The sequence below is a fragment of the Triticum aestivum genome, chromosome 5B, assembly GCF_018294505.1.
Source record: "Triticum aestivum cultivar Chinese Spring chromosome 5B, IWGSC CS RefSeq v2.1, whole genome shotgun sequence".
NCBI lineage: Eukaryota > Viridiplantae > Streptophyta > Magnoliopsida > Poales > Poaceae > Triticum > Triticum aestivum.
The window spans coordinates 506,129,143-506,200,259 of record NC_057807.1 but is presented as its reverse complement, the minus strand read 5'-3'; the positions used below and the strand labels follow the sequence as shown (position 1 = coordinate 506,200,259).

General features: G+C 46.9%; 3 protein-coding genes and 1 non-coding gene across 7 annotated transcripts; 1 reads left to right on the top strand and 3 right to left on the bottom strand.

The window, feature by feature from the left end:
- Positions 1-1,103: 1,103 nt before the first annotated feature.
- Positions 1,104-5,862, bottom strand: LOC123112810 (uncharacterized). Of its 2 annotated transcripts, none has more exons than XM_044533908.1 (5): positions 5,563-5,862; positions 5,204-5,373; positions 2,278-2,359; positions 1,657-1,738; positions 1,104-1,565 (listed from the first exon to the last, which is right to left on the bottom strand). In XM_044533908.1, exons 1-5 carry the CDS (start codon positions 5,729-5,731, stop codon positions 1,439-1,441), a joined length of 630 nt encoding a protein of 209 aa, XP_044389843.1. In that variant the 5' UTR covers positions 5,732-5,862; the 3' UTR covers positions 1,104-1,438. The 2 variants fall into 2 exon arrangements, with proteins under 2 accessions (XP_044389843.1, XP_044389844.1); XM_044533909.1 differs by having other exon boundaries at positions 1,657-1,735.
- A 5,346-nt stretch (positions 5,863-11,208) lies between these two features.
- On the top strand, positions 11,209-18,584 carry LOC123112809 (NEDD8-activating enzyme E1 regulatory subunit AXL). 3 transcript variants are annotated; one of them, XM_044533907.1, is made up of 14 exons: positions 11,209-11,415; positions 12,249-12,421; positions 12,515-12,678; positions 13,832-13,942; positions 14,180-14,259; positions 14,360-14,510; positions 14,586-14,679; positions 15,599-15,687; positions 16,250-16,323; positions 16,427-16,589; positions 17,107-17,192; positions 17,835-17,918; positions 18,037-18,193; positions 18,290-18,584. In XM_044533907.1, the coding sequence occupies exons 1-14, from the start codon at positions 11,231-11,233 to the stop codon at positions 18,371-18,373; spliced, it is 1,695 nt and encodes a 564-aa protein (XP_044389842.1). In that variant the 5' UTR covers positions 11,209-11,230; the 3' UTR covers positions 18,374-18,584. The 3 variants fall into 3 exon arrangements, with proteins under 3 accessions (XP_044389842.1, XP_044389841.1, XP_044389840.1); XM_044533906.1 differs by having other exon boundaries at positions 18,013-18,193; XM_044533905.1 differs by having other exon boundaries at positions 17,998-18,193.
- Positions 18,585-20,108: 1,524 nt separating this feature from the next.
- Positions 20,109-23,713, bottom strand: LOC123112807 (dolichol-phosphate mannosyltransferase subunit 1). Its single transcript, XM_044533904.1, has 8 exons — positions 23,368-23,713; positions 22,302-22,401; positions 22,166-22,199; positions 22,010-22,086; positions 21,878-21,903; positions 20,647-20,811; positions 20,457-20,571; positions 20,109-20,371 (listed from the first exon to the last, which is right to left on the bottom strand). Exons 1-8 carry the CDS (start codon positions 23,481-23,483, stop codon positions 20,267-20,269), a joined length of 738 nt encoding a protein of 245 aa, XP_044389839.1. The 5' UTR covers positions 23,484-23,713; the 3' UTR covers positions 20,109-20,266.
- Positions 21,145-21,280, bottom strand: LOC123118306 (small nucleolar RNA snoR113). The gene has a single exon (XR_006457854.1). It is a non-coding gene; the product is annotated as a small nucleolar RNA snoR113 (small nucleolar RNA).
- Positions 23,714-71,117: the final 47,404 nt, after the last annotated feature.

Sequence of the window (71,117 nt, the reverse complement as noted above, 5' to 3'; positions counted from 1 at the left end):
ACCTAAACAATCTGTCTATTTGACCGTCTGTTGGACCGTTAACTGACATGTGGGGCCCACATGTCAGTGTATCTTCCACACTTTTTCCTCCTCCTCCTTGAGTATTCCCTCCTCCGTGCCTCCCTTACTTTCCTCTCGCCAGCGAGCCTGCCCTGTCCTCCGCCGCCGTTCACTGGCCCTCCCCGGCGCGGCAATGACCACCCATCGTGTCCACCCCGCCACCCATCGCTTCTGCCCCTCACCTTCGCCCCGCACCACCGGGTCCACCCTCACCTTCCGGCGGCCGCAGCAAAGGCCGTCCTCGGCCGCGGCGGCGGCAGGCGCGCGCTCCGGCAACGGCGCGGGCCGTACGCGTGGTCGTCTGCGGGGAGCTCGAGGAGGACGGCGAAGGCATCGACGGCGGGCGTAGGTGAGGTGCTTGGCCCTCTCGGCGACGATGGCCGTTGCATTCTTCTTGGGCGTGCCGGCGGCCGCATAGACGATGGCAGGGCATGGCGACGGCCGCACAGGCGAGGCAGCGCGCCATAGTGGAGAGTACTAGTAACGTGCATATATTACTAGTCTATGTTACTACCTTCATAATGAATAGTAACCTATTTGTGATGTCATGCAAGCTTTCATTTATTTAGGTGTAGACTCATCTTGTCTCGGGATGCGTTATGTTACGGTATCTACTTAGGCTGGTCACAGTGGGGAGGAACTTAGGAGTAACATCACACACTCCAATACAACTTTGCTTATGTGGCACGTATTTAATGAAGAGAGAGGTGCTTGTGGTAACTAGCTAAGTTACCGGAACATCACACACTCCAAGAAACAATGAGTCTATAATCTAATAAATACATCGTTGCATGACACTACATAGATGTTCCTATCCACTATGGAGGTAATAACATAGTCTAGGGAAGTGTGTAAGTTACTAGATTATGTTCTTGCCCATTGTGACCAGCCTTATGTTACTATAACCCCCTCTCTCTTTTTTAATTGCCTGCCACATAAGCATGTTTGCGAGTCCCAAATACAATGTTATCCCCACTATGGCCAGCCTTAATACAGAAACGTTTTGCAAGGAAAAACGACAAGTATGTAGGTAGGGTGCTGGATAGATAAACAGCAGTAGCATGAATTCCTCATTCTCAAAAGGACCTTCTGAGTTGAAACAAACACCTTGGACATATTATTATTCAGCAACCACCCCAACGACCGGCTCCAACGGAGAAGAAACACCCTATATCCAGTTTCTCATGTACATAACCAGACCCCAGTTGTTTCTATATAAATAGCAAAAATCAAACAAGTATACAGCAAAAGGAATTCACTCAGTACCACGCCGCAGGAAAGCGTCCGCTGCATGCCGGGTAGCCTTTTTCCCTTCACCTGCATGGCAGTTTTCTCAGGCTTCCCGGCTCGGAAATGGACGACCTCGCGTGGCGGTCGGCTACTGCTTGGGTGGTGGCCGTCGGTCAGGGGAAAATATGTCCTCGACGTTTTGCTTGATGTAGCTGCCCGTTTTGTTGAGGTTCTTGGCGACCCCTGAGGCCACCAGCCCGGCGCTCCTCCTGAACCTGCATCACCACACGCAGCCACTCTCACAAAGTCAGAGGAGATCATCATTGCGTGAAGATAGGGGAGGGGAGGGCTGGAACGGTAACTTTCCTCGCCATGAATTCCTGTCTCGCCAGCTGTGGTCGCTGTCCTTGCTCCAGAGGCTGCGTGGCAGCAGCAGCAGCAGCAGCAGCTGTGACAAGAAACATAACATCATCAACAGTTTTCAAGTCCACTCTGCGGAAAAGGTGGCACCACAAATGGTGGCACACTGGTGGATTCTGAAGAATACTGACTGGTCAAGAAAACTGATGCTAAAAGATTAATCATCATGGCAATATATTGGGTGCAACAGATAAACCTAATTTGGACAGTTCCGTCGAACTAGAAAGGAACAGCCACTATACCATTCACCATAAGCAGAATGCTACTGTGTTTATCTTTCAGGATGTACGACCAAGTTTACAGGAATTGATACATGGAGATATCCATACTTTAATTGCAGGAATGGGCAACTACCACCAGCCCAACATAAATTGACTCTGACCAGCATATATAGACTTGGTACTTGTACAGTTAACCAGAGAGTAGGTACAAACTTAGAACTGTTAAAGTGTAATCGCAAACGCATAATCCATTAGTATTGCCATGGATTCAGGTTTATAGTTTTCCACTGAACAGTGACACAGCACAAAGCAGATGCAACATCAAAGTAGAAGAAGCTTTACATACCTTCTTTTGGTTTCGGATTACGCGTTGAAGCATGCTCTACAGCGGGTGATTTTCTCTCGACCATTCTGCTGTCCACCAATAGCTGCAGGAATATTTCTCACTTTCTTTAGCAATAACCAAATCCAAAAGGGTACAGTACATAATAAATGAATAAGCACATGGTGTACATATTAAATATCACATGCATTATTGCCGATAAATTTTCCATCTATGGCATTCACTGAGAACACTTCATTGATCCAGAGTCAGGTCAATAAAATCCAACCATCAAGCAAAGAGAAGGGTGTTTGCTACCATTCTTCTTGTTCTTGCTCACCAATCTCTTCATGTGGTACTACTCGCCATAATTACTGTTCGTATGAGGTCTTTTTCACCTGTGGTTGGTTTGTTTGGGTTACATTATGTTATTCTGTTTCCATAGGTTAGAGGTTATTTCTTAGGAGTAAAGTTAGGCCATCACTATAAAATGGATTGAACTGTATTCCCTTTACTGAAGCAAAAATCCTGCTGTGGTCTTGCCCTTCCTCCACCAGATTGGTGCCATTCTAGTTCAAGCCAATGTCAGGCCATCCTTAGATGGATGTTTACCCCCACTGTGAACTAGGTTCACAAGATTTTGGTTAATGCTGCAAACTAATATCGCCTACGAAAATTGTACAAGTATCTTTTAAGTGTGCAATGGAACTGATGAATCATTCGATGCATGACAGTTGACAGCACGATCAAATTTAAGGTCTGTTGCAAGATAGGAATCTCCTTGTATGATGATGATGTTGACACGGAAGAATTGGACAGTTAGAAGAAAAATAATCCAAAGCTATTTCAGTATCTGCAAACGCAGCATGCTAGAACATAAGTTATGTGCAGTTGTGCATCCCTGAACCTAACAGGTCATGCTATGAGGTGAACATATTTCTGTGACTGAGTATTCAGCTGGAACAATCTCATTAAAATCAGGATGGATACCACCCTGATACCCTTAACTGACTAAGCAGTGACATCTACATTAGACTTCTGGATAGTCTGCCATCTACATCAGAACCTCTGATGAGTCTAATGGTCTGGTCTACGCAGAACTAACCCACAGAGTTCCACTTCCATGCTACGATTATGCACTCTATTCATAATTCACAAGTAGTGGTTAGTTCTGACGAGCACAGGGCCTAGTCAAGTAGAACCTGGAATAATCTCATTAAAATCAGGCCGAACTTCTAAAAAGCAGCCCACCGACTTCCATAGAACAATATCACGCCAACGTAAACCTAAGTGGATTTATTGGATCCTGGGAAACCATCACAAGTACTGCCAACCTATAGAACGAGAATGATGTGTCGTCCAGCGAAGCTTAATTCTGATGGCAGCCAACTTGTATAACATTTGTTTCAGAGCCCAAAATGGACTAAACGGGTTGGTGGAGGATGAGGTCATGGCCACAATAGCAGATCTTGTGTTGCAACAGGGATGACTTTCTGCTAGTGGGCTGGCAATGGTTACAGGTGAGTGGTGAGAAGCAGAGAAAACTAGCCCACAATAATCAATATTTTAAAAGTGGATAATTGCCAGATAAAAGACTAGTTGCGACAGACAGTAAAGGGGAAAACTAGGCAGCAAGGTTCACTGATTTTCATTTATTTTTTCAACTCACGCCTGCTTTGCGTGTTCAAAATCAAAACAACTCGTATGCATAAAAGAACAGATGGCAACAGTCCAATGAATTCAGCACTTGTGGGCATGTAACATACATGCAGGCAATGAGTGATCTGGTGCCTGCTAATCTTTTGAGAACTAGACTAGAAACCACATTCCGTTAAGGAGCTATGGATGACTAATTTGTAAGGAACTAGACAAGGTCTACATGTGAGCATGCACAATTTGATGAAGATGTCACTTATTTTCATCATTCAATTTGATCTAACTAATAGAAAGTCCATCAGGCAACAGAAGCATTGACAAAGGCATTCCTTTTCTACATTGTTAACAGCCAAAATATTATTATCTCCTATAAACAATAAATACTGTCATACTTCTACTTTTCCATTTTCTTCTTGTTTAACAATCACCAAGTCAGCTCGAAAGCAAGTAAAGAATTAGCTCAAGTGAAAAGGAACATGAAGAATCAAAAGAAAAAGAGCAGCAGAGCTGGGTGGATACAAACCAGTTCATATCACTTGTCTTTCTGGTCTTTCAGAATCTCATCGTTAATATAAAAACCGGAACCATTTCTACCTTCCTCTCGAACTGATCAAGGCCAACCCAATTGCCAAAATTTTGCAAGCTTACGATTTATTTTGGTTGTGTTTGCATCCAAGTAGGATTGTAGGCGCCGAGCAGACGATACCAACACACTGAAGCGCCAGTCAGATTTCAGATCCAATCTTTTATGCCAACCAAAATGCTCACAACCTAACACAAACTGGCCAGTACTCATCACTACTACACCCCCTGCTCGATTTTCATATCGAGTTATCTAGGTTTTTTTTCTCCTTTATATAATTCCGCTGGCTCCAGCAGATCATATAAGTGTTCGGTTACCTATCAGACTCAAGGATTTGGATACTTGTCAAAGTTTACAATTGCGAAAAATGGCAAGCATAACTTGCTTACGACTGCAGGCCATTACTGCAATGATATGTCTTCTCTTTCTGGCAATCTGAAATTTTCCTTTAAAAAAAACTAATCTTTTTTTTAGGTAAGGTCAAAACTCTATTGAGAATTGTATGAGCACAAAATACAAAGATAGCGCAGGACAATATGACCAGCATCTGTTAAATTGACAATTTTGGAAATTTCTGTGACCATGTGTTACGATAAACATTCATTGCCTACATATGAATTTATGAGCAATAACAGAAACATTTATAATCCATAAGCAACATAAACTGAAAATTTCATAGTCTCCTACAGCAAGGATGAGATGAAAACCAACCTCGAGGCCCTGGCAATACGGCAACAGCGCCTTGGCGTCATTCTCGCCGCTTTTGGCGTCTCTGTCGTCGACGAACATGGAGTAACCGGCACAGGCGTATTTGAACTGTCTCAGATCATGCCCCTGCGCCGCGGCCTCCTCCCTAGGCTCTTCCACCACGAAGCCCGGGACTGCCACATCAAACAATCAATCAATCAACGGTTCCGTGAGATCTTCCGATCCAGCGTACTACGCCACCCAGAAAGAAAAAAAGCAAGCAAATTTGACGCCAACTGCGATAATTTGCTCCGACGAAAAACGCATATCGCACGAACACATGCTGGACTCGCGGGTTGCTAGGAGGGATTAGGGTTCCGGACCTTGGGGGATGGAGCGAGGGATCCCCACGCAGATGGGGTTGTATCCCCGGGATTTGAGCACCGACGAGTAGTAGAGGCAGCCCTTGCACGACTTCCCCTTCCTCGGCGGCCCCGGGACAGACGGCCCTCCGGCCACCGCGCCGCTGGACTCCGGCGATGCCTCTCCCATCTCTATCCGTCTCTCCCCCGTGCTCCCTCTCCGACGGAGAAATTTCCTTGTCAAAGGGGGGACCGACCGATCGCCCTGTCTTGGCTGCAACGTGGGCCCGCTTGGCTCCTTGCGTCGCGCCGTGGTAAACCGTGGTCGCTGACTTGTCGGGCCCACGAGGGGAATAATCTAACCGGGAATATCGTTGTGTCTTACGGAGTACAGTATTTTATTATTATTATAAGACAAGATGCGCGAAAGGAATTCCTCCATACTTATTATTACTGCTGTAAAAAGGAGATACTAGTAGGGTGAAATATAACCCCCCTATGGATGCCCCTCAGTAGTCTTGAATTCTTTGAGTTTTTCCTATTGAACATGATCAAAAAAGATATTGAGCTAACCACGTCAATAACAACTGAAATGCAATGCATGCTAAAACCAAGTTTTTTCATTGTCTTTTGTTGATATAACCATTCCACCTCATTGTGTCTTGTCATCATATCCAGTGTTAGCACACAGTACATGTGGGTTCTTGGCATGTTCCTTCTCATAAAATAAATCACTCATATACTGCCATAATATTATTTGTTATAAGGCATATTGGAACAAAGGTCATCCGCTATTCTGGAATGATTTCAGGCCAAAAAAAATTTTGGAATGGTTTGCGATGATTTTGGAAGCAATCTTACATGTGACATTACATAAACCGACGGGGCAAGACCGGGAGAGAAGAGTAGGATGATACCTTTGAGATTAAGACCATAATGTTGTTGTGGATTGTATCGATGCTCTCGATACCCTCGACAACACCCATAACTGCACAAGTCACATCAGAACCACAAAAATCCAAGCGATGCTAGAAAAAATGTGTTCAACTTTTTTTGAGGGATTAAAAAAATGTGTTCAGCTATGGGGTCTTCATCGGAGACATTTGAAAAGGTTCACTTATTAACCTCATCTTGAGAGTCGTACTATAAGTATATTCATCTTAAAAAGGTCGTGTCATGCCGGGTCGTGTGGGCAAACAACGTGTTTGGTTTGGGAAAACTAGAGATGGGGAATAAAAGTTGAGGGGTGAGGAGATTAAAAGTCCACTGTTTGATTAGAGGGAATGAGAGTTCACTAGTAGAAAACAGAGCTTTGGTTGAAGCTCAATCTACACATTAGTCCCGGTTGCATTACGAACCGGGACTAATGTGAGCATTAGTCCCGATTCTAGCGGCTAGTGCGCCGGGCAGGCATTAGTCCCGTTTCAAATGGGACCTTTAGTCCCAGTTTCAACCCCTTTAGTCCCGGTTGGTGGCTCGAACCGGGACTAAAGGTCTAACCTTTAGTCCCGGTTGGTGGCTCCAAACGGGACTAACGGTGGCTCCAACCGGAACTAAAGGTTAACCTTTAGTCCCGGTTGAAGCCACCAACCGGGACTTAAGGGGTTCCGAAATTTGTTTTTAATTTTTGTTTTGAATTGCTTATATCTTTTAGGATATTTGATGTTTTTGAGTGATTCTTTTTGCATTAGATTCAAAATTTTGTCTACTTTCTGTTTGTGCCATTAGTTTTCAAATTTGAATGATTTAAATACTCCCTCCATCCGGAAATACTTGTCATCAAAATGAATAAAAAGGAATGTATCTATACGTATATTAGTTCTAGATACATCCCCTTTTATCCATTTTGATGGCAAGTATTTTCGGACGGAGGGAGTATGAATTTGTTCAAATTTGCTTCAAGCCCTAGATTGTGAATAATTTGAGTTTAAAAATAGTTTTAATTTATTTCTTTTTGCTCCTAGTCACATGTTAGATTGTTGTTGCAGTAAGATTTATTCGGTTATTTTTAGAATAATTTAAATTAGGGTTTTAATTAAAACAGTATTGTTTTGCTTGTGGAGTTGTTTTAGTCCTTTAATTGTTGTTTTCAATTATTTTTAGTTAGTTCTTTCTGTAGAATTTAACATGTTGTAGTATGCTTCTGTTAGACAACAGTAGATAAATTTTTATAATTAATTAATATTAATTTTGCTACTGTTTGTATTAATATTTGTTTAGCCTTTAATAATAGTTGATAGAATTGGTTTTGCTATATTAAAAAGTAATTTTTTTGCCACTTTAATAGAACGTGACTCTGACTTGATTAACCTCAGTTGTGACTCTGGCTAGGATGGTGCTACCAGATGTAGTTGACGGTAGGATTGGATGGACACCATCCCGAACTAAAAGGGGTTCTGCAATTTTCAATCTATACCACCCCTATAAAATCCTTCGAGATGTAGTTATGTTACTACATCTACTAGTTAGGAAAATTAAAAAAACATAAATTTCGACATATTTTGCAAAAAAGTGTTATGAAAAAGTAAAACAGCTATAACTTTTGCATACGATGTCGGAAAAAAACGTATAATACATCAAAATGTTCAGCACGAAAAGCAGTTCCAATTTCGACCGCCGTAGGCCGTTTTGCAAATTTTTAGAATCCTCATATTTTGAAAGGAAAAAAAATAATCCTCAAATTTATGTTTTTTGAATTTTTGATCAAACTCTGGTCAAACTTGAAGGAAATATGACCTAGAGGCAACAATAAAGTTATTATTTATTTCCTTATTTCATGATAAATGTTTATTATTCATGCTATAATTGTATTAACCGGAAACTTAGTACATGTGTGAATACATAGACAAAACATAAGTGTCCCTAGTATGCCTCTACTTGACTAGCTCGTTTATCAAAGATGGTTATGTTTCCTACCCATAGATATGTGGTGTCATTTGATGAACGGGATCACATCATTAGGAAAATAATGTGATGGACGTGACCCATCCGTTAGCTTAGCACTGTGATCGTTTCAGTTTCATTGCTACTGCTCTCTTCATAACTTATACATGTTCCTTAGACTATGAGATTATGCAACTCCCGAATACCAGAGGAACACTTTTGTGTGCTACCAAACGTCACAACGTAATTGGGTGATTATAAAGGTGCTCTACAGGTGTCTCCAAAGGTGTTTGTTGGGTTGGCATAGATCGAGATTAGGATTTGTCACTCCGTGTTTCGGAGAGGTATCTCTGGGCCCTCTCGGTAATACTCATCACTATAAGCCTTGCAAGCATCGTGACTAATGAGTTAGTTGCGGGATGAAGTATTACAGAACGAGTAAAGAGACTTTCCGGTAATGAGATTGAACTAGGTATGATGATACCAACGATTGAATCTCGGGCAAGTAACATACCGATGACAAAGGGAACAACGTATGTTGTTATGCGGTTTGACCGATAAAGATCTTCGTAGAATATGTAGGAGCCAATATGAGCATCCAGATTCCGCTATTGGTTATTGACCGGAGACGTGTCTTGGTCATGTCTACATAGTTCTCGAACCCGTAGGGTCCGCACGCTTAACGTTTGATGACGATTGGTATTATCAGTTTATGTGATATAATGTACTAAAAATTGTTCGGAGTCCCGGATGTGATCACGGACATGACGAGGAGTCTCAAAATGGTTGAGACATAAAGATTGATATATTAGATGACTATATTCGGACACCGGAAGTGTTCCGGATAAGTTTCGGATAAAACCGGAGTACCGGGGGGTTACCGGACCCTCCTCCCCCCCGGGAACCTACTGGCCTCATGGGCCTTGGTGGAGAAGAGAGAGGGCCGGCCAGAGGGGGCGGCGCCCCCCTCTCCTTCCTTCTCTCCACCTCCTCCTTCCCCATTCTCCTTGTTGGAATAGGAAGGGGGGGGGGCTACTTGGAGTAGGATTGCCCCTCCTTGGCGCGCCTCCTCCCCTAGCCAACCTCCTCCTCCCTCCCTCCTTTATATACGGGGGCAGGGGGCGCCCTAGGACACACAAGTTGAGTGTTTAGCCGTGTGCGGTGCCCCCCTCCACAGATTTCCGCCTCGGTCATATCGTCGTAGTGATTAGGCGAAGCCCTGCGCTAGTAACTTCATCATCATCGTCACCACGCCGTCGTGCTGACGAAACTCTCCCTCGACCTCAGTTGGATCTAGAGTTCGTGGGACGTCACCGAGCTGAATGTGTGCAGATCGCGGAGGTGTCGTACCTTCGATGCTAGGATCGGTCGAATCGTGAAGACGTAAGACTACATCAACCGCGTTGTTATAACGCTTCCGCTTTGGTCTATGAGGGTACGTGGACACACTTCCCCTCTCATTGCTATGCATCACCTAGATAGATCTTGCGTGATCGTAAGTTTTTTTTTTGAAATTACCACGTTCCCCAACAGAACTGTGGTCAAACTATGTTCAAACTACTTATTCAAGAAATATTAATGTTACTAAATAATTATTGTTTCTTAAAATAATAGTTTCAAACTCAAACGGTGCTTCATGCACAAGTTCAACTCCTAAGGGTTAATAGGATTGACAGCTTACTATTGTCAGAAAAACAACAAGTGCAGACTTGGAAACTAGGGGGAATAGAACTCGGAAGTTAAGCGTGCTTAGGCTGAGGTAGTGAGAAGATGGATGACCACCTGGAAAGTTAGACAATTTGAAATGGGTGGTCCATACTTGAGCAGTTATGATGGGTGTTTAGACTTTTTTTTAAATCCTTTAGTCTCGGTTGGTGGTGTTACCAACCGGGACTAAAGGTGAAGCTCCAGACAGCAGCTACGTGGAACTCCTTTAGTCCCGGTTCGTAAGCAAACCGGGACTAAAGGTTTTGTGGGTTTTAGTCCTGACCCTTTAGTCCTGGTTCTGGGACTAAAGGTCCTCTGGAACCGGGACTAAAGACCCGTTTCCTACTAGTGGTTTAAGTGAGAGGGGAATGCATTTTTTTAACACAGTACAAATGCAGGCGCTCATACACGCGCATACATCACCCTATGAACACACACACGCACACCCTACCCCTATGAGCACCTCCGAAAGACTAAGCCGACATATCATCTTGAAATTTTACGAAGTCACCGTAGGCACCTCATCATCGACGGGAACATCTCCTCCCACTAAATGTGCATCGCTGGAAATCTTAAAATAGTCCAGGAATAAATGCGAGCACTAAGACTTGAACCCCAAGTGCGCTGGGATACCACATTTCCTCTAACCATCCAACCACAGGTTGGTTCGCAGAGGGGAATGAGAGTCGAGGAAGCCAATTCCATCGATTTCTTCCTATGGGTACCTATTAATTCGTGGGTAGAGTTTTATCCCACGTCAATTTCCATTATATACCAAACAAGAAAATGAGAGTAAAAGCTACTTTTCAAGCCTAATCCCTTCATAAACATCTTTGTGCAAACTCCCATTCCCCTGCCCGAGACAGTTTTTTTAAGGATCACCAAACAGGTTGTTAAGGCCTGGATTTCAGGATCGGCTTTGTACCAGGTGAGCCAAACGCGGGCCGGGCCTCTTGAGCGCGTGCCGTGCCAGGCACATGACGGGCCAAAATTCCGTGCCCGCGGGCCGGCCCGCGCGACACGGACCAGACGGCCAGGTTTGCTCTGAGACAGAGGAGGCTGAGAGATACGCGTGATCCGGCCGTTCCTTTGGAACTGGATGCACGCACGAGCTGGTGGAAAACGCCTGCACCACCACCTCCGCATCGCGCGTGCAGCTTCTAGGGAGGGGTCGCGATTCCCCACCCGGTTCCACTTCCGCTCCTCGGCCGCAGCCACCGCCTCCGCAGCCATGGCCGCCGCCGCCGTCGCCGAGCCCAAGACCAAGTACGATCGCCAGCTCAGGTAACGCGTCGGCCCTCTTCCTCCCGCCCTCCCTCCAGCACACCCTCGGCCACATCTCCGCGTGACTGGCGCGTAGATTCCGAGCGCTCGCCGTCGATTCGAGGGGTTTAGGGTTCTGCCGCGGATGGAACCACGCTCGTGCTCGTCGGGCCCGGGTTGGGCAGGGGGTGACGTCTGATCTAGGGTTTATGCTTCCACTGTGGTTCGGCTAGCGGGTGGCCTGCTGCTAAGATTCGGACGCTGTGGGGTCTGGGCAGCTGCTGCTGTTTGGGTTTCTGAAACCGTTGTTTGGGTACTGATTCAGCCAGTCGCAAGTTTCCTACCCAGTTACCTGCAAAACTGAGATGTTAAACCCTTAGTCTGGACATTTTGTCAAGGCGCATGAGTTGTGGTGTCTGTCACCCGTCAGCCCATCGCAGCTGTTAGTTTAACCCGCCCCCTTGTTTAATCTGCACAATTTGGCCCTTTGATTGATCCTTTACGACATCCATAACAATGGCGTGAGAAAATTTGAAATCGAGCTATCTATTTGGAACAAGCAATTCAGCATTATTAAAACCTACTTATCCATGAGACCAGGATAGCAACAACATTTCCTGTTACAAATCCTTGGTGCTGATTAGTGCGAATCAAAACTAGAATTCATGGCACATGCTTTACTTTATAAATTTAATATGGGCCACATTCTATTGTATGGCCTTCACCTTTCCGCCAATTATGTCTTATGATATATGTTTTATTATTATTATCCGCGTAAGTTACCCCCTATGAAATCTAAGGACACACATATACACATATTGAAAGCTACATGGTGTTTCAAATACGAATTACAGGATATGGGGTGATCAAGGACAGGCTGCACTGGAGAAGGCTAGCATATGCTTGCTTAACTGTGGCCCTACTGGAACTGAAGCACTGAAGAACCTTGTGCTTGGAGGAATAGGGAGTGTTACTGTTGTTGATGGCTCCAAAGTCGAACAATCGGACCTGGGAAACAATTTTTTGTGTAAGTCCTTAGCTATGCAGTCCTTTCTGTTCCTGAATTCGTTTCTTAAAATGATTACACTCATATTTACTGAGAGTCTATATTTATTTTCAGTGGATGAAGGGTGCTTGGGTCAATCAAGAGCAAAATCTATATGTTCATTCCTACAAGAGCTCAATGATGCTGTGAAAGCCAAGTATGTTGAGGAGTCACCAGCAACAATGATAGATACAAATCCTTCATTCTTTTCCCAGTTCACTGTTGTCCTTGCTACCCAGGTGTGTGTTTTGGTACACTCCCAAGATAAACTGCAAAATCAGCGATTAATATGCTGGTGCTTTCTATGTGGATTTTTTTTTTGCTGAACGAATACTTGTGATTTCTGTGAAGCCAAAAAATTGGAGTGATTAAAATCTTGGGTTGTGGGTTAGGAAGTTTGTAGGGTCAGGGCAATGCACCAGATATTCATAAGTCATAACTGAATAGCCTATATAGCTTACTTTCGGTTACAAATAGTTGTATCCTGGAAAGAAGTGAATCTCTTTGTATAATTAATAGTAAAGGTCAACACCTGTCATAGCATTTTTTAAGCAGGAAAAAATTTGGATCGTGGTGGGTGACTACCTGAAATTCCTGTTTCATATCAGAGAATAACATGATTTGAGCCTGTGACCACATGATATTAGGCAGTGTTTTGAAGCTGCCATTTAAAAAATTGCAGAGAGTCTTTTGTTCTTTTTAGGATATTAATTAAAGTTAGATAAATATATTTGTCCTCACTTTTCATCGAACATGTTTGGAAGGCAATGCTACATTTTTGTGCAACTTGATGAAATGCCCATGCCGTGTCATGGAAGCTGTTCAACCAAATGGGATCACCATAATTCAGTGTCAAATAAGACATAAAGTGACTACTCAAGGTCAACTGGCATGGACATTTCATCTACTTATGTAAACTACTCATAACATGGTGGTCGCACGAAAATTGTTACAAGTAAAATCTCCCGACCGGTATAATTAGGTATTTTCATTTGTGACAAAATTTTATTGCACTATACATCTATTGCGAACACAAAAAAAACAGGCATCTGAATTACCATTAAATTAAATTTTGGTTTAATTTTCCCTTAATGATATACTTACTACTGGGTGCATAGTTTAGGAATATGGTGTGGCTCGTATACTACTTCTCTGGCCATCTTTGCAATCGATGGTTTATTGAGTAGACCGATGATTCATATTTTTGGCATGTCACTGTTAGCGCCAAACCTGTTTTACCGTTTTTATGTCCCGTACTTTGGTGAATGTAGATGCCACAAGAATTTCCAGTTTGCTGTTGAAGTCTTTTAGCCTATTTCTGGGCAAAATACATCTATATGCAGTGTGCGCCTCTCAAATAAAGTTACTAATACCAAATTTTCACTACTGCAGCTTCCGGAGAGTTCTTTATTGAAATTAGATAGTATCTGCAGGAGCGCAAATATTGTGTTGGTTGCTGCGCGTTCATATGGTCTAACTGGGGTTGTCAGGGTCAGCATCAAGGTACTTCATGTATCTATCTTAACCCCTAAAATACGTATAGTGCCTCCATATACCAAATTATCATGATGTCATTATATCACAGTTACAAGGACTGGTAATTGTAAATTCTTGCTTATTTGATACAGAGCCTAGCGTTTAGTACTTCATTATACACCAGCGTCTAACCATATTTGGGAGAAGTTATGGCCCAAATCATTTTAAGAAAATTGACCGTTTTTTCTTCTAATGTATTGTTAGGAGCACTGTGTTATAGAATCAAAACCGGACCACTCTTTGGATGACTTACGGTTGCACAATCCCTGGCCGGAACTCAAACAGTAAGAGATATTCATTTCTCTATTGTTTGCAGAAAAAATTGCATGATAATTGTCTCATTCTCAAGGAAATATTTGTTGCTGACTTTCTATTGACTTGCAGATTTGCAAAGTCAATCGATATATGCGACAAAGATCCTGTTGTGCACAAGCATACTCCATACATTGTTATCCTCGCGAGGCTTGCTGAAAAATGGGCTGATGCACATGATGGGCAGTTACCTTCGACCAGGCAAGAGAAAAGGGAATTTAAGGTACATGATCTTTTGGGTTTGCTGGCCGGCAAAACAGATATCTCTGGTCGTTGACTAAGCTACTGTTTTTGTCAGGACCTAATTCGAGCCCATATGCTTAACGTAGATGAAGACAATTATAAAGAAGCAGTAGAATCTTCATATAAAGTCTCGGTAACTCCAGGAATCAGTAAGTTAGTTCTACCATTACTTTTATGAATGTAACTTCAACACGATTCACCGCTTACTTTTCTTCATACCATACATGAAAACTACTTGAATTAATGCGACTTCAACTCCGTGCTCAACATATTTAATGAGTGCAAATGTGGCAGCCCCAAAACTTCTTCACACTAAACTTTTACATATAGTCTGCATTCGGATTAGTAATGGCTTCACATAGTTTACTGAATCTTAAACATGAAATAATTTGTGGATTTATGTAGATCAGAGTTCAGCTATCTGCTTCAGCCTTTTCTTTAAGGAAAGCAGTGGGGGATGCCCCCGCAGCTATTATTTTTGAGAATAAGAACCTATCTGTTTCAGGCATTACTATAGTGATTTGTGGTGGTTGATCAAAGATAACCTGCTTTGTTACAGTGTATGGTGCTGTTGCAGAGTAGCAACTGTAGTATCTGAGTACCATCTGACTATACTATAAAAATAACATTGTCACCTGATATTTCTGGCACAAGCATTTGCTAGGTTATTCAGTCACATGCTTGTCAGTTTGAACTGTATATGAATAACAGTTCATTTTGCTGTTCTCTATCCTTTCCTTAATCAGTACCATGGCGTTGGTGTCACCTAATATTGGTGTGCATGGTAGTTTTGACAGGAAAACAATACCATTCATGTTATGTCACCTGATAGCACACTAAGATGTCATGAAAACAATGGCAGCCACATGCTATCTGAAACGATTTATAACATGTATTGTTGAAAAAAAAATCTGTCACTCCTTTCACAAATATATATGCTTCATGAATTTACTTTGAAATTTGAGCAGTCCTATTTCTAGATGATTTGTTTGTTCTGTTATTTGTTTGTATAGATAAAGTGCACCTGTGCAGAATTGATAGTTCTGACTCATGATCATTTTTTGCTAGGTGATGAAATCCGTCAGATAATTGATGATAGCTCCTCTGAAGTCAATTTTTCTTCTTCAGATTTCTGGGTTTTAGTTGCTTCTTTGAAGGTACCTTCATTATGATTCATATCATAGTGGTTGTGATAGCCCATGATTCCTTAATTTCTGAACATAGTGAGGATGAACGTTAATACATTTGCCACTGCACTGTTATGTGAAATACCAATCACTAGATACCTTTTGATGTTGTTGACACAAATTCAGAAAGTTTCTTATGTGTGTGTGGATGGGTGCGGGGGTTGCGACTTTACTCTATGATACTGATATACTTACAGCCGCATTTATGCTACAATTATTTAAAGCCAAAGGATCAAGTAGTTCTAGCTAGAAGCCTCAGCTGAAGTGGATGATAGGTGGTTCATAACTTGTTTTTATTAGCTAAAGCCAATATGAGTTATTACTGGAGAGGCCCCATTAGAGTAATAAGCCTATATGCGTTAAAGGTAGGTAGCTGTTTTAGGAAGTGAATGTATGGACCATTCAGAAACTGTCCACAACTGTTACCTGGTGAAGGCACAGGGTTTCTTTTGTATATCTTTTTGTGCAATCATTTCTTTCTTACCATTGTTTTCCATTTCTTAAGTTGCATTGCCTTCTTTCTGTTTTACAGGAATTTATTGCAAATGAGGGCAATGGTGAGCTACCTCTCGAGGGAACAATACCGGATATGACATCACTTACTGAGTAGGTTTCTTGCAACTATCATCCCTCAGGTTCAAGTTTATTGCCACAACTGTATCTTCTAATTCATGAACTTTATAAAGTATCCATTTTCTGACCAATGCAGGTATTATGTAAGCTTACAAAAGATTTACCAAGCTAAGGCTGAATCTGATTGTCTTGCCATAGAGCATCGTGTGAAGAGTATTTTGAAGCGAATTGGCAGAGACCCTGATTCTATTTCAAGGGCATGTATCAAAACGTTCTGCAAAAACACTAGAAAACTCAAAGTAAGATGTTATCTTCAGGGGCTTATATATTTGTAACTTATTTTTCTGATTGAATATCTTATTGCATGAACCCTTGATGATTGTGGTAGATAGTCCGATTTTATGATGGATAGACCTTTCAGTGTTCTGTTATCCACTCCCGTGTTTGATGATGAATTTTAAAGTTTATTTTTATGAAATGATGTGCCAATTACTGCTCAGTTATTTGTTAATCTTTTTTTAGGTGATAGGACTATTGTAGATTCTCCTCCATAATGAGTAGATTGCACAGCACATTCAAGTCTTGTATTGGCAGTGCAACTTCTGGCTTAATTTTCTTGTTACATGTGCTAACTGTTAGCTTTTAGTTTTAAACAGTTTTGATTGTATAATAAGTACATAAATATTGTAAAAGATGCCCCAAAAGTCGACCATTCTTATTGGAATCTGTTATTTATCTTGTTTCTGCCTTTGCCCGCTCTTGTTCTTTTGGATCAACTATATGTGCTCCCGTTGTTGAGTGATTTCTGTTGTCTAGGTCTGTAGATACCGCAGTATGGAGGAGGAATTCAGTTCTCCAGTCCTATCTGAAGTTAAAAAGTACTTCGCCGACGAAGACAGTTGGTCAGCATCTATTATTCTTATGTTGCCGTTTCATCTCTTCTGTTGTAAGCAACACAGAAAATTATTATACATTTTCCACATTTCATGCTATTACTAATATGCATGTTCTGCAATATTGTTACTCCCTCCGTTCCCAATTGTAAGATGTTTTAACTTTTTTCTGAATCAGATGTATGTAGACACGTTTTAGTGTGTTTGTTCACTCATTTCAGTCTGTATGCAGTCCATATTGAAATATCGAAAACATTTTATATTTGGGAACAGAGGTAGTATTTATCATATGTAGGGCATCTAGAACTAGGCAATTCTAAAATGCTGTACAATTTAGCATTTTTTTCAAAGGCACTTCTTTGTGAAACTGGCCCTTCATGTGGGTATCTAGAGCAGAACAATTCCATTTGCTTGTTCCCAGTATCAGGCTACCAGCACAGAGTTTCTTTCTTGTTAGAAGTAAATGTTCTTTCAGCCATCGTTGACCGTATTACAGAATGCACTGCAAGTTTTGTTTACACTTGGGTTTATGTGCTTTGAATATTGTGTGTGACTTTATGTTAGAGCTGTTGGCCTCTGGTTTATTTGCATTCCTCTTTTATGTTCTAAATTTTTTGGCTTCTCAAATGACAAGTGATTTTATTGATGTAGCTTCGCAATGAACTTCTATGTTCTGCTACGGGCTGTTGACCGGCTTGCTGCCAACTACAGCAGATTACCTGGAATATTCGACAGGTACATGACAAGAATATGCATTCACTTGTGGCGATAATTGTGATGTCATGCTTTTAATGTTTTTATAATACTGATTAAGCACTGGATTCACTAGTGAGATTGGTGAGGATGTTCCTAGGCTGAAGGAGGCTGCTGTCTCGGTGCTAAGTGACATGGGTTTGAAGGGATCGTCCTTGTCCGAAGACCTGATTGCTGAAGTGTGCCGGTTTGCGGGTGCAGAGATTCACCCTGTCGCTGCCTTCATAGGCGGAGTGGCCTCCCAGGAAGTTATCAAGGTATGCTCCTCCCTTCGCCGACCTTATCGAGCTAGCTATAACCAGGAGGATTATGTTGTTGTATCTTTCTAACAAGTTGTTTCGCCCCTTGTCCAGCTGGTGACCAAGCAGTTTGTGCCGCTGAATGGAACATTCATATTCAACGGAATCGACCTCAAGTCTCAAGTTCTGGCCTTATGACACGGCTTGGTTATCTTGTAGAGTGCTTTGGAACGCTCATCCAATTGGGTAGTAGACCTAGCTAGATTCTGCGTCACGGCCTCGGTGCATGCAATGCAAATCATTCTGTTCATTTATGTACCTTGGTACTGAGGTAGTGTAATTCGCACAGCGGCTGCAGATCAGCTCTATATGAATTCATGGGGCCCCTTCCCCCCTCTTTTGCCGTTGATACTTGTTGGCAGTGGAATGTGGGATGCTTACTTCCTAAGTGGCAACTATAAATCATCTTGGCTAAGAAAATCTTTGCTTAATGACCAAGCTCAAATTCGATCATTTGTGTTGAAACATCTTTATACCCAACAGACTAAAAAATGGTCTTAACAAATAAGTTTATAGAGGACGAGTACGAAACCTTGACTCTTCTTAGGGGGTTACAACATTCATTATTGGCTGACATGATATGATCGCAGTACCTGCTGATGATAAAATGCAGCTTCAGATAGAGGAATCGTAGGCAATAGTTGTCGATCTGGAACTTCCAGACCAAGCTCTTCATGTGGATTCAGGGGGCGATGGCATCTCTAATATTGTTTCCCTGGGCGCCGTCTTGAAAATCTTGATCCAACTAGCACATCATTCGTGCTGGATGTGTATGTCATCGTGGTAGTTACGTGCCTGACCGATGGTGTGGCTGGTTGGTGTTGCGACTCGTGTGGCAACGATGATGGCAAGAAATGTGGGGTCACGGCATATCATTCGTCGTCGACCGTTTGGTTTTGTCTCGGCATGACGTGGTGGCAACAATGCCATGCAATGACCAGGCGGGGCTATGTTGGTGCAAGGCATGCTTCTTTTTCCTACGAGGCTTGTTACCGATAATGGTGCAACCGTGCAAGGTGCGCTTCTTTCTCCTACGGGGCTTGTTACCGATATTGGTTAATTGGTGCAAGGTGCGCCTCTTTCTCCTACGAGGCTTGCTAACGAAGTCGGAGCTGCCTAGTCCTTGACCAGTTGGTGGATTTCTTGGATATACCGACATGTTTCTTGTGCAGCATTTGTTTTGAGACTCTTGGTTGGTTGTCCACGGTGAAGTCGGAGAAGTGATGACCATGACAGATCGTAGACAATCTCAATGGCGTTTCTCTCCTTGGCGGTGTGCGTGGTTCTTGTGGTGTGTGTGGATCTTGTGGGTAGCCAGGTAGACCGGGGTGCCTTGTCTTGTGGGAGTGTTGTAATGGTTTTTGTCCGGATTTTCGCATATTAACCAAGTGATTCTCTTCAACCCTTTTTAACAAATCTAAGTCCTAGGGGCTAACTGTGGGCTTAACTTAGTCATCTGTGGGCCGGCAGCAACTTGTGTTTCTCAGAATTTCTAGGTCGTTTTGCTCTCTGGTATTTGTCGTATTGTCATTGTGCAACTTCTTCTGAAATGCATTCTAACTTCTTTTGGGTGCTTTGAAGAAGTTAGAAAAAGAGAATTTCCAGGTAGTTCCTTTGATGTAATATATGGGTGTTATTCCCTGGAGTATTTTTACTTTCTTAGGATTAGTTAAATTAAACATAAGAATTAAGAAATGTTCTTATGTTTCCTTTCCTCTTGTTTATGTATTTTACTTGCATGATAACTGCAAAAGCAATGTTCACAAGTGACCAACTAGTTTCCATCAATACAGTCATATAATTCCCCCAAGGTAGCAAGCAGTTCACCCGCAAAAAAAAAAGGTAGCAAGCAGTTGAGTAATTACAGGTCACGGAACACAAGATGCCACATGATTCATAAGGATACTCATAGACAAAAACTTGTGCATATAATTCAACTAAGTCTGAGAATGTTAGTAAATTCATGTAACTCAAGCTGTGGTAACATAAGGAAAAAAACACACACTAACAAGCATCTACCGTGCGTCTCCCCTATGTTGTGAGCAACAGATACACAAGGCCTTTCAAATATCCAACAATTTCAGATCCACCGAGCTTTGAGATTCCGAAGACCCTGTCGACGAAAGTTATTGGGACCTAGACATGACAAGCAAAGTTTACAACTATCAAAGCCAAGATATTTTAAATCCAGCCTTACACAAATGAAAATGGAATCGATTACCTCTTCGATGTGATAACCTTTCCTAGTAGCCCTGACAATCATCTCCATTTGGAATACATAGCCCTTGCTGACGCAGCAGGAGATGACATCCTCCAAAGCACTTCGCTTATATAGCCTAGGAAACCGGCAAAAGTGTCAAATAATAGAAATTATAAGGGGCTTGTTCTATTTGTATAAAAATGAGACGCACCTAAACGATCCAGTCAGATCAGAAGCTCCGGGCTGTAGCAACGTCTGTGCTAGAACATTCGCTCCCCTGCTAGTCAACTTACGCATAAGATTCCAACCATGGACACCACCGTTGCTAACATAACGGGTGCCGGTTACAATGTCAGCACCGGTTTCCTTTTGCTTCCTGGTAATAAACGGAACATGATTAAAAGAAAAGCTATATAGGTTCTTCTAACTCCTAATTACTTTTTTCCCATGGGCTCAGAGAGCTCAGCTATACCAAACTTCGCTGAGCCATTAAATCAAACAACTAACACACAAGTACATATATATCTATGACTTGGTTAGCCAATATTCCATTTCTAGACCTGGCAAGAGCAAACTGGTTAATTAAGACGTATTTTGCCAAAGAGAGGAGACCAGTCAAAACAGAACAGAATAAATGTACACAATATTTCAAAGCATACAGTAGGGCAGTGTCAGTGCCCATGCCAGCCTCTGTAAAGACCTGGGGGAAATGGCTCAGAGTAAACCTTTCGCCGAATCATATCACATCATGCTACTACCATCCCGGAACAACGACGAGAGTATCTCGAATATTCGTGTCTGGGAGGCAGCCGTAAGACCGGCCTTTCAATTTCTCATCACTGCCACACAATTATAACCTGTATCTATCTACAAACAAAGCACACGAGAACACACGTTGATAGAGGATCCAAGAAAGAAGGAGATGCAGCAGCACAGCGAAAGCAAAAGCGAGCAATCAAGTGGAGGCACCACAATGACCGTGGTGCTACCCTTGCATCTTATGCAGAGCAATTGGGTTGGAGGATCCCTCTCTGCGACTGCACCTTGGGCCTGTATGAACTGGCATCCAGGAAAAAGAGAATAGTGAATAAGGTATTAGAAGGCGAGAATTGGATTCTCACGGTGGCCAGAATGAGTGCCCCCGTCCACCTTGGTGATATCTTTTGGTCTGTGGAGTGTGCCCAATGAGGACTTGATTGACCCCGACAGAGCGACTCTATGAAGTGTAAGTGTGCAATGCAGTGTTGGGAGTAGTCTGCATGTGAACTCTGTGGTGTTACTGTTGAAAAGCGAGCAACCACTATAATTATGGTTTTCTCTTCTGCTAACAGAGAATAAGCAGAGCTCCTTCCAGTTTCCTCAGTAAAACAAAATACAAAGCTGTAAATCCAATCTTTCTTTCTGGATAAATTCAAAAGCATCATTGGGTATATGATTCTCACCTGATGAAGCTTGGCAAATATTTTGGCTGTTCAGAATAGAAAAAAGAATCATCAGTAACTAAAAGGAACAGAACTATTTAAATAGCTTAACTATGCCAAATAACAGAGAGACGAAAATGTGAAAAATCATACATGATGAGATAGATCTGCATCCATTATAACAACGAACTCCCCTGAGGCATGCTTTAATCCATGCATATATGCAGTACCTGAATGTTTATAGTAGTTCGTTAACACGAACATCAAGCATAACATTCACCATATGTAGAAATGGGCAGCTAAGCTCACCAAGTCCTAGCTTCCTTGGTCTAGCTCGCAGTAGCTGGTATTAGATAAAAGATATTGCGGTAAGTCATAAATAACCAAAACCCGGACCACACATATATATAAACTCATACATAAGATTGTTTGTTAAATTACTTACAACACGATCTTCGCCATATAATTGCTGCAACTGCTTTACAACGTCTTGAGTGCCATCAGGGCTTCCATCATCCACAATAATGATTTCGAACTTGGAATCACTACAGTAGAAAGTTGCAGCAAGTTTAGTAAAACAAATGCAACAGCCTTGCCATTTGAAATACACCAAAAATAAGCTAACGAGATGATACGAGTACACAGAAGCAACGAAACAGGTTGTAGTGCTGACCAAAAACTACAAGTATACAACAGCAACAGAAAACATGCTGGATATTACAAATAAATTTGCTGCGTGATGGATTCTAAAATAACCACTACAGGCAAGGTGAATGCAAAACGAACCAACTCTCGCAAGCCCTACATAAAATTAGGTCCTTCAATCTCAAAATAAGACGGTGTACTGTTATCAACCAGTTTATATGGCTAATAAAATACAGTTTGCAGCAATCGGTCAAAACTAGCCACAGATGCACTAAGGTGAAGGTCATCCAGGGTATAAACAGTGCTAAGTGCTACGTAACTGAAACCAGCTGCACACACTGACAGGACCAGACATACTTTGGATAACTCTGGAAAACTGCCTAGTCTTGGACAAATAACATGAACCGGAAACTAGTTTTGGAATAGCCACATGCCACGGCCACCTTGATCTATCTATGTCCTTTGAGAGATCTTATCACAAGATCAAGTGGACTGGATTCAGCTGAGCATGTCACCACTAGCATTTGGCAGCTGCACATGATGAGATGTGACAGCGATCATATCTCATGGCCTCAATCCAACGTAATAATTAATTAATAGTTCCACAGGCGTGTTATACAGTTGCACCGTGGGAGTGGAGAATTGGAGAATCCCAGAGCTATCAGCAGTAACTTGTAAACAACGATTCTGTCAACGCCCAAGTTTATCTACAAACCGGAAAATCTGAGCCGGCCCTAAACCTATCTGGAATTCTGGATCACGAACGCCCTCCGCCCTACAGAGATAACAATCTCAACTGCCTACCGGGAGAAGTAGAAGAGGATGAGATGGGCAAGCAAAACAGGTGGGTAAAGGCAGGGGGTTACGGCAGGTGCTTGAAGATGAGGTAGACGATGAGGGCGACGTTCAGGCGCTCGTTGTAGGTGGGAACGATGATGCTGTACTCCGGCCTACCGCCGCCCGCCTCCGCTCCAGTCTCCATCGAGCAGAGTAGCGCGGCAGATCTCCTTCCCACCCAGGATTCGGGCCGCGGCTGCTGGTTGTCGCCTTCGCAGACAGGGGAGAGCTTGGGTGGAGCGGACGGCGGTGCGGCGCGGAGAAGGCGGGTCGGGATCGCGCGGTGGAGGACGTGCAGGGGGGAAGGCGGAGGACGATCCGCGGGCGCCGGACGGGAGAGTGGAGGTCCGGCAGCACAGGAGCAGTATTTTTTTTTTGGAGGGGTCGTCAGAGGAGCAGTCGAGCGGGCTAGCGAAACAGCACATCCAAACCTTACCAATTGGGCCGGCACGGCCTGGCACACGCCTAAACAACATCGCAGGCACGGCAGGGCCCGCATAGGCATGTTTATAAGTGAGCGGGCCGTGCCCTCAAGCCAGCCCGCGGCAGGGCCATTATGGCCCAAATACTTCGATTTTTTTAGGAAAAAACTGAAAATTTCAAAAAAAGAATTAAAAAAGAGGCAAAGTATCACGTGGGATAAATTTTGAGCTTTATTAGTGACTCCCTCATGAAAACGTTCCATCCTTTAAAAGAAAAAAAGAGTACAAAGCCACGCTCTAAATTACAGAAGAAAAAGGAAATAGGAGGATAAGAAAACTACAAAAGAATAAGAAAAATACTCCCTTTTCTTCTTCGTGAATGGAAAGATTTTTCCAGTTCTTTGTTTTTGTAATGTGTTGGGCTCTTATTCTGGCTAGTTCCCATGTTTCAGAGTCATTAGTGTTCTCATCATAACGTATTCTCCCAACTAGACTAAAAGCAGACTCCAAGACGGATACTTATAACACATCCTGTGCTGAAATCACCGGATATGTAAGCTTGTGGCCATGCCACTACTGCAACATGTTGAAGTCCTCCTCGTCCTCTTCATTGAAGCTCACTTTCTCGTTGTTGGGGTATTTCGCTAACTCCCTACCATCTGCAAGCACACGTGTTGATGCTCCTATTGAAGAGCTTGAGGCACATGAGGAAGAACCAAATATCTTGCTCTACACTCCTTTCTTTTTTCCTGCAGTTGGTGCTGATGGAGGTCGTTGCATCCGAACTCTGACATACTTTTGTTTGTATTTATCACAAGTTTCAGAAAGCTTATCACGAACATCAGTGAAATAAGCAGAATATTCGAAACTTTGGACACAACTAGTTTAGTGTGTGCATTAGCAAACCCATCAAGTTTAGCCCTAGGATCCAAGATATGTAAATGCATACAACATAGGAATTTCGTACCAATATTTCAAATATTGAAGTTTCATGCGAGCAACAACTCGAATTAATAATTCATCATTTTCGTATGCTTTCAGGTGAATAGCAATGCCTACAATATTATGCACCATTAAAGGGGATGTGGCATAATAAATCTCGGTCAAAGAAATTGTTGCATCATAAAACATCTTCAAAAACTTAGTCAATATTTCATCAACATGCCAAGTCACATGAGTGAGTAGTTGTGATTCGTAATTTGCATTAGTGAATTCCGAGAACTCATCTTTGTCTCAGAAAAGTGACTTAAGCATCATATATGTAGAGTTTCATCTTACATGCATGTCTAAATTATACTTATGAGGAGTTGCTTCTACCGCAATGCAATATCTCTTGTAGCTTGCAATTCGTTGATTACAATATCTCTGCATGCTAGGAGGGATTTTGGCAAGCCTTTCTTTACTGAGGTGGTGTTTACTACTGCTTGGAACATGTGGATCATCAGGAATGGAAAGGTTTTTAGGAATGAAAGACCTCTGTTCAGACTTTGGAGGCACAACTTTATTCATGACATGACCCTATTAACCCATAGGATCAAATGTAAACTTAAGGATAGTTACTTGGACTGGTTGTCTACTCTACCCTAGTTAGTTTCTTACGCTAACTTCCTTCTGTGTAAGTATTACTTTGTAAGTATCTCTCTCTCTCTTTAGTTTGTACATGACTTTGTTCTATTTGTTTTAATAAAGAGAACTGTGAGGCTTTTTGCCTTGCAATATATAGTAAAAAGATGCGTGATTTGCATCTCTTAAAGCAAATTTAGCAATAAGATTAATTATATGACATCGATGCAGTAAAAAAGATGCAACATATATGGAAAATAGAGGAGTGGGGTCATTGCTTGCAGTAGTATTCGATTTAGTATTATCCAAAGTTAATGCAAAAAATCTTGTTGGTCAGACCAAAATTTGCCACAACTCTAACTATAGCTTCATCAATGTTCACACCAGTATGTGCTTTGTCAATTAATTCAAACCCTGATTCTATTTGTAGTTCCACTTTTGGTTAATATAATGAGCGACCACACTAATGTAGTATTGTTTTGCTTGACTACTCCAGATATCATATGTTAAAGAGACTGAAAATGCATGTAGTAAAATTCTTTTTTTACTTTTGTTAGACCAAATTTGCATAATTTCTCATATCCCTAGTTGTAGTTTTTCTAGAAACTGGTCCGAAATTACGAGTATGAGCATCTTGAATATATTTGGAAAATCCCTCAGATCCACCAAAACTTAATGTTAAATCATTAGAAGCAATTAAATGACGAAGCGCTTCCCTGCGAACATTAGCACCATAGATGAAATTACGTACCGAACTATCAGGGTTGAACTTGAGTGTGCTCTATCTTGCCGCGGACTCTCCATCCTTCATGACACGGGAGTCTCTGTGCCTCCTCGGGTGTTTGGTTCTTCCTTTACCCTCACATCTTTTGCACTTAGCTTTAATCTCGTGGATACTGCATCAATGTTTCTTCATTGAAGTACTCCCACACATCGGAGGTTTTTCAATGAGCCCTTTTTGCACCGGTGGTGGTGGTGGTGGAGGAAGCGCTGACACTAGTGGAATTGGTGTCAGCAGATTGTGAAGGTGGTGGATTCTCATCGAAGCAAGAATAGGTGGTATTGTGGGCATTGGGATCGGCATAGTTGGGTATTTCAATATCACAATTACTTTGTTGGAAGCTAATGAACTGGTTGGGATAATCCATGTTTGAGTGTGGGAAATGAGAGGGGTGAGCAGCCATTTTTATATCAAATGTTGAAAATTTGGGACCAATTTGGCCCTCCAACTACCATATATTTTTATAAAAAACTGTCAAATTGACCTACACAACCCATAACCATCCCTAACCCCTGACAACATGCCCTCCCGCTCCTCCTCCCAACGGTTTTCTACACGGGTGTTGGGGCGTTAATGTGCCGACCCGCCTCCTAATAATATTGTGCCAGGTCGGCAGGCGGCCTAGCCTCGTAGCCCAAGCACGACCCAGAGCATGTCGTGTGCCAGGCATGACCTAATTAGAGACGTGTCGTGTCGGCCGTCACTTTTCGAGCATGCGGGCTAGTGGTCCGGCCCGCCTGGCCCGACCTAGGCAGACATGTTTTAGCACACCAGACCAGCAGTGTACGAGCAGCCCAACAACCCAGCTAAATAGCCATGCTCTATTCTAGCTATAAAAAGGTTGTAAATAAACTTAACACCGCAATACTTCCACTTGATTCTATTTTGTTCTTGGAAAGGCCTAAGGTCCTTACTCCTTACAAATACACTCTTAAAAAGGAAAATACAATCAAATACTTAGGGGTGTTGAAGTCTGCTTCCTCCCACATCCATCGGTTATTTTGTCGTGAGCAAAGCTTGTTGATGCCTCTGGGATTCCATCTCAGCAAAGCAAACTTTTTTAAACCCATAACCTTGTAGACTTGAAGACTGAAGACTTGGAGACGCTGAAGGTCGTGATCCGTGTAAGAAATCGTCGCCTCAGAGAAAAAAAATGCCAAAAAGGACCTACAAATACTCCAAAGACAACGAGTGTCGGCCATCACCCTTGTGACACGACCAAGAAGCACAAATCGCCTGCTCGGATCTGAAAGAATCCATGCGACACATACACTGCCTCCCAGATCCAACACTAATAACAACAAGAGCCACCACATCCAACGAAGATATAGAGGAACACCATTCGTCATCGCCATGGGCATTGCTAGAGCCAAAGCCATAGATAACCAAATACCCTAACTAAGTAAACCCAGATTATTGGATGGAGGCTGGACAAAATCCTGAGTTCCCCTCCCTCATGCCACCGCCGGAGTAGCAAGAGGAAGTGAGGGAACCCCGGTGATGCAGGTGGTCTGACTGTGTGGGATGTACTCACGACCGGAAATGATTTCGCCTGTATAATTGTATTTTTTAGCACTACTATACGTATAACCGTATTTGCTCGCTTGTCGGTCGCACACGACCTTATTTTGTCGAGCGTATGTGCCAAGAGAGCATATCCCTGACGGTGTCTGGGTCGTGTGGGAAGGACCCCCCTATCGCCCACACTCACTTGGCGATGGTTCCAAATGTCGTCGTGGAAAGGGGTTAAAAACTGTTTGTATAGCACCTCGTTGTACTAGTGCTCCTCCGCCTTGCAGCGCTTGACGTACCGATCTGCCTCTTGTTGGCGGATGAGCGAGAACGATCTTGCCATTTCGTTGGGCACCCACCAGAGCTCCTCGTTGGTGGCACGCTGGAGCTTATCGGCCCACCTCCACGCATCGATGAGGCACCTAGCGCCTTTGACCTTCCTCGCGAAGTACCCGTCTTTGTACACCTCCTCCGCACGATGACGCGCCCGCCCCCAAAGCTCCACCACCTTTTTCCAGGCGGCATCACGGGCTTCACAGGCCGCCTGGTATCTGGCTTCCTCCTCCGCATCTCCTTCTCGAACGCCACTTGCCTGGCTTTCTCAGCCGGCGGCAGCGACTTCCACACACAAAGATTGTACTGGCCCCAAAACCAATCCATAGTTGGGGGGTCCGGCGCAACCTTGTCCGGTGGCGTGTAGGGGTCCTCGTCGCTGTTCTTCGAGTGAGTGTCCTCGGGGGGCGGTGACTCCTCGTCGGCGCGTGGGCAGGCCGGTGACACCATGACACAGATTTGAGAGGGAGAGAGAGAGAGAGGACGAGCAAGGGGAGGATCTAGATGAGAATGCAGGCGGGACGACGTGAGCAAGGTAGTATTTATTGGTGGCCGGAATCTAGATCGACAGGAACAGCACACACGCCAGTCGCCAGAATTTACGAGTACGGTAGTTTGAATTACACATGATTTCCGCAGCAAAATCCATGTGTGAACTTAATAGGTGACGGTTTCCAATATAGAACCGTGTCTGATTAATAACCCCCACCACTCACCTACCATACCTCGAGCCACAAAATCACTTTTTGAACACCATATATTTATATTTTCTTGCCAGATCTTTACATTTTGTTTTTTGAACACCAGATATTTATATCGTCTGATGATTTTTTGACTCGCACACAAGTACACAAAAATATGATTTTCAAACAGTTATTGTTAGCCGCTACATGTAGATGTAGTTCCAATTTGAATTACAGTCATTAAATGGCTAGAAAATCACTTAAATGTCTTTAGAAGGTCAAATAACCCCTAGAATTCTCCAAATTTTCACATGACAGTTGTAGTAGTGCATGTTAAACGTAGAAAATTTTTGAAGGCCGTAAGAGGTAGCTATCTCCCGATCATCATCAAACATGCATTGTTCCCTCTCGGAACCATGAGCCTTCTAGTGAGTTGCTCCGATTTGTGAGGGGTGTGTCCAAACTTTCGCAAACAAGCCAATTTTTTACCACATCATCTTGGTGGCATGACATTACATCAAGCAAGGTTTCATGTTTTTTTGATCATTTTTTATTTTTTTTAGAATTAAAATGCCATGGCACTCCATGCATGTGTCCATGCCGTGAGACCAATATGTTTGAAAATTCCTTCTAATTTACTGCACAAGGAATTAACTCACGCACAAGCACACAAATATGATTTTTCAAACCGTTATGGTTAGCCGTTGCATATAGATGTAGTTCAAATTTGAATTACGGTCATTAAATGGCTAGAAAATCACTTAAATGTCTTTAAAATGTCAAATAACCCCTAGAATTTTCCAAATTTTCACATGAAAATTGTATTAGTGCACGTTAAACATAGAAAAAAAATTGAAGGCCGTAAGAGGAAGCTATCTTCCGTTCATCATCAAACATGCATTGTTCCCTCTCGAAACTACGAGCCTTCTAGTGAGTTGCCCCGGTTTGTGAGGGGTGTGTGTCCAAACTTTCATCAAACATGCCAATTTTGTACCACATCATCTTAGCAGCATGACATTACATCAAGCAAGGTTTCATTTTTTTATCATTTTTTTATTTTTTTGGAATTAAAATGCCATGGCACTCCATGCATGTGTCCATGCCATGAGACCAATATGTTTGAAAATTCCTTCTAATTTACTACACATAGAATTAACTCACACACATGCACACAAATATGATTTTTCAAACCGTTATGGTTAGTCGTTGCATGTAGATGTGGTTCAAATTTGAATTATGGTCATTAAATGGCTAGAAAATCACTTAAATGTCTTTAAAAGGTCAAATGACCCCTAAATTTTTCCAAATTTTCACGTGACAGTTGTATTAGTGCACGTTAAACGTAGAAATTTTTTTGAAGGCCGTAAGAGGAAGCTATCTCCCGTTCGTCATCAAACATGCATTGTTCCCTCTTGGAACCACGAGCCTTCTAGTGAGTTGCTCCGGTTTGTGAGGGGTGTGTGTCCAAACTTTCGTTAACCAAGCTAATTTTTTACCACATCATCTTGGTGGCATGACATTACATCAAGCAAGATTCATGTTTTTCTGATCATTTTTTAATTTTGGAATTTAAATGCCATGGCACTCCATGCTTAATTGTGTCATAGCCGTTAGACCAATATGTTTGAAAATTCCTTCCAATTTACTGCACATGGAATTAAATCATGCACAAGTACACAAAATATTACTTTTAAAACCATTATGGTTAGATGTTGCATGTACATGTAGTTCAAATTTGAATTACGGTCATGAAATGGCTAGAAAATCACTTAAATGACTTAAAAGGTCAAATGACCCCTGAAATCTTCCAAAATTTGACATGACAGTTGTATTAGTACTACAAATTTTTTCATGCATTTAAAACACCATCCATTGTCACTTTACTCCAAATTCGTCTTTCACAGCTAATAAAAAATATCCACAACATCACACACAAATTTTTTATAGGAACCATTTGCAATGAAAATTTCTGGGTCTATTTAAGTCTTCCTTCTTAAGCTTCGCTGGCTCGTCTGCTCCAGTGCTGGCAACCCCTGAATCCACGAATCCCAATCCTGATCCCCATTCCCGCACCCCCTTCTTGCAAAGATGACACCGTGGAAACACTCCGTGAAGGCCCGTACGATGGCCGCGTCCTCCCCGAGCGCCGCCGCCTACACCGAGAGCGTGACCGCCTACGCGGAGAGTGCCGCCGCATCCGCATTGAGCGCGGACGCATCCGCCGAGAGGGCGTCTGCAGCAGCCGATAGGGCAGCTGCAGCAGCAACGGCGGCTGCAAACGCCAAGAGCGCTCGAGATGCCATCTGTGCCGCCGATGTCACCCTGGCCCGGGTCGAGGCCATCCACGCCAAGATCGAGAATGCACACGCCAAGATATTTTAGGCCACCTCGGGATCCAGCATGCAACCCACGTCCGAATAGGCGGTGGTGGCCATGAAGCACCTGCTTCCTCATGAGATCACCGAGAGGGAGCTGGAGATGCAGGAGGCGGCGGAGATCGAGGAGCGCTAGGAGGAGGAGTTGCGCGCGGCCGAGGTCGAGGTAGAGAAGAGTCTGTCCGCCAAGGAATCGACGGTGGAGTACCAACGCGAGCTCTGGCGCAGCCACTACTACGAGTACTACAACCTTGAGGGGGACACCGAGGACGAGGACGAGGACGCGGTCGACTTTAGCAGGGGGGATGCGGAGTCCACCAATTGCGACATTTCGCCAGGACAAGTCATTGACGTCTCAACTCACACCGGCGATGCATAGGCAGGCACGGCGGCGGATTCGTTAAAATTATGTGTACTTAGGCTTTGTTTTTTATGCTGGTCTTTTGTTAGAGCAATGTTTAGGTCAACTAGCTCTGTTTAATTACTAAAATTGCTTGATTCAGTCAGTGTGGTCTGTGTGTTGTACGCTCTTTTGTGTGCCCAAATTAGCAAGCGATGTTAAATTATGCAATGATGTACTCGGGAAATTTCCACCAAAATTTGAATTATCAAACTCATCCCATGCGTGTAAAGCATAAGAATCATTTGCGATGCACACAATTGTTCAAAGTGAATAGTGTCCTACGACACCACACGCAAAGTTTCCCTCCACATTTCGAAACTTTTGGCCTACCACCAAAATATCTACCCCCGCCCCCTCCCCCTTCCCCACCCCCTTTTCTTCCTGACCACTAGTCACATTTCCCCTATTTCCTCCTTCCTTCCTTCCTTCCTAAGTTATAGCCGCGTCCTTGCTCTCGCCGTCTCGCATCCTACAGCCGGGGTCGCCATGGTCTTCTTCAATGACCACTCCAGCAGTTCCTCCTCCGATGATGACTCCTTCACCACCTGGGTATGCCTCTCTTCTCTCTCTCAGGCTATGACTTGGAATGAAGGATTTTAACCGGGCAGTCAATTTGAGTGATTTCTTCCTCTTGTAGCCACCTAGGACCATCAGTTGCAACGAATGGAGTGATGAAGTCATGTACCTAGGGTAGGGTCATGAACCTGTCCCAGGTACCCTCTCCAAGGACATCTACAGAAGAAACCGTCTTCCAGTCGACCAAGGGAGATTCCACTCGACGGACTGGAAGACACTCGACGAACTTGAAGACACTCGACCATGAAGACTCACTCGACCACCAGGAGTTCAAGATCTACTCTGTATCCAAACTGTCTGTAATTAAGTAGTCTTTATGGTCATGATGACACTTTATGTAAGGCATTACCAGTAACGCCAGGCCTTAATGTACTTTAACCCTCCACTACGTGGGCTGGCTGGGGTCTTGGCATCCTCTATATAAGCCACCCCCCTCCACTGGCAGAAGGGTTCGCACCCCTGTAACTCTCACACATATAATCCAGTCGACCGCCTCCGAGCTCCGAGACGTAGGGCTGTTACTTCTTCCGAGAAGGGCCTGAACTCGTAAAACACTTGTGTGCACAACTACTCCATAGCTAGGATCTAGCCTCTCCTTAGTACCCCCCTACATTACTATCAGACTTAGAACCACGACAGTTGGCGCCCACCGTGGGGCAGGTGTCTTAGCGACTTGTTGGAGAAGTTGCAATTTTTTTGATTCCCATCGTCATGGTTTCAGGCGGAGTTTTGGTTGAAGGCCGCGAGATCCGTCTCGGCGTGCTCACGTTCATCGCCGACGACTCTGCTTGGCTGCAGGGGGCTCCGCTCAACGTCGACGCACTCCCAGTCCGCAGGGCTACGCACTTTCGAGCGTGCGTCCACGGCATCCTTCTGCGGCAACCGTCGACCCAGTATCGGCCGGTTTTTGTGTCATCCTCCCTCCCAACTTCCCGCCGTCGTAAGCGCTCTGGTCGGTCGAGGCTTCAACGGTGGGTGAGACACGCGGTGGCTCGCTAGTCGACCACCGCCCAAGTCGCGGCAATCGAGCCCGACGAATCCCTCTATGGCCTGTTCGACCTGTCTACTAGCTCCGTAGAGACTGCATCCGAGTGCGACATCAGTGATCCAGCGGCGGAGATCCTGATGGTCAATGGACCGCACGTTCCCCCCGGTTTTCCCGGTGCCGAGGGAGGCAACGGCGGAGGCGATCTGTCGCACATCCATGAGGAATACCTCCCCGAGCCCCTCAATTCGCAACAGAGGGAAGAGCTTCGTCGCCGGAACATGGATGCGCTTCACACTCCGATCATTGGAGAAACCCCTAAGGCTCGCACCTTGGAGGATGCGCGCTTGGCCAACCTGGCTGAGCGCACTTGACTGGAGAACCTTCAGCGGGCACTCGACAAGCGCACGCGACAACAGATTCCAGACTCCAGTCGACGCTAGCTCTTTCCACCTCCAACTCAGGTATATCGAACTCCGATTCAGAATTTGGCAGCTATAGCCCGTATAGCAGAATCGATTCAGCCTTCCCAGTCAGAGGCTGGCAGAGGTTTGATGCAGATCAGGGATTTGCTCCGGGCAGCAGGGGATCAGAATTCAGCTGTATCGCAGTCGCGGAACAGGATCCACAGCAGATCCGTGGCAGCGAATATAGTCCAGTCGGCTCATAGCCCCAGATCGCCCCCGAGGCGTGAAGGGCGTGGTGACCGGCATGATCAGTACAGGAACCATGAGCAGTATGATCACCGATTCGATCGCAACGATCGACGTCGAGTGCCTACTCCCCCCAAGGGGTGGGTCCTATATGCCTCGACAGCAGGATGATAGATGCCAGCACAGTGGCGGGCGAAGGATTCCGGTCGACCCCAGGAAACCAGGCTTTGATGCAAGATCCATCGTCGTTCAAGGTCTGGTCGACCGGAACAGAGCCCACAGAGAGGGTAGTGACAGAGATGTGCCCACCAGCAGCCGAGTGCATGTCTCCGGACCAGAGTGTTTCAGCAGAGCCATCAGAGTCGCGGTGATTCCTCCCAACTTTAGGTTGGCGACTGGAGTCAGCAAGTTCAACGGTGAGTCTAAGCCCGATACTTGGCTTGAGGACTACCGAGTGGCTGTACAGATCGGTGGTGGAAATGATGAGGTGGCCATGAAGCATCTGCCTCTTATGTTGGAAGGGTCAGCCAGAGCATGGCTGAATCAGTTGACACCCAACATCATTTACACGTGGGAGGACCTCTCCCGAGTGTTTGTCAGAACATTCGAAGGAACATGCAAGCGACCAGCAGGACTGACAGAGCTGCAATCTTGTGTGCAGAAGTCGAATGAGACTTTGAGAGATTACATCCAGAGATGGATCACACTGCATCACACAATAGAGAATGTGTCTGATCACCAGGCAGTCTGCGCCTTCAAGGAGGGCATAAAGTACAGGGAGTTAAGCCTGAAATTCGGTCGAACAGGAGACATGTCTGTGAGTCAAATGATGGAAATAGCCACCAAATATGCCAATGGTGAGGAAGAGGATCGGCTCCGAAGCGGCAAGCATAAGTCAGTCGCCCAGGAAACCGAAGGAGGGAACTCCAGTCGGAAGCAGAAGCGGAAAGCCGAGCCAGCTGCTCCTGGAGAAGCCTTGGCCGTGACTCAAGGGAAGTTCAAAGGAAAACCCAAAGGGCCCTGGAACCCCAAAAAAGTAAAGGATAAAGAGGGAAATGACGTGATGGATTTGCCGTGTCACATCCACACGAAGAAAGATGAAGATGGTAATTTCATTTACCCAAATCATACCACTCGACAGTGTCGACTTCTGATACAGCAGTTCCAGGGGAAACAACCCAAGGACAAGGAAAAGGAGTTAGACAAAGCTGAGGACAAGGAAGATAGTGACGAGGAATACCCTCAGGTCAATTCTACTCTGATGATTTTTGCTGACGTTGAGAGCAAAAGTTGACTGAAAGTTATAAACCAAGAGGTGAATATGGTTGCTCCGGCATCACCCAGTTATCTGAAGTGGTCTCAGACCGCCATCACATTCGACCAGTCTGATCACCCAACGCACATAGCCACCCCTGGGAGGCAAGCTCTGGTGGTCGACCCAGTTGTCGAGGGCACTCGACTGACTAAAGTGTTGATGGATGGCGGCAGTAGTTTGAATATACTGTACGCTGAGACGCTGAAAGGGATGGGCATTCCGATGTCCAGACTCAGCACAAGCAACATGAGTTTCTATGGAGTAATTCCTGGCAAGAAGGCCGCGTCACTCGGCCAGATTGCTCTTGATGTGGTTTTTGGTGATTCAAAGAACTTCCGCAAAGAGAAGCTGACATTTGAGGTTGTAGATTTCCAGAGTGCCTACCATGCTATTTTGGGCAGGCCAGCTTATGCACGTTTTATGGCTCGACCATGTTACGTGTACCTCAAATTAAAGATGCCTGGCCCTAAAGGCATGATCACTGTTACTGGTAATCACAAGAAGGCAGAAGAGTGCTTCCAGAAGGGCTCAAAGATCGCCGATGCTCAGATGGTGGCAGAAGAGTGGCAGGAACACCAGAGGAACGCAGACCCGAGTGATTTGTTGCGAGCCAAAAAGCCTGCTGCAGAATCAGCGTTCAAGTCGACCGGGGAGACAAAACCAGTTCACATCCACCCGACCGACCCCAACACTGCTCCGACTCATATCTCCACAACACTCGACCCCAAATAGGAAGAAGCGCTCATCCAGTTCCTCCGCGAGAACTGGGACATCTTTGCATGGAAACCTTCTGACATGCCGGGTGTACCCAGGGGACTGGCTGAGCATCGTCTGCGAGTCGATTCAAAGGAAAAACCTGTGAAGGAACATCTGCGACGGTCCGCCGTCCAGAAAAGGAAGGCTATTGGCGAAGAAGTGGCTCGGCTCCTAGCAGCAGAGTTTATCCGAGAGATTTACCACTCCGAGTGGCTTGCCAATGTCGTCATGGTCCCCAAAAAGGACAATTCGCTTCGCATGTGCATTGATTTTAAGCATATCAATCGGGCCTGCCCGAAAGATCATTTTCCTCTTCCCCGCATCGACCAAATAGTCGACTCGACTGCGGGATGCGAGTGACTGTCTTTTTTGGACGCTTATTCCGAATACCATCAGATCCATCTGTTTGGACCCGATGAGATCAAAACAACTTTCATCACCCCATTCGGGTGCTTCTATTATGTCACCATGCCATTCGGCCTCAAGAATGCCGGAGCCACGTTCATGAGGATGATTCAGAAGTGTTTACTCACTCAAATCAGTCGGAATGTGGAAGCATACATGGATGACATTGTGGTCAAGTCACGGAAAGGTTCCGACCTGCTGACTGACCTCGCTGAAACATTTGCCAACCTCAGGAGGTACGATATCAAGCTTAACCCATCCAAGTGCACATTCGGAGTTCCTGGTGGAAAGTTACTCGGTTTTCTCGTTTCCGAACGAGGAACCGATGCAAACCCAGAGAAAGTGGGCACTATACTCCGAATGAAACGACCTGTGCATGTGCACGATGTTCAGAAGCTTACTAGTTGCTTGGCCGCTTTAAGTCGATTCATCTCTCGTCTCGGTGAGAAGGAATTGCCTCTTTACCGACTGATGAAGAAGTCAGACAAGTTCGAGTGGACTCCTGAAGCTGATGCAGTGTTTGCAGAGTTAAAAACCCTGCTTTCCACCCAGCCGGTGCTTGCTGCCCCGATCAGCAAAGAGCCTTTGCTGCTTTACATTGCAGCCACGGGACAAGTCGTCAACACTGTACTTACGGTCGAGCGGGAAGAAGAAGGGAAAGCCTTCAAAGTTCAGCGCCCAGTATATTACATTTCCGAAGTCCTGACCCCATCCAAGCAACGATACCCTCATTATCAGAAGCTTGTATATGGGATTTATATGACCACGAAGAAAGTTGCTCACTACTTCTCTGACCATATCATCACAGTCGTCAGCGACACCCCCTTATCAGAGATTCTGCACAACAGAGATGCAATTGGTCGAGTGGCAAAATGGGCGATTGAACTTCTTCCCTTAGATATCATATTTGAGGCAAAGAAAGCTATCAAGTCCCAAGCAATACCAGATTTCCTCGCCGAATGGACTGAACAGCAGTTGCCGACTCAAGTTCACTCGGAGCACTGGACTATGTTCTTCGATGGCTCCAAAATGCTGAATGGTTCCGGCGCCGGGGTAGTGTTGGTTTCCCCCCGAGGAGATAAGCTCAGATATGTACTCCAGATTCACTTTGATTCCTCTAATAATGAAGCAGAATACGAGGCACTCTTGTACGGGTTGCGTATGGCCATTTCACTTGGCGTCCGTCGCCTCATGGTCTACGGAGACTCGGATTTAGTGGTCAATCAAGTGATGAAGGAGTGGGACGTCAGAAGCCCAACCATGACTGGTTACTGCAATGCAATCAGAAAGCTGGAGAAGAAATTTGAGGGATTAGAGCTCCATCACGTCCCCCGACTGAAAAATCAAGCAGCTGATGACTTGGCGAAGATAGGTTCCAAAAGATAAGCCATCCCAAGTGGCGTGTTTTTGGAGCATTTTCACACGCCGTCAGTTCAAGAAGATCCCTTCACTGAAGAAGCCCCGCAGCCAAGAAGCGCCACAGATCCGACTGAAGTCGAGGTTCCAGCTGTGGTCGACTTAATCATGGAAGTTCTGGTTATTACTCCCGACTGGACAGTGCCCTATATTGCGTATATTCCAAGGAAAGAGCTCCCAGAGAATGAAGAAGAGGCTCAAGAGGTCGTCCGTCGATCCAAGGCCTTTACCGTCATGAAGGGACAATTGTACAGAGAAAGTGCGACTGGGGTTAGCCAGAAATGCATAACACTGGAAGAGGGTCGAATGATTCTCAATGACATCCACTCGGGGACCTATGGCCATCATGCGTCCTCTCGGACCATCGTGGCTAAAGCATACCGAGCGGGTTTTTACTGGCCCAGAGCAAATGAAATGGCGAAAGAGATAGTTGACAAGTGCGAAGGTTGTCAGTTCTACTCCAACATGTCGCACAAACCTTCCTCAGCCTTGAAGACCATCCCGATCGTTTGGCCTTTTGCTGTTTGGGTCTTAGATATGGTTGGACCACTGAGGACTGGCAGGAGCGGCTTCACCCATGTACTGGTGGCAGTCGACAAGTTCACCAAGTGGATCGAGGCCAAACCCATTAAAAATCTTGATGCTGGCACTGCCATCAGCTTCATCAGAGAATTAATATTCAGATATGGAGTTCCGCATAGCATCATCACTAATAATGGGTCAAACTTCGACTCTAATCAATTCAAAGCTTTCTGCGCTTCTCAAGGCACACGAGTCGACTACGCTTCAGTCGCCCACCCCCAGTCGAATGGACAAGCAGAAAGAGCAAACGGTCTAATTCTCAAAGGACTGAAACCCCGGCTGATGCGCGACCTCAAGCACGCAGCAGGCGCATGGGTCGACGAGCTTCCATCAGTTCTTTGGGGACTAAGGACTACTCCAAATCGGTCGACTCGGAGGACCCCGTTCTTTTTGGTCTACGGAGCTGAAGTGGTTCTGCCAAGTGACCTGCTTCACAATGCACCACGAGTCGAGCTCTACTCCGAAGCTGAAGCAGAACAAGCATGGCAGGATGCAGTCGACCTTCTGGAAGAAGAAAGGGAGATGGCCATGATCCGATCGACCATCTATCAGCAAGACTTGCGTCGATTCTACGCCAGAAATGTGAAGAGCCGAGCCTTCCAAGAAGGAGACTTGGTCCTCCGAGTGGACCAACAGAAGCCACACAAACTCGCCCCTACTTGGGAAGGCCCCTTCATTGTTACCAAAGTTCTCCACAACGGAGCATACCGTCTGTACAACGTCGATCGCCAGATTGATGAGCCACGAGCTTGGAATGCGGATCTACTCCGCCCCTTTTATACTTAAGTATTCACTTAGATGAGTTGTAATAAAAGTACTTTTGTAGTTTATTTATCAAAGACAAGAGTTTCATAATTTTCCTAGTGATTGTTATTACTTTTGTTTACATAAATCAATCCCCCAGTGGGTGGCTTAGCTGCGAATCCGTTTCACCTAAGTTTGTAAAAAAATCCTACCGAGTGGTAAGCCAGCCTTCCACTCGAAGGTTTAGCCGCGAATCCGTTTCGCCTAAGTATAAACAAAATCCTACCGAGTGGTAAGTCAGCCTTCCACTCAGAGGCTTAGCTGCAGCCCAGTTCTCGCCTAAGTTTCTAAAAATCCTACCGAGTGGTAAGCCAGCCTTCCACTCGGAGGCTTAGTTGCAGCCCAGTGCTCGCCTAAGTTTCTAAAAATCCTACCGAGTGGTAAGCCAGCCTTCCACTCGGAGGCTTAGCTGCAGCCCAGTGCTCGCCTAAGTTTTTGAAAATCCTACCGAGTGGTAAGCCAGCCTTCCACTCGGAGGCTTAGCTGCAGCCTAGTGCTCGCCTAAGTTTTTGAAAATCCTACCGAGTGGTAAGCCAACCTTCAACTCGGGGGCTTAGCTGCAACCTAGTGTTCGCCTAAGTATAAAATACAACGTGCGCTCCGCAAGGAAGACGAGGCGCAGGTCGACTCCCGTCTTCTCCTTCCGAGCTACGCCACAAATACAACGTGCGCTCCGCAAAGAGGGCGAAGCGCAGGTCGACTGCTATCTTCCCCTTCGGAGATACACCTTGGAAATCCTACCGAGTGGAGAGCAAACCTCTCACTCGGGGGCTTAGCTGCAGCCCAGTGCTCGCCTAAGTCTCTAAAATCCTACCAAGTGGAGAGCAAACCTCCCACTCGGGGGCTTAGCTGCAGCCCAGTGCTCGCCTAAGTTTCTAAAAATCCTACCGAGTGGAGAGCAAACCTCCCACTCGGGGGCTTAGCTGCAGCCCAGTGCTCACCTAAGTTTCTAAAAATCCTACCGAGTGAAGAGCAAACCTCCCACTCGGGGGCTTAGCTGCAGCCCAGTGCTCGCCTAAGTTTCGAAAATCCTACCGAGTGAAGAGCAAACCTCCCACTCGGGGGCTTAGCTGCAGCCCAGTGCTCGCCTAAGTTTCGAAAATCCTGTCGAGTGGAGAGCAAACCTCCCACTCGGGGGCTTAGCTGTAGCCCAGCGCTCGCCTAAGTTTCTAAAATCCTACCGAGTGGAGAGCAAACCTCCCACTCGGGGGCTTAGCTGCAACCCAGTGCTCGCCTAAGTTTCTAAAAATCCTACTGAGTGGAGAGCAAACCTCCCACTCGGGGGCTTAGCTGCAGCCCAGTGCTCGCCTAAGTTCCTAAAATCCTACCAAGTGAAGAGCAAACCTCCCACTCGGAGGCTTAGCTGCAGCCCAGTGCTCGCCTAAGCGTGACGAGCATGAGTCGATTGCAAATTGTGCTTCGTCCCCACCTGCAAAAGAACATCGCAGGCACTAACATATATTCCAAGCAAAGGACGATGATCGTTCGAAGGCGGAAGCAAACATATCAAACGACAAAACGATTTCGGATAACGTCCTACGGATCCAGAAGTGCTCAGGCATCAAGCCTGTTAAGGTTTATCGGTTACAAAAATCACTCGGCATTCCGAGGCAAATTTAAGGCATCAAGCATAGAAGGTTTTTACCCCTCCTGCGGAGGGCTGGAAGGCGCGACAAACTCGTCCAGGTCGATTCCATCTGCGATCCGAGTGGCAGCGGCGATGAAGGTCTCCATGAAGGATCGGAAGTCATGCTTCTTGGTATTGGCCACCTTGAGAGCTGCCAGCTTGTCTTCTCGCGCATCCTTGCAGTGGACACGGACAAGAGATAGAGCAACGTCGGCACCGCACCTGGCAGAAGACTTCTTCCATTCTTGCACTCGACTTGGAACTTCGTTTAGTCGAGTCATCAGAGACTCAAGATCATTCTGAAGTGCTTCTCCTGGCTAGAGCATTGTGTCGATGCGTGACGTCGCAACCTTCAGCCTTGCAAGATAGTCAACAATGGCAGCAACGCGAGACTCGAGTCGGAGCACGCTCATGGCAGTTTCATCCTTCATAGGAGAATTGATGGGATCCAGGCTCGTCTCCAGTCGACCAGTCTCCTCCTCAAAGTTCTGGCAGAACTCTGTAGACACAACCCCAAAGTTAAGGCAACAGTTTGGTGGCGAGGTCAAGATTAAAAAGCCTGTCAGATACAAAGGGTTACCTTCAAGCATGAGGAATAGCTTCTTGGCGAGTCCTCCCAGATAAGCCTCCAGATCATTCTTCTTTGCCACCAGTTCGCTAGCTTTGTCACTCAGGACCATCTTGTCATTCTTCAGTCGAATGACCTCCTGGTTGGCCACGTCGAGAGCAGCTTTCAGATTAGTGTTTTCCTCTTCAAGTTTGCTGACCGAAGCCAACTTCTCTTCTGCAAGTTTCGTCTTGTCCGAAGCCGCTTTCTGCGCCTCGGCGAGGTCAAGGTCCTTCTTCTTCAGAGCATCCCTCAGTTTATCTGTAAAATCACAATAAGATCAGACTCGAGGACGGACAAGAAGCAAAGACAGTCATCAAGATTCTCACCAAACATACCTTTTGCCTCCTCCTTCGCCTTCGTGAAGTTCTCCTGGACAAGCTTCAAGTCAAGTTCGAGCTGGATATGCTTGTTCTCCAATTCGGTATAACGAGCTGAAAGCTTGCAAGATCTCTACAAAAAACCAATCAACAGACGTCAAAGATAGGTCACTTCCGAGTGACTAAGAGAAAAATTATAGTATTTCTAAGACTACAGCTGAATCTAAACATTCAACTGTAGTCTCGGGGACTACACCCAATGGGTGCACTCAGCGTGCCCCCACTAGTTCTATCAGCTAGACTCAGAGTCGATCAGTCGACCCAAAAAAAGGGAGTGTGTGTGTTCTTCAGACTATAGTCGACTGCCAGCAGTCGACCACAGTCTCAGGGACTACACCCAGTGGGTGCACTCAGCGTGCCCCCACCGGTTTATGATTCCATTCGACCAGATCGAGTGAAGACAGTAATGAGAAAAAAGAAAAACTCAAGACATAAAGACTAGTCCACTGCCAGCAGTCGACCATAGCCTTGGGGACTACACCCAGTGGGTGCACTCAGCGTGCCCCCACCAATCCAGATTCTCAATCCACACACTCTGTGGGTGTACAACAGATACTAAGATTTTCAGAAAGAAAAGTTTTCAGATAACATATCCTAACAGAACAGGCAGTGATCGACCAACCTGAACATTGCTCTGAAGGTCTGAACTGGCGTCATAAGCTGCTTGACTGGCGTCTCGGATCGCCTTCACTTGCTCCATCATAACCCCCGCCTGGCGTATGGCTTCTTTAGCAGCGCTCGCTCGGTCTTCAGGGACGTGGTGGGAGGAGAAAAGTGAAGGCTGGCCAGCACTCGACGACGAAGGGCGAGCACTCGTCAGCGGCACCGCAAAGGATACGGTAGGCCGAGTGACACTGTCACCCTCCGCAACCAACATCTCAGGTGCCGATACGACCTAAGCTGCCTTGCCAGCGGACGCTCTCCTATTCCTCCTCTGCCTCAGTGGTTCCTCGTCTTCATCATCATCAGGAAGATCAATGATGATATTAGATGGAGCTGTAGAAAAGAGTCGAAGTTAAAAACGAAGATTCCACCGACTGAAAACGAAACTTCAAAAGTCATACCAGGGTTGGAAGTGACGGCATCCTCCATTTCTTGATCATCAGGTCTGGCCGAGGTATCAGAAGTAGCAGCACTGCAGTTTCAGAAATCAGTCGACCAGCTAACGAATCAACCAAGAATAAATCCATGAGAAACAAGAGGACACGAGCTATGTCATTACCCAGAAATAGTGGGAATCACCATCTTCATTTTCGGCAAAGCCTTCGTCGGCCTCGACGGCACCACTCGAGATTGCTTCGGTGCTTTCTCAGTCGGCGCCGGGGAGGTCGTCCGAGGATGCTTGGTCGATTGCACAGCAGGTGCGGCCCCCTTGCCGCGCTCGACCGCAGGGTCATGAGCAAGCTTGGACCTTCTTTCAGAACAGGGAGGCGCAACTTCCTCCTCCTCTTCCTCCTCCTCCTCCTCCTCATCGGAGCCAGCATCTTCATCACCCTCGTCACCATCCGATTCCCACTCCTCTTGACTTTCACCTCCACTTCCCTCCTCCTCCTCAGTCTGTGCTTGCACCCCGTTGGGCATCGAATACAACTCAGTGGTAGCCTGAACGACAAACAAACAAGACGAAAAGTCGATCGACTGATCTACAGTGAAACAGAATGGACGGAATATGATTATAGTCGGAAATAAGTGGTCATACCTTGTCTGCGTCATAAGATTGGTCGAGTGGCGGGATCCTCCTGGCCCCACGAGGGTTGTCCTTGTTCCCTGTGATGGCAGTCATCCACCTCTCCAGTGTGACATCATCGACCTCCTCTGGGTGGACCCGGGTGGTGTCTTTAGTACTAGAGTACAACCACATCGGGTGGCCCCGGTACTGGAGTGGCTGGATGCGCCGTCGAAGGAAAACCTCCAGAAGATCCATGCCGGTCACACCATCGCGAATGAGTTGGACTACCCGCTCCATCAACATTTTAACCTGAGCCTTCTCCTCCGGAACTACTTTCAGAGAAGACGGCTTGTTCACTCGACTCATGGAGAAGGGAGGGAGCCCAGTCGACTGCCCTGGCGTCGACTAGTCTTGGCAATAGAACCAGGTCGACTGCCACCCTCTAACTGACTCGGGAAGGGTCATAGCCGGAAAAGCACTCTTACTCCTCATCTGGACCCCGAGACCCCCGCACATCTGAATAACCTGGGTTGTCTCGTCATTCGGGCTAGCCTTTTTCACCGTCTGGGAGCGACAGGTGAAAATGTGTTTGAAGAGGCCCCAGCGGCCGACAACCCAGGAAGTTTTCGCATAGAGACACGGAAGCGGAAAGATAGGCAATGGAATTGGGTGTGAAGTGGTGGAGTTGAGCCCCGAAGAAGTTCAGAAACCCCCGAAACAAAAGATGCGGCGGCAAAGAAAACCCACGATCGACATGAGTCGCTAGGAGGACACACTCACCCTCCTGAGGCTGCGGCTGCCACTCCGTCCCCGGAAGCCTCGCTGCTCCGTGCTTGATCAGCCCCTCATTGGCCAGGTCGTCGAGATCCTTCTGGGTGATGGGTCGAGCGGATCCAATCCCCTTGGATCCAACCTTGTGGCAGGCGGGACCGCGACAAGGATCCACCCCGACTGGTCGCTCTCCCCTTCGCCTGCGCCGTTGCCTTCTTCACCCGCTCCAAAGCCGCCGTCTTCTCCTTCACCATTGTTGCCGACGAGGCTGGTATGGAGCAACGGCGCTGAACAGATAGCAAGGGCAGCAGATGAATCTGAAGACGGGAGAGGGGAAAATGAGGGCGCACTGTTCAAACACCTCCGCCCGGTTCCTTATATGGAGTCGCTTCCGAGTGGCTGACTGGTGGACCCGGGCAATCCTGTCAAATCCCGAAACAGTCGCACGAGGGATACATGGCGAAAAAGGCGGCGCGGGGATCGAGGCGTCTCTGTCTTATCCCATCCGAGTACCGCGGCCTTCTCCGCTTCGCGCGCTTCCCGAAATTCAGATCCCACTAAATCCGCTAACTGCAGAGAAACTTGTCAGACGGAAGATCTCCTGCGGTCCGTCGCTCGGAGATCTCCAAGTGTAGAAAGATCACTCGACCTGTATCCAGAATGGATCAAGGCGATTGAAAAAGAAGTTGATACCGTCACCTACGGTCAGTTGATCCAGAACAAGACGTACTCATAGCATATAAAGAGGAGTCAGAAGAATTCTCAAGTCCTTCCTCACTCAATCCTCGATCCATTCGGGGGCTAATGATGAAGTCATGTACCTAGGGTAGGGTCATGAACCTGTACCAGGTACCCTCCCCAAGGACATCTACAGAAGAAACCATCTTCCAGTCGACCAAGGGAGATTCCACTCGACGGACTGGAAGACACTCGACGAACTTGAAGACACTCGACCATGAAGACTCACTCGACCACCAGGAGTTCAAGATCTACTCTGTATCCAAACGGTCTGTAATTAAGTAGTCTTTATGGTCATTGTCGGTGTCAAAACCGGCGGATCTCGGGTAGGGGGTCCCGAACTGTGCGTCTAGGCGGATGGTAACAGGAGACAAGAGACACGATGTTTTACCCAGGTTCGGGCCCTCTTGATGGAGGTAAAACCCTACGTCCTGCTTGATTAATATTGATGATGTGTGTTACAAGAGTAGATCTACCACGAGATCAAGGAGGCTGAACCCTAGAAGCTAGCCTATGGTATGATTGTTGTTCGTCCTACGGACTAAAGCCATCCGGTTTATATAGACACCGGAGAAGGCTAGGGTTACACAGAGTCGGTTACAATGGTAGGAGATCTACATATCCGTATCGCCAAGCTTGCCTTCCACGCCAAGGAAAGTCCCATCCGGACACGGGACGAAGTCTTCAATCTTGTATCTTCATAGTCTTGGAGTCCGGCCGATGATGATAGTTCGGCTATCCGGACACCCCCTAGTCTAGGACTCCCTCAGTAGCCCCTGAACCAGGCTTCAATGGCAACGAGTCCGGCGCGCATATTGTCTTCGGCATTGCAAGGCGGGTTCCTCCTCCGTATAATTTATAGAAGATTGTGAACACTAGGATAGTGTCCGGCTCTGCAAAATAAATTCCACACACCACCGTAGAGAGAATAACATTTACACAAGTTCAATCTGCTGACGTATTTCGTGGCGTGACGTCACACCACTACCAAGCCTTTACTCGGATTGTTTTTATTGTACCACCTCAGCGCGTTTAGCGAAGCGGTTTCCTTGGCATGTCTTGTCGAAGCAGAGATTGTGTTCCCCTTATTCCGGGATTCTCATAAATACGGACGAGGGTAACCCAACCGCGCCCGTTGCCATGCCCCCTCCATCGAAGGCGGGTTCCAAACGGTCACGGGGACGGCTCTTGGTATTCTTCCTCTTTATAATGAGACCAAGGCCCGTTCTTTTTCTTCAATCCTCAATCGAATCCGCCCCTCGCCCCGAGTTCCAACACCCAGGGCTCCAGATTTGGGTACCTTCGACCTTTGACAATGTCCGGCTCTGACCTACGAGGCCGGTGGATGCCCTCTTCCGTCACGGAAGAAGACGTGCTAAATCTGAGAGACGCCAGGTATTTGACCTACGAGATTTCGCATAGGTTGCCTGCCCGAGGGCAAGTTATTCCTACTCCCGAGCCCGGCGAGAGCGTCGTGTTCATGTCTCACCTCCGTCGGGGTTTAGGCTTCCCGATGGATCCCTTCGTGAGGGGGCTCATCTTTTACTATGGGCTGGAATTCCATGACTTGGCTCCGGAGTCCATCCTCCACATCTCATCATTCATTGTAGTCTGCGAAGCCTTCCTCCGCACTAACCCTCACTTCGGCTTGTGGCTCAAAACCTTCAACATGGAGCCAAAGATAATTGAGGGGCGTTAGGCAGAGTGCGGCGGGGCGGTTATAAGCAAGAGGGCCGATGTTCCATGGCCCGAGGGCTCTTTTCAGGAGGAACTCGGCTTGTGGCAATAGGAGTGGTTCTCTATCACCGCTCCAAGGGGCAGCAGGCAGAAGCCGCCGCCCGTCTTCAGCTCGGGCCCTCCACAACGGCTGACGTCATGGGTCAACAAGGGGCTTAACTGGGGGCCATCCAAAGACGTACCCCTGTTGCAGGACCCGATTCGAGGCCTCCAAGAAAGGGAGATTAATCTAGTCGTAGTGGCATAGGTTATGCTGATCCGGCGCCTTCTACCCTGCAAACATCGCCCCCTCCGCCTGTGGGAATTTAATCCGGAGGGGCCACGAGCTCTCCAACACTTCATGGGTTTGACACCCGCGGAGATGTACAAACTGTTCTTCGGATCGCAAGAGATGCGTCCAGACTTGACCGAGGACGCCGGCCTAAGCTGCAATCGCCCGGATACTCAAGTAAGTAGCCCTGTGTCCGGACATATTGTCCATTTATTTATCATGAGTTTTCATTTTAACCAGCTATCCCTTGGACAGGAGTGGATAGCGCAAGCAAAACTGATACGGTGTCCGGCCCCCCTCCCTGAGACCACGCCGGATCCCGTGTTAGTCAAAATGTTGGAGTTTGCACATTCGGAGGAGAGCGAAGGGGGGCATAGGGAAACTACAACCTCTGCCAAGGAGGCTTTCAGTAAGGGGGGAATCGAGAGTCCCTCCTTCCAGGGGGAGAAGAGGACTGCTTCCGAAGACCCGGAGGCCAAGGCCTCAAAGCGGGGAAAGAAATCTGCACCGGAAGGTCCTGTGCCGGGAAGAGCCCGGCCGCACAGTCTCCCCATAGGAGTCAGCCCTCCAGCGAGCCATAAGTAAAAAAGGGGGAATTTTGTAATAGGGAACGCCCCTATATTATTTCCAAAGGTAACCGAAGTTTTCACCTTGTAGTTCGGATCTCAGCCCATCTCAGCAGAGCTCAACTTCGGGGGACCTTTGTCCGGAGATGATGGAGAGCGAGACGCCTCCATCTACCGCCCCGTCGAGCGGGGCGGACAACCCTGAGGTGTTGTAACGGAGGGTCTCCCCAAGTCCGGCGGGGCCGGAGAGTCCGACACCCATTGGAGTACGGCCGGTGGAGCTGCAGGATTTGCTCAAGAGGGCGTCTATCTCGGAAGATCACCGCACATTAATGAGTATGGTAATTGAGAGGATCTCATCCGCCGAAAGCGGGTTGTATGAGGCCGTCGGAAATTTGCTGACGGGGTTTGAGGTACGCAAAAAATGACATACCTTTTGACAGTTTTGCACATGGAGTGTGCCCTGTATAGATAGTAGCCCCTGAGACTTGGTATGCTGTCGAAAGCGACAGCATGCCAAGGATCATAATCTCAGTAATAGAATGTCGCCTTTCCTATGCAGGTGGCGGAACATTCGGTGGCTAGCCAGACTGATGGAGTTGTCGAACTGAAGAGGCAACTCGATGTTGCGGATGCGAACATCGCGCTGGTCAATAAACGACTTAACGAGTCGCAAGGTAGGTGGTTGCTCCACGGTTGCCTAGTAAGGGAGTTGATGCCCGTTCCTTACAATTTGTATGCTTGATGCAGATGGCGCCGCTGCTGTGGAAGACCTTCGAACAGAGCTTGCTCGAGCCAAGGAGCAAGCCAGGATAAGTGATGCGGCTACCTCGAAGGCAGCGGAAGAGCTAAAAGCCGAAAAGGCTGCTCACTGCCGAAGCAGGGAAGAGATGGCCAGAATGGCCTTGAAATTAAAAGATGCTACCGACCGTTGTGAGGTTCTTGAAGGAGAACACCGAGTGGAGCAAGAGGGCCTGAAGAAGGCCGCCGCCGAAGTCAAGGATGCCCGGAGTGAGATGCGGGCTATGAAGGAGGAACTGCGTCAAGCCAGAGACATTGCGGCTGGAAAGCCCTTTCTTCTGCGTAGGAAGTTCACGGATCCGAAGTATGCTCAGCTGGGCCAGTTGTGTGGTCCGGAGGATCCTTATCTGGATTTGGCGGCGAGTGCGGCGGACGCAGTCGTGCACTTCCGAAACCAGAAGGATCACGAAATGGAAGAGCTTTACTGGTCTCAATTCCATAGTCCGGAGCGTCCACTTCCGTTGACTAATCGGCTGGCTGAGTGGGCTGAGCTGAATAGACTGTCCAGACTTGCCATGACGGATGTGGTCGCTCATCTGTGGCCGGAAAGGCCCAAGCCGAAGAGCTATTTTGGCTTGTTGCAGCAATTCCTTGGGGCGGTGCCGCATATCAAGGCGATGAAGCGGTCGGCATGCATAGAAGGTGCACGGATGGATCTCGCCCATGTGAAGACATACTGGGCGGACATGGATGCCACCGCTGTTGCATCCCGGGGTTCGGACAAAAGCCGATTACCCACCGAGCACTATTTTGAGGAAGTCCCGCAGGGCGCTCGTTTAATAGAGTCGCAGTGCTCGAAAGATGTCATGTTCAAATGACGTGTATGATTTGTGAGATCATGTTTATAATGCAATAGCTTTTTATACTTGTGCGTTCAAGTATTAAACTATCTCCTGTGCGGCCGTATATGTATGTTAACCTGAAAGATGGCAGTCTTTGGCTTCAGCCCCCACGCACATGGTGCGGGGGTGTTTGCAAAAAGAAAAGCGCTTTTTCACACTTAATCCAACGTCTTGGTCCCTTTTAAGGAGGTCATAGCGTAGCAAACTAGGCAACCGGACTATAATGCTTTATCACTTTCACTTAGCCATAGGAGCTCGAAGGTGGGGCTACTATATAGCCCCTAGAGGCACCGCGCTCTCCGAACTCGGGGCGCGTATGTGCCTGACTGGGAAGCGGTCCTTCGTCAAAGCGGAGGAATTCTAAACATTCCAATAGTCGATCGAGTGGTTGGCCAGTCTCTCGCTATATCATGACAGTCATTTTTCGGCTTTCTCTACTGAGGTGCTCGCACGGCCGAACCGGGGCACAATCGCAGTAGTTCTCCTGGTGCCGCGTTAGCCAATGGAGCGGAACGTAACGCAGCAAAACACAGGAGCCGGGCAAACCCAACATTTGACCAAAGACATGATTCGGAGCTGATGCATATAAGGCCTAACTCGAGACGCCGAACACTCCCCGAGGTGTTCGGTCTTTATGATACCGGGCAGAACAATGCCCTAAGCCCCTAGTGTCCAGGTACAGGCGGGAACTTCTGACGCGGCCGATGCCAAAACGCTAGCCTCCTCCTCGGTTATGGTAGAAAACCGGGGGATGTGTATCAACAAGAGACAGTAAGAAAGGTTTACGCAGGGTCTTAATCTGAAAAGAATACTTGCAACGGGTCCCTGCTGCACGTCTGCGCCTGTGTCTCCGTTGTGTTGTATCCTGGACGGGTGTAGCACATGCTTCATCTGTAAAAGAGAAGGACTTAGTTCGGAAGGAATATCGTGCAAAAGTTATATTTAAAATAAAGTATAATTTGGAAGATGAATAAAGTTGAGCTTTATTGGCTCTCATCGTTTATACGCGCGGCCCCTTGGAAAGGGGTATGCGGCTGGGAAGCCCCTTGTTTAGTTACGCCGGACTCGCCTAACTGTGTACGAGGTCTGAATGACCTGTTTTTAGGGGCTTTGACCTGCAAGGTCGGATTAGTGTGTGGCTCTCAAGGCAGTCTCACGTTCTCCGTGGTCGAGGAACACTCGGAGTTACTCTTTAATGAGATTATGCCGCGTGGACCGGGCATTTTAAGCGTAAGAGACGCGCAATGTGGTATTGCATTAAAGCGGGCAAAAGCTTCGCGTCCCAGTAGTGCTTAAGGGCTACTGTTAAATGGGGCGATATGGAGACTGAGCTTTTCGCAGCCGCGGTTGTCGAATGAACCGAACACAACCTCTAGTGGTACAGAGCCTGTACAATTGGCTTGAAGGCCTGGCACCACTCCTTTGAAAGGAGTGCTGCTATGGCGAATTTTGGTAGGGTCTACCCCCATTCTGCGGATGGTGTCCTGGTATGGCAGGTGCCGCACTGAGTTTTCGTGTTATCACATGAAGTGAGTTCACTATTTTGACTTCTAGTGGGAAAGTCTTCTGTTTTCCGGTGTGCTGCTTGTGGGGTTCGTCGTCTTTGCTTTGTGCGTCGAGCCCCTTGCGTTCGGTGTTAAGTCGGTTGGACTGCTTGAAGACCCAACAATCTCTATGGGTATGGTTTGCAGGCTTCCCGGAGGTACTATGTATTTGACATAGCCTATCCAGAATTTTGTTTAGGTTGGATAGCTCGTCACTGTTGTCCTTGAGGGGCAGTGTTTTGTTATTCGGTCGAGAGCTTTTGAATCCGGCGTTGACCGCCGTGCTATTTGGGCCATTTTCCTTATTCCGGTGCTGATCTTTTCTGCGTCGTGATTTCCCATTTCCATCCCTAACTTCGGATGTACTCGGGTCGCTGGTGCTGCATCTAGCCAGCCAGCTGTCCTCCCCTGCGCAAAAGCGGGTCATGAGGCTTGTTAGTGCGGCCATTGTTCTTGGTTTTTCCTGGCCGAGGTGTCTGGTGAGCCATTCGTCTTGGACGTTGTGCTTAAAGGATGCTAAGGCTTCGGCGTCCGGACAGTCGACTATTTGGTTCTTTTTGGTGAGGAACCTGTTCTAGAATTTGTGTGCTGACTCTCCGGGCTGTTGAGTTATGTGACTTAAATCGTCTGCATCCGGAGGGCGGACATAAGTCCCCTGAAAATTTGCTCGAAACGCATCCTCGAGCTCTTCCCAACTTCCAATGGTATTTTCTGGGAGGCTTTTGAGCCAATGCCGAGCTGGCCCTTTGAGCTTGAGGGGTAGGTATTTTATGGCATGGAGATCGTTTCCTCTGGCCATATGTATATGCAGGATATAATCCTCAATCCAGACTCTAGGGTTTGTTGTTCCGTCATATGCCTCTATGTTTACGGGTTTGAATCCCGCTGGAAATTCATGATCCAGTACCTCGTCGGTGAAACATAGTGGGTGTGCGGCGCCCCTGTATTTGGGTGTGCCGTTGTCTTCAAACGCTCGGCGGGTTGTGTTGCTTCCTGGAGTCTTATTTTTTGGCCCATAGATGGACCTGACCGGGTCATCCTTTTCCGAGGATCTTTATGCTGATCGTGTGCCGGCTTGTGTGCGGCGCCCCTTGCTACTCTTAGCCTGTCATCTGGTCATCTATCCGGCTAGGCGGCCTCTTTCTTTTTTGACTGCGGGGGCTCTAAGGCCTCCTCGTCAAATTCGGGCAACAACTTGCGCTTTGGGTAGCTCTTTGCCTGGTGACTAGCACCATATTTATCTGCGGTATTGAGTACTTTGCTCCATCTCATTCTGAGTGCGTCCTCCGCTGTTTTGAGCTTCCGCTTTTGCTCCTTCAAACTTCTTGCAGTGGCGACGAGCCTTTTATGAAGGTTCTTATGCTCTGGCGATGTGTTCGGCGTGAGATCGTCCAGGCTATCGTTTTCGCCGGGGATGGGTTGCTTGGTGGCATGTTCGCCGTCCACTGCTCCGCCCTACTCTAAGGCCGGGTCTGTATGGGTGCCGTTTTTATCGAGGCGGGACTTTGGGCGGCGCTTGCGTCGCTGTTTTGGTTGTTTGCTGGGGGAGTTGTCCTTCGCCATGTCCCGTTGTTCCTCATTATCGCTTCCTTTTGGTGTATCCACCATGTATACGTCGTGAGTTTGGGTGGCTTTCCAGTGCCCGATAGGCGCTGGTTCTTGGTCGTCTCCGGCATCGTCATCCATACCGTCGATGTCTTCGGAGTCGAAGTCTAGCATGTCGGTTAGATCGTCGACAGTGGCTACTAAGTGGGTGGTGGGTGGGCGTGGAATTTCTTCGTCATCCGCATCCCAACCGCCCTGACCGCAGTCCGGCCAGGGCTCTCCTGATAACGAGAGATATTTTAGCGAGCTCAAGATGTCGCCGAAAGGTGAGTGTTGAAAGATGTCCACGGTGGTGAACTCCATGATCGGCGCCCAACCGGATTCGGTTGGAGGGGGCACGGGAGGCTCGGAGTCCGGCGAGGGGTCTGGCACCTCGGAGTCACGGGCTTCATGAGGGACAAGATTAGTGTTCGGCTCTATCGCCGTAGAGGTTGCAGCCCTCGAGGCGGTGTCTGGCCATCCGTCCTCGATCTGCACAGCCGGCTCCAAATTGAAGATCGGAGCGGGCTCGAGTGCGGCCTCCAGGGTACTGTCCGGCTGCAGAGCTAAATCATGCCCATCGTGACAGTGCGGTGCGCTTGGCTATGGCTTGAATCCATCGAAGATCAAGTCCCCGCGGATGTCAGCCGTGAAGTTCAAACTTCCAAATCTGACCTGTCGGCCAGGGGCATAGCTTTCGATCTGCTCCAGATGGCCAAGCGAATTGGCCCGCAGTGCAAAGCCGCCGAATACAAAGATCTGTCCGGGGAGGAAGGTCTCACCCTGGACTGCGTCGTTGATGATGATCGAAGAAGCCATCGAGCCTATCGGTGACGACACAGAGGAACTCTCAATGAAAGCACCAATGTCGGTGTCAAAATCGGCGGATCTCGGGTAGGGGGTCCCGAACTGTGCGTCTAGGCGGATGGTAACATGAGACAAGAGACACGATGTTTTACCCAGGTTCGGGCCCTCTTGATGGAGGTAAAACCCTATGTCCTGCTTGATTAATATTGATGATGTGTGTTACAAGAGTAGATCTACCACGAGATCAAGGAGGCTAAACCCTAGAAGCTAGCCAATGGTATGATTGTTGTTCGTCCTACGGACTAAAGCCATCCGGTTTATATAGACACCGGAGAGGGCTAGGGTTACACAGAGTCGGTTACAATGGTAGGAGATCTACATATCCGTATCGCCAAGCTTGCCTTCCACGCCAAGGAAAGTCCCATCCGGACACGGGACGAAGTCTTCAATCTTGTATCTTCATAGTCTTGGAGTCCGGCCGATGATGATAGTTCGGCTATCCGGACACCCCCTAGTCCAGGACTCCCTCAGTCATGGTGACACTTTATGTAAGGCGTTACCAGTAACACCAAGCCTTAATGTACTTTAACCCTCCGCTACGTGGGCTGGCTGGGGTCTTGGTATCCTCTATATAAGCCACCCCCTCCACTGGTAGAAGGGTTCGCACCCCTGTAACTCTCAACATATAATCCAGTCGACCGCCTCCAGGCTCCGAGACGTAGGGCTGTTACTTCTTCTGAGAAGGGCCTAAACTCGTAAAACACTTGTGTGCACAACTAATCCATAGCTAGGATCTAGCCTCTCCTTAGTACCCCCCTACATTACTGTCAGACTTAGAACCACGACATGGAGCGGGGAGGATGACGATCTGTCTGCTTGTTGTCACCATCAATCTCCATGCGCGAAGCTAGTTGCATTTGAATCCGTGGACAGTGGGAGGAAGTTTCTGGCATGTGCAGAGAAGGTGAGACCCTCTTTCGTTGTTACAAATCATTTGTTAGATGTGATTCAGACACTGTCACAGTCCCAACCCATTCATACCACACCTTCAACCAAACACATCCTAAGACAGTGTCACAGTTTGTACCTAGTATCTAAAAATGTTGCCATCTCATAGCGGTGCCATTAGAAAATTATTTGGCACCGCTTCAGCAGTTTGTGCAGCCAACTTTGGTACACACATCTGAGCAGCCAAGCAATAAAATACTAAATCTTTATGGCACGAAGGAACTGGGCATCGGAGCAACTAGGTGCTCCGGAGTCCGAGTCCCTGATTTTTTTCTGTTGCATCGGCTCGCCAGTGCAGGGCGCCGGTGCGAGATGTAGCAATAGTTGTCTTTACACAGGTTTTGGCATACACAGCAGACGACCTTAGTGCTATTAGTTCTATGTTACTAAATTTGTGCATGTACACACCTGTTAGTATCAATTTGCTATCATCCAAACACTGTTGCTATGTTGTTGTAGTTATATTTACCTTCCTCATAAAATGTTCAATTTGTTATTTATAGTACATTAGTAATAACGTGTTGCGTTGTTGTAGTTAATTATAGTTTCTGATGTTTCAGAATTTGGTTGTTGTCTCAGTAGCAATTAATTCATTTGCACATTGATCTTTTTGAGAAGATATGTCATAATTAACCTGTTTCTTCAGTTTTTCAAAATAAGTATTGGTGATTTTCTATGTTGCTATAAACCCATTTCCCCTAGAATTGTTACTAATCTAGTTTTAAATATTATAGGATGAACGAAAGTGTTCTTACTTGGAGTGGGTTGATCAAGAGTGGCCACAGTCTTTGAAGATGTGCCTAGCAAAACTCTGGAGCATGTATGAGGAAGAGAACAGAGGTAGGCTTAGAGAAAGTGTTGTCAACACTGAAGAATATTTGAAGATGCGGGATAAAAAGAGGAAGGTGGAGAATGAGCTCAGATTTCTTAAATCAGACTTTGCTAAGATGGTGTTGGCGAAGGAGGATGCACTTTCCCAGTTGGCCAGTGCAAAACAGGTTTGTACTGAACTGAAAGCAGAGGTGGATAAGACGTGCCTGGATGATCTCAATTAGGGAAATGTATATATTGTTCTAATATTGTTCTTATGAAGTTGAACTAGCTATATGTTGTATTGTGCTATTTTCGGGTTGCTATCGTACTGTGATGTTAAAATATATTTATGTGCCTGATATGAAATTTGTAAACAGTTGTTCGATATGAAATATGAATTTGTGTAATACTAGGATTATTAATTGTAAGCTAATAAACCTGCTAAATGGGTCATGGAACTTTGCAAACGGTTCTAGCAGTAAAAGTGCTTGTGATGAATAGCCCAACGCCACACAGTTTTCTTCATCAAATCGTGTGTGATGTAGTTGATAAAAGCAAATGGTTAACCAAGGCAGAGCGTGTGTGATAGTTACACCTTTCACATATGAGCCTATACATAAAACTGTGTGGGATGTACATACGAATAGAAACGTTTTCCTTGGATTGACTGTGTGGGATGTACATACGAACAGAAACATTTTCCCTGGATTTGTCTGCATTCTGGATATGGGGGTACCCAGACTTGCCTGCCTGCGGCCCACTGCGTGGCTGCATCGACGGCCTGGTACGGCCCAGCTTCAACATCAATAACTCAAGACCCTCGCGAGGCGGGCGACGCCAAGGTCTCCAAGGGGATCGGCCTCCTCAGGCTGGCTCCCGAGGAGCGGAGACTTCTATGCAAGGTGCACCTCACGAGGCTCAGCTGATGTGAGCCATGAGAACCAAGGCCGGGCGCGCGCCAGCGGGCACAGAGTACTAGTTTCCTCTTTGGTGCAGAGGAGGCAAGCAGCAGGCGCGGAGTCCCGAGGAATCAGCCAAAGCTTTCCATTCTGGTGCAACAAGACCAAGACCGCCAGTACGGCAGGATGGTGGTCATCACCGAGCCCACCGCAGCGTCACGACTAGAGGCTTTTGCAGGCGAAGACCACTTTAGTCAGGATAGGGTGTACTTCTTGTCCCCCTTCAAATCTGGCCGTTGTGGGATCCCTTCCCGCCAACATTTGGGAAGAGGACGAAGACCACTATAAATAGGACTTAGCCACCACCATAGAAGGGGATCCGGATGGAGCAAAGCCATTCCTCCTTCACTAGCTCACTTGAGCTCAAGAACACCTCACGTCCTGAGGCTGTTCATCCATTGTACTAGTTCATCCTCAGCCCCTCGAGGCAATCCACCAAAAAGCTGGAGTAGGGTATTACACCGCAAGGTGGCCCGAACCAGGATAAACTGCGGTGTCTCTCTGTCCCTTTGAGCTCGACGCGCTAGGCTGTGAGGATCGCGAGTAGGCAGGCTGGGTAGGTTGATATCTCCGCATGCACCCCAGAGTTCGAACCTATCAAGGGTTTGTGGAACCCGAAATCTGACATTTGGCACACCAGGTAGGCGTGCGTCGGATCTTCTCTTCCGTCAATCGTTCCACCGCTACCCCGACGCTTCCATGGCCGACGCACGTCGGGCTCGCATTGAGTGTCGGGTCGCGGTTGCCGCCCATGTCGCTCAGACGGCACGGGCAGGCGACGACTGTCCTCGTCATCCTCCGCCACCAGCGGCCAACGCCGCCATGGGCCCTACTGGCCACTAGCAGCAAGCTTCATCGCTGCACCCCTCGGTGCGCCGCAACGGGCCCACCGTCACTCTGTCGCTGACCCCGGCCGCTTCGTCCTCCCACGCGTGTCGTGTCCCGGCGAACGCGCAAGCTGCTCTGCTCATGGCGCGGGAGATCCTTCTCTACTGCCCAGTCGGCGGCTTCTATGAGGAGTGGCTCGAGCGCATCGCCGAGCTCGTCAGCGCCGCCGGAGACTCCCCTGCGCCGGCGCGCTCACTGCCTCAGCAGCCACATGCCGCGGGCGGCGTGGCTCACGGGGCGCCTCCACCACCTACAGCCCAGGGCTCCATCATGGAACCAAGGCGGGTGGCACCACAGCGCGACCCGCAACATCAGGCGCCAGCGCACGAAGAAGCGAGCTGTCAAGTGGTGCAGCGACCCCAAGAAGATGCACGTGCGCTTCCAGCACCTTCACGTCAAGACCATGCGCCGCTTGTGATGGTGGCGGCGCGTGAGCGCCAAGACCAGGCTCCACCTCCTTGACGGGATCCGGTGACCACATCAGGGTGCCGCGCATTCACCCCGGAGCCGCACAACGCCGTCTGGCCGGGCAAGTTCAAGCCTGACCCGCCCCCACGCTATGACGGCACCGCCGACCACGCTGAGTTCCTGCAGCTCTACGAACTGAGCATCGAGGCGGCCAGCAGCGATGAGAAGATCATGGTGAACTGGTTTCCCATGGCCCTCAAGGATGGCGCGTGCTCCTGGCTCCTAAATCTTCCCATGGGGTCTGTCTCCTCTTGGGATGAGATGCGCGACCGCTTCATCGCCAACTTATAGGGCACTCGCGACCGCCCGCCGGCCGCGGGTGAACTATGATGCATCAAGCAGCAGCCGAGAGAGACCCTGCAGAAGTACATCCAGTGCTTCAACAACGTTCGTCTCAAGATCCCCAAGGTGTCAGACGAGGCCATCATCTCAGCGTTCACTGATGGCGTTCGCGACATCAAGATGAAGGAGGATCTCCCCATACATGAGGACCTCTGCACAGCCCTGGAGATGTTCAACATGGCGAACAAGTGCGCGAGGGTCGAGGAGGGACGCCTCTCCCTCCTCGAGCTCCCCAATGCTGACCCAGAAGACAAGAAGGCCAAGGCCAAGGATGTGAAGCACAAGGGGCCAGCTATGCTTGCAGCCGAGCCGGAGATGAAGCGCGGCTGCGATCACCTTGAGTCATCTAAGAGCAGCCCACCATTTTGCGTCTTCCACAACATGCACAGCCACAACACCAACGACTGCTAGGAGCTTAGAGCCCTCCGCGACGGGCGCCTCGGTCGATGCCCCGAGCGCAACGATCGAGGCTACGGTCGTGGAGGTGGCCGAGGTGGAGGGCGCTGGGACGGCCACGACCATCGCCAGGAGTGGCGCGACCAACCTCGGGAGGACCGCTGGCAGGGTCAGCCTCACGAGGGCGCCTGGAGGGACTAGCCTCGCGAGGATCAGCCTCAAGGCAACGCTGGTCTTCCTCTGCTGCCTCCTCTGCCAAGAAGGAACGAAGATCATCACCAAGACGAGGGGGCTGGGGGCTTCCAGGAGCCTCGAGCCATCGCCTGCATCCTGGGCGGCTCCCAGGCTCCAGCCTCTCACCGCGTCTTCAAGCAGTTCGCGCGTGAGGTGAACGTAGAGCTCCCCAAGCTCGAGGCGACATGCCCGCTCAGGTGGTCCAAATACGCCATCACCTTCAGCTCCTCCAACCAGCTCAAGTGCATGGCCACTACCGGCGCGCTCCCAATGCTTTGCTCGCCCGTCATCAGCAACGTGGTCGTCACCAAGACCCTCATTGATGGCGGGGCAGGGCTCAATGTTCTCTCTGTCCAGACATTCAACAGGCTCCAAGTTCCATACCACCAGCTTCAGCCTACCAAGCCCTTCTCAGGAGTGACCGACGACTCCACGCATCCGATAGGGCAAGTCTGCCTCCCTGTCACCTTCGACAAGCGTGACAACTACCACACCGAGCTCATCGACTTCGACGTCACCGATATTCGTCTGCCATACAACACCATCCTTGGGTACCCGGCACTGGCCAAATTCATGGCAGCAACGCACCACAGATACAACATCCTCAAGATGCCAGGGAGCGGTGACATCGTCACGGTCGCCTGCGAGGAAAAGGACGCGGTGTGCTCTCTCGAGCGCGCCTACCAAGCTGCGGTGGTCGAAAACCCTGAAGACAAGGGCGATGTCCTCCCTCCTGAGGTCGCCCCAAAGACGAAGAAGCTGCAGCTGGGCCAGGGATCTCACGAGGAGGCATCGCCGGATAGTGCCGCGCTGAGCCTCGCGTCCCTGGATGAGGCGCCTTCACCTATTGCATAGGAAGGCGTGCCCGGTGCCCCTCTCAGGCTAGGCTCGGTGGCTCTCCTCTGGAGGGCCTTAGTCCTTGCCAACGTCATGAGGGACGCACTCAGGCACCATGTGGAGGCATGCTTCAGCGCACACTTCCCAGGAGAAGGCACAGGGCGTGGGGCGCTAGGCCCTCAGGAATTCATCAGCAAGGTAGTTAAGGAGATTCAGGAAGCAAGGGTTCTATAGGGAGATCGCTGCCCACCGCTGAGCGTGGCTCCCTTTCCTGGAGAGGGTAAGGAGTTCCGTGTCTGCATCAACATCCCAGGGCTCAACAGGGTCGCGTCTCGGCAGCTCTTCTGGCTGTCCCATGTCGGCCGATGCGAGGGCCCCCCCTCATAGCTACGTTCGCATGCCCTTTGGCCTGCCAAGCGTGGCTGTGGCATTTCAGCGCCGCAAGCAAGACATCCTAGCGGCTCGGGAGGCTAGGCACCAGGCGATCCTGGCGGAGGTGGAAATGGATCCTCAGGAGCCCCTCGGCCCTCGGAGCCTCCCGAGGCTCAGGGCCAAGGTGGCTCACGAGTAATGACTTCAGCAGCGCGCATCTTCTGCTACCCCGACATCTCTTCAGCAATGGTGCCAGGTGACATCTCTTAGTTCGTTTAGTTTGGGGGCGCTGTTGGGGAACGCGGTAATTTCAAAAAAATTCCTACGATCATGCAAGATCTATCCCTAGGTGATGCATAGCAACGAGAGGGGAGAGTGTTGTCCACGTACCCTCGTAGATCGAAAGAGGACGCGTTATGGCAACGTGGTTGATGTAGTCGTACGTCATCACGATTCGACCGATCCAAGTACCGAACGTACGACACCTCCGCGTTCAGCACACGTTCAGCTCGATGACGTCCCTCGTACTCTTGATCCAGTTAAGGCCAAGGGTGAGTTCCATCAGCACGACGGCGTGGTGACGGTGATGATAATGCTACCGGCGCAGGGCTTCGCCTAAGCTCTGCAACGGTATGATCGAGGTGTGTAACTGTGGAGGAGGGCACCACACACGGCTAAAAGATCAACTTGTGTGTTCTAGGGTGCCCCCTGCCCCTGTATATAAAGGAGGGAGGGGAGGCTGGCTAGCCCTCCTTGGTGCGCCCCAAAAAGGGGGAATCCTACTAGAACTCCAAGTCCTAGTAGGTTTCCACCAAGAAGTAGAGAGGGGGGAGGAAGGAGAGGAAGAGAGGGAGAAGGAAAGGGGGCGTGCCACCCCCCTTCCCTTGTCCTATTCAGACTCAAGGGGGGGGGGTGGCCAGCCCTCCTGCAGCCCTTCTCTCTCTCCACTAAGGCCCATCGAGCCCCATTAGTTCCCCCGGGGGGGGGGGGGGTTCGGGTAACCCTCCGGCACTCCTGTTTTATCCGAAACTTCTCCAGAACACTTCCGCTGTTCGAATATAGTCGTCCAATATATCAATCTTTATGTCTCAACCATTTCGAGACTCCTCGTCACGTGTGTGATCTCATCCGGGACTCCTAACAAAATTCGGTCATCAAAAACACATAACTCATAATACATATCGTCGTTGAAGGATAAGCATGCGGACCCTACGGGTTCGAGAACTATGTAGACATGACCGAGACACATCTCTGGTCAATAACCAATAGCGGAACCTAGATGCTCATATTGGCTCCTACATATTCTACGAAGATATTTATCGGTCAAACTGCATAACAACATACGTTGTTCCCTTTGTCATCGGTATGTTACTTGCCCGAGATTCGATCATCGGTATCTCAATACCTAGTTCAATCTCGTTGCCGGCAAGTCTCTTTACTTGTTCCGTAATACTTCATCGCACAACTAACTCATTAGTCATAATCCTTTCAAGGCTTATAGCGATGAGTATTACCGAGAGGTCCTAGAGATACCTCTCCGAAACACAGAGTGACAAATCCTAATCTTGATCTATGCCAACCCAACAAACACCTTCGGAGACACCTGTAGAGCACCTTTATAATCACCCATTTACGTTGTGACATTTGGTAGCACACAAAGTGTTCCTCCGGTATTCGGGAGTTGCATAATCTCATAGTCGGAGGAACATGTATAAGTCATGAATAGAGCGGTAGCAATGAAACTGTAATGATCATAATGCTAAGATAACGGATGGGTCATGTCCATCACATCATTCTCCTAATTATGTGATCCCGTTCATCAAATGACAACACATGTCTATGGTTAGGAAACATAACCATCTTTTATTAACGAGCTAGTCAAGTAGAGGCATACTAGGGACTATAAGTTTTGTCTACGTATTCACACATGTACTAAGTTTCTGGTTAATACAATTCTAGCATGAGTAATAAACATTTATCATGATTTAAGTAAATAAATAATAACTTTATTATTGCCTCTAGGGCATATTTCCTTCAGTCTCCCACTTGCACTAGAGTCAATAATCTAGTTCACATCACCATGTGATTTAACACCAATATTCACATCTGTATGTGATTAATACCCATAGTTCACATTGTCATGTGACCAACACCCAAAGGGTTTACTAGAGTCAATAATCTAGTTCACATCGCTATGTGATTAACACCCAAAGAGTACTAAGGTGTGATCATGTTTTGCTTGTGAGAGAAGTTTAGTCAACGGGTCTGTCACATTCAAAGCCATATGTATTTTGCAAATATTCTATGTCTACAATGCTCTGCATGGAGCTACTCTAGCTAATTGCTCCCATTTTCAATATGTATCCAGATTCAGACTTAGAGTCATCTGGATAGGTGTAAAAGCTTGCATCGACGTAACTCTTTACGATGAACTCTTTATCACCTCCATAGCTAAGAAATACTTCCTTACTACTCTTAGGTAACTAAGGATAACTTTGACCGCTATACAGTGATCCTCTCCTAGATCACTATCTTACCCCTTTGCCAAACTCATAGTAAGGCACACAACTGGTCTGGTACATAGCATGACATACTTTATAGAACCTTTGGCTGAGGCATAGGGAATGACTTTCATTCTCTTTCTATCTCCTGCCGTGGTCGGGCTTTGAGTCTTACTCAACTTTACACCTTGTAATACAGGCAATAACTCTTTCTTTGATCGATCCATTTTGAGATCTTTCAAAAACTTGACAAGGTATATACTCATTGAAAAAAACTTATCAAGCATCTTGATCTATCTCTATAGATCTTGATGCCCAATATGTAAGTAGCTTCACTAAGGTCTTTCTTTGAAAATCTCCTTTCAAACTCTCCTTTATGCTTTCTAGAAAATTCTACATCATTTCCGATCAACAATATGTCCTTCACATATACTTATCAGAAAGGTTGTAGTACTCCCACTCACTTTCTTGTAAATACAGGCTTCACCGTAAGTCTGTATAAAACTGTATGCTACGATCAACTCATCAAAGCATATATTCCAACCCCGAGATGCTTGCACCAGTCCATAGATGGATCACTGGAGCTTGCACACCTTGTTACCTTTAGGATTGACAAAACCTTCTGGTTGCATCATATACAACTCTTATTTAAGAAATATCCATTTAAGGAATACAGTTTTGACATCCATTTGCCAGATTTCATAAAATATGGCAATTGCTAACATGATTCAAACGGATTTAAGCATCGCTACAGTTGAGAAAATCTCATTGTAGTCAACACCTTGAACTTGTCGAAAACCTTTTACGACAAGTCGAGCTTTGTAGATAGTAACACTACTATCACCGTCCGTCTTCCTCTTGGAGATCCATTTATTTTATATGGCTTGCCAATCATCGGGCAAGTCCACCAAAGTCCACACTTTGTTTCTCATACATGGATCCCATCTCAGATTTCATGGCCTCAAGCCATTTCGCGGAATCTGGGCTCATCATTGCTTCCTCATAGTTCGCAGGTTCACCATGGTCTAGTAAGATGACTTTCAGAACAGGATTACCGGACCACTCTGGTGCAGATCTCACTCTAGAAGACCTACGAGGTCCGGTAGTAACTTGATCTGAAGTTTCATGATCATCATCATTAGCTTCCTCACTAATTGGTGTAGGAATCACCGGAACTGATTTCTGTGATGAACTACTTTCCAATAAGGGAGAAGGTACAATTACCTCATCAAGTTCTACTTTCCTCCCACTCACTTCTTTCGAGAGAAACTCTTTCTCTAGAAAGGATCCATTCTTAGCAACAAATATCTTGCCTTCGTATAGAAGGTGTACCCAACAGTTTCCTTTGGGTATCCTATGAAGACACACTTCTCCGATTTGGGTTCAATCTTATTAGGTTGAAGCTTGTTCACATAAGCATCACAACCCCAAACTTTAAGAAACGACAACCTTGGTTTCTTGCCAAACCATAGTTCATAAGGCATCGTCTCAATGGATTTTGATGGTGCCCTATTTAAAGTGAATGCAACTGTCTCTAATGCACAATCCCAAAACGATAGTGGTAAATCGGTAAGAGACATCATAGATTGCACCATATCTAATAAAGTGCGGTTACGACGTTTGGACACACCATTACGCCGTGGTGTTCGAGGTGGTGTGAGTTGTGAAACTATTCCACATTGTTTTAAACGAAGGCCAAACTCGTAACTCAAATATTCATCTCTACGATCAGATCGTAGAAACTTTATTTGCTTGTTACGATGATTCTCCACTTCACTCTGAAATTCTTTGAACTTTTCAAATGTTTCAGACTTGTGTTCCATTAAGTAGATATACCCATATCTGCTCAAATCATCTGTGAGGGTCAGAAAATAACGATACGCGCCACGAGCCTCAACACTCGTTGTACTGCATACATCGCTATGTATTATTTCCAATAAGTCAGTAGCTCATTCTATTGTTTCGAAGAACAGAGTTTTAGTCATCTTGCCCATAAGGCACGGTTCACAAGCATCAAATGATTCATAATCAAGTGATTCCAAAAGTCCATCTTTATGGAGTTTCTTCATGCTTTTTACACCGATATGACCCAAACGGCGGTGCCACAAATATGTTGCACTATCATTATCAACTTTGCATCTTTTGGCATCAATATTATGAATATGTGTATCACTACAATCAAGATTCAATAAACCATCAACATTGGGTGTATGACCATAGAAGGTTTTATTCATATAAACAGAATAACAATTTATTCTCTGTCTTAGATGAATAATCGTATCGCAATAAACATGATCTAATCATATTTATGCTCAACACAAACACCAAATAAAATTTATTTAGGTTCAACACTAATCTCGAAAGTATAGGGAGTGTTTGATGATGATCATATCAATCTTGGAACCACTTCCAACACACATCGTCACTTCACCCTCACCTAGTCTCTGTTTATTCTGTAACTCCTGTTTCAAGTTACTAATCATAGCAACCAAACAAGTATCAAATACCTAGGGGCTACTATAAACACTAGTAAGGTACACATCAATAACTTGTATATCAAATACACCCTTGTTCACTTTGCCATCCTTCTTATCCACCAAATATTTAGGGCATTTCCTCTTCTAGTGACAATTTCCTTTGCAGTAGAAGCACTCAGTTTCAGGCTTTGGTCTAGCTTTGGGCTTCTTCACGGGAGTGACAACTTGCTTGCCATTCTACTTGAAGTTCCCTTTCTTTCCCTTTGCCCTTTTCATCAAACTAGTGGTCTTGTCAATCATCAACATTTGATGCTCTTTCTTGATTTCTACCTTCATCGATTTCAGCATCACGAAGAGCTCGGGAATCATTTCGTCATCCCTTGCATACTATAGTTCATCACGAAGTTCCAGTAACTTGGTGATAGTGACTAGAGAACTCTGTCAATCACTATCTTATCTGGAAGTTTAACTCCCACTTGATTCTAGAGATTGTAGTACCCAGATAATCTGAGCACATGCTCACTGCTTGAGATATTCTCCTCCATCTTTTAGCTATAGAACTTGTTGGAGACTTCATATCTCTCAACTCGGGTATTTTCTTGAAATATTAACTTCAACTCCTGGAACATCTCATATGGTCCATGACGTTCAAATCGTCTTTGAAGTCCCGATTCTAAACCGTAAGGCATGGTGCACTAAACTATCAAGTAGTCATCATATTAAGCTAGCCAAACATTCATAACGTCTACATCAGCTCCTGCAATAGTTTTGTCACCTAGCGGTGCATCAATGACATAATTATTCTGTGCAGCAATGAGGATAAACCTCAGATCACGGACTCAGTCCGCATCATTGCTACTATCATCTTTCAACTTAGTTTTCTCTAGGAACACATATAAAAAACATAGGGAAGCAACAACGCAAGCTATTGATCTACAACATAATTTGCAAAATACTATCACGACTAAGTTCATGATAAATTAAAGTTCAATTAATCATATTACTTCAGAACTCACACTTAGATAGACATCCCTCTAATCATCTAAGTGATCATGTGATCCAAATCAACTAAACCATGTCCGATCATCACATGAGATGGAGTAGTTTTCAATGGTGAACATCACTATGTTGATCATATCTACTATATGATTCACGCTCGACCTTTTGGTCTCAGTGTTCCGAGGCCCTATCTGCATATGCTAGGCTCGTCAAGTTTAACGTGAGTATTCTGCGTGTGCAAAACTGGCTTGCACCCATTGTATGTGAACGTAGAGCTTATCACACCCGATCACATGGTGTCTCGGCACGACGAACTGTAGCAACGATGCATACTCAGGGAGAACACTTATACCTTGAAATTTAGTAAGGAATCATCTTATAATTCCACCAATGTTCTAAGAAAAATAAGATGCATAAAGGATAAACATCACATTCAATCAAAATATGTGACATGATATGGCCATCATCATCTTGTGCTCATGATCTCCATCAGCAAAGCATCGTCATGATCTCCATCGTCACCAGTGAGACACCTTGATCTCCATCATAGCATTGTTGTCGTCTCACCAACTATTGTTACTACGACTATGACTACCGTTTAGTGATAAAGTAAAACAATTACATGGCGATTGCATTGCATACAATAAAGCGACAACCATATGGCTCCTGCCAGTTACCAATAACTTTGTTACAAAACATGATCATCTCATACAACAATTTATATCACATAATGCTTGACCATATCACATCACAACAAGCCCTGCAAAAACAAGTTAGATGTCCTCTACTTTGTTGTTGCAAGTTTTACGTGGCTGCTACATGCTTCTAGCAAGAACCGTTCTTACTTACGCATCAAAACCACAACGATTTTTCGTCAAGTGTTTTGTTTTAACCTTCAACAAGGACCGGGCGTAGCCACACTCGACTCAACTAAAGTTGGAGAAACAGACACTCACCAACCACCTATGTGCGAAGCACGTCGGTAGAACCAGTCTCGTGTAAGCATACGCATAATGTCGGTCTGAGACGCTTCATCCAACAATACCGCAGAATCAAAGTATGACATGCTGGTAAGAAGTATGACTATTATCTCCCACAACTCTTTGTGTTCTACTCGTGCATATAACATCTACTCATAGACCTGGCTCGGATGCCACTATTGGGGAACGCGGTAATTTAAAAAAAAAATCCTATGATCACGCAAGATCTATCTCTAGGTGATGCATAGCAACAAGAGGGGAGAGTGTTGTCCACGTACCCTCGTAGACCGAAAGCGGAAGCGTTATGACAACGCGGTTGATGTAGTCGTACGTCTTCACGACCCGACCGATCCAAGTACCGAACGAACGGCACCTCCGCGTTCAGCACACGTTCAGCTCGATGACATCCCTCATACTCTTGATCCAGTTAAGGCCGAGGGTGAGTTCCGTCAGCACGACGATGTGGTGATGGTGATGATGATGCTACCGGCGCAGGGCTTCGCCTAAGCTCCGCAAGGGTATGATCGAGGTGTGTAACTGTGGAGGAGGGCACCGCACACGACTAAAATATCAACTTGTGCGTTCCAGGGTGCCCCCCTGCCCCCGTATATAAAGGAGGGAGGGGAGGCCGGCCAGCCCTCCTTGGTGCACCCCAAAAAGGGGGAATCCTACTAGGACTCCAAGTCCTAGTAGGTTTCCACCAAGAAGGATAGAGGGGGAAGGAAGGAGAGGGAGAGAGGGAGAAGGAAAGGGGAGGGGCGCCGCCCCCTTCCCTTGTCCTATTCGGACTCAGGGGGGCAGCCCTCCTGCAGCCCTCCTCTCTCTCCACTAAGGCCCATCGAGGCCCATTAGTTCCCCGGGGGGTTCCGGTAACCCTCCGGCACTCCGGCTTTATCTGAAACTTCTCCGGCACACTTCTGGTGTCCGAATATAGTCGTCCAATATATCAATCTTTATGTCTCAACCATTTCGAGACTCCTCGTCATGTCCGTGATCTCATCCGGGACTCCGAACAAACTTCATCAAAAACACATAACTCATAATACATATCGTCATCGAACGTTAAGCATGCGGACCCTACGGGTTCGAGAACTATGTAGACATGACCGAGACACATCTCTGGTCAATAACCAATAGAGGAACCTGGATGCTCATATTGGCTCCTACATTTTCCATGAAGATCTTTATCGGTCAAACCGCATAAAAACATACATTGTTCCCTTTGTCATTGGTATGTTACTTGCGCGAGATTTGATCGTCGGTATCTCAATACCTAGTTCAATCTCGTTGCCGGCAAGTCTCTTTACTCAGTGCGTAAGACTTCATCCCGCAACTAACTCATTAGTCACAATGCTTGCAAGGCTTATAGTGATGAGTATTACCGAGAGGGCCTAGAGATACCTCTCTGAAACACGGAGTGACAAATCCTAATCTCGATCTATGCCAACCCAACACACACCTTCAGAGACACCTGTAGAGTACCTTTATAATCACCGATTTACATTGTGATGTTTGGTAGCACACAAAGTGTCCCTCCGGTATTTAGGAGTTGCATAATCTCATAGTCTGAGGAACATGTATAAGTCATGAAGGGAGCGGTAGCAATGAAATTGTAACGATCATAATGCTAAGCTAACGGATGGGTCATGTCCATCACATAATTCTCCTAATGATGTGACCCCGTTCATCAAATGACAACACATGTCTATTGTTAGAAAACATAACCATCTTTGATTAACGAGCTAGTCAATTAGAGGCATACTAGGGACTATAAGTTTTGTCTATGTATTCGCACATGTACTAAGTTTCCGATTAATACAATTCTAGCATGAATAATAAACATTTATCATGATTTAAGGAAATAAATAATAACTTTATTATTGCCTCTAGGGCATATTTCCTTCAGGCGCCCCTCGGGCTGCACTATCCCCAAGTCGCGTGGTGCGTCCCTACGACATGTACCCCTTTTTGCATCTATCAGAACTAGTTTACCTCCCTTTATGAGTTGCCTTGAAATTATCAATTGCCTGACCGATGCTTCGTTGCCAAGAATGTCTCGCGCCCTTGTGAGCCCACCCATGACCACCTCATGATTAAGGACTGGCACGACGTCTGTGCTCGGGTCCGTCCCTGCAGCGTCGCTAAACCCAAGAGGTTGAGCTCTGGCTCACGAGCCAGCTCCCGTGTACGTCACCTCCCATGGCCCTTGGTGCCTTGTTCTCGCATGAGCTAATTGCGGGTGGATGAGTGAGGGCGTGCGACCTGGTGCCTCGCTACCACAGGAGCCGCGTGCCGGTTGTTTTTCTTCAGGACCTTTGCATGAGAAGACAGGGCACAACGTCCGTGCTCGGGTCCGTCCTTACAGCGTTGATAAACCCAACGGCTAAGCTCTGTCTGGTGGGCCGGCCCCGTCCACGTCACCTCCTGGGGTCATTGGTGTCTGGCCTTCTCATGCAATAACCTTAGGAGACTCATTCGGCGCAGGTTGCCCAACCATCTTGCAAGACTGACACAAGTTTTCCCGATCAAATTCAGGCGCAACCCACCTTGAGGGAGGCCCTTGCTGGCTCACGAGTGCCCATACACACCTCCTCCAGCCCTGCCGTGCAAGCCACATGTCAGGGTGGGGTTGTACACGCCCTGGGGGCTCTCCTTAGAGGGAGCCCCCTCCCACGCACCAGTGGAAGCACCATGCTTCGCGCTGGCAGTCGACACCGCTGAGGAGCGGCTATGCCTGTGCAAGAGAGGAAGTTCCATGCTCCGCGCTGGTGATAAACAACTGGGGGTAGCCTCACGACTGCGCCAACCTCAGGAAGCCTCCGGGCTCGCCACTTAGCCTCACCGCGCTGCTCTCCCTCAGGAGGGTAGCACGAGGGGGCTGGGTATGGGGGCTACGCCCAGGTCACGCCTGGCGTACACCACCCTGCCAGGTCCCACGGACCTTGTCTTTGCGCGCCCCTCCCGAGTGAGAGCTCGGTGAGGAAAGGTATGATGGTCTAGTCATACATAAAGGGGGACTCCTAAGCATCATGCCTCAGGAGCCTAACTGGCCACGTAGCCCCTCACCCCTTGGTCTCGTCCTGGCGATTTGGACGACCCAACAACGACTGAGGTATGCACGGGGCCGGGCCCTGCCGACGCAGAACACCAAGGCCTAACTCTCGTCCCTCCTTTCCCAAGCCGTTCGTACATCAAGGGGAACTCCTGAGCACCGCATCTCAGGAGCCTAACTGTCCACGTAGCCCCTCACCCCTTGGTCTCGTCCTGGTGATCCAGACGACCCAACAGTGGCTAAGGTATGCGCGGGGCCGGGTGATACGTCTCCAATGTATCTATAATTTTTGATTGTTCCATGCTATTATATTACCTGTTTTGGATGTTTATGGGCTTTATTTTACACATTTATACCATTTTTGGGACTAACCTACTAACCGGAGGCCCAGCCCGTATTGCTGTTTTTTTGCCTATTTCAGTATTTCGAAGAAAAGGAATATCAAACGGAGTCGAAACGGAATGAAACCTTCGGGAGCGTGATTTTTGGAATGAACGTGATCCGGAGAACTTGGAGTGCAAGTCAAGAAGCAAACAAGGCGGCCAGGAGATAGGAGGGTGCGCCCCTGTCTCCTGGGCCCCTCGAGCGGTCACCGACGTACTTCTTCCTCCTATATGTACCTACGTACCCCGAAAACATCCAGGGAGCCACCGAATAAATATTTCCGCCACCGTAACCTTCTGTATCCGCGAGATCCCATCTTGGAGCCTTCGCCGGCGCTCCGCCGGAGGGGGAATCGACCACGGAGGGCTTCTACATCAACACCATAGCCCTTCCGATGAGTTGTGAGTAGTTTACCACAGACCTTCGGGTCCATAGTTATTAGCTATATGGCTTCTTCTCTCTATCTGGATCTCAATACAATGTTCTCCCCCTCTCTTGTGGAGATCTATTCGATGTAAACTCTTTTTGCGGTGTGTTTGTCGAGATCCGATGAATTGTGGGTTTATGATCAAGTTTATCTATGATAAATATTTGAATCTTCTCTGAATTCTTTTATGTATGATTGAGTTATCTTTGCAAGTCTCTTCGAATTATCGATTTGGTTTGGCCTACTAGATTGATCTTTCTTGCCATGGGAGAAGTGCTTAGCTTTGGGTTCAATCTTGCGGTGTCCTTACCCAGTGACATAAAGGGTTGCAAGGCACGTATTGTATTGTTGCCATCGAGGATAAAAAGATGGGGTTTATATCATATTGATTGAGTTTATCTCTCTACATCATGTCATCTTTCTTAATGCGTTACTCTGTTCTTTTTAACTTAATACTCTAGATGCATGATGGATAGCGGTCGATGTGTGGAGTAATAGTAGTAGATGCAGGCAGGAGTCGGTCTACTTGTCATGGACGTGATGCCTATATACATGATCATGCCTAGATAATCTCATAATTATTTGCTTTTCTATCAATTGCTCGACAGTAATTTGTTCACCCACCGTAATACTTATGCTATCTTGAGAGAAGCCACTAGTGAAACCTATGGCCCCCGGGTCTATCTTTTATCATATAAGCTTTCAATCTACTTTTATTTCCATCTTTACTTTTTGCATCTATATTATAAAATACCAAAAATATATTTATCTTATCATATTATCTCTATCAGATCTCACTTTCGCAAGTGGCAGTGAAGGGATTGATAACCCCTTTATCGCGTTGGTTGCGAGTTCTTTGTTTGTTTGTGTAGGTGCGTGGGACTTGTGAGGAGCCTCCTACTGGATGGTTCTCAAAAACTGAGGGAAATACTTACGCTACTATGCTGCATCACCCTTTCCTCTTCAAGGAAAACCAACGCAAGCTCGAGACGTAGCACCGGTCCCTGCTGACGCAGAACGCCAAGGCTTGCCTTCGCAACTCCCTTCCCAAGCTGTTCGCACGTCAAGGGGGACTCAGCATCGCGCCTCAAGAGCCTAAGTGGCCATGTAGCCCCTCACCCCCTGGCCTCGTCC

Bases quoted from the DNA above. Each gene is read 5' to 3' on its own strand.
- LOC123112810 (XM_044533908.1), bottom strand. From the start codon at position 5,731: ATGGGAGAGGCATCGCCGGAGTCCAGCGGCGCGGTGGCCGGAGGGCCG. The intron at 5,374-5,562 runs GTCCGGAACCCT...TTGATGTGGCAG, and splicing joins CCCTCGCTCCATCCCCCAAG to TCCCGGGCTTCGTGGTGGAA. The intron at 1,566-1,656 runs GAAAGTTACCGT...GTGGTGATGCAG, and splicing joins AGACAGGAATTCATGGCGAG to GTTCAGGAGGAGCGCCGGGC.
- LOC123112807 (XM_044533904.1), bottom strand. From the start codon at position 23,483: ATGGAGACTGGAGCGGAGGCGGGCGGCGGTAGGCCGGAGTACAGCATC. The intron at 21,904-22,009 runs GTATGATTTTTC...TATTCTGAACAG, and splicing joins ATGCAGATCTATCTCATCAT to CCAAAATATTTGCCAAGCTT. The intron at 20,572-20,646 runs GTGCGTCTCATT...CCGGTTTCCTAG, and splicing joins GATCTGACTGGATCGTTTAG to GCTATATAAGCGAAGTGCTT.
- LOC123112809 (XM_044533905.1), top strand. From the start codon at position 11,231: ATGCACGCACGAGCTGGTGGAAAACGCCTGCACCACCACCTCCGCATC. The intron at 14,511-14,585 runs GTACATGATCTT...TGTTTTTGTCAG, and splicing joins AAGAGAAAAGGGAATTTAAG to GACCTAATTCGAGCCCATAT. The intron at 16,590-17,106 runs GTAAGATGTTAT...TCTGTTGTCTAG, and splicing joins AAAACACTAGAAAACTCAAA to GTCTGTAGATACCGCAGTAT.